Raw genomic sequence first — 72,089 nt, 5'->3', positions numbered from 1 at the left:
CCTGGGATTCTCCAGGCAAGAATACTGGAGTGGGTTGCCATTTCCTTCTCCAATGTATGGAAGTGAAAAGTGAAAGTGAAGTCGCTCAGTCGTGTCAGACTCTCAGCGACCCCATGGAATGCAGCCCACCAGGCTCCTCCGTCCACGGGATTTTCGAGGTCATTACTATTCTCAGCCCCATTTTACTTGTGAAGAAACTGAAGCATTAGAAAGTTAAATGATAGCCTAAGGTCATATAGCCTTAGCAGAGCTAGGATGTGAACCTACGCACTCTGACTTCAGAGCTTATATTTTCAACTACTACACTGTACACATTTTTCACCTATAGCACTGAAAATTGTGATGGATGGATGAAATAAAGAAAAACACAATCTACAAAAAAATGTATGAAAATTAATTTGCTCAGTCGTCTCTGACTCTTTGCGACCCCATGGACTGTAGCCTACCAGGCTCATCTGTCCATGGGATTTTCCAGGCAATAGTACTGGAGTGGATTGCCATTTCCTTCTCCAGGGGATCTTCCCGACCCAGGGATCAAACCCAGGTCTCCCGCTTTACCGTCTGAGCCACACAAAACCAAATTTAACTTGGGGCTGTCAAGGGAATTAAGAGCATCAATTTTGAAGCTGAGACTTGGAAGAACTGAAAATAGGGAGAAGAGAGTGGTGGGAGGAGTGGGCGTACTGGGATTTTTTTATTGGAATATAATTGTGTTGCAATGTTGTTTTAGTTCCTTTTGTACAACATCGTGAATCAGTTATATGTATCCCCTCTCTCTTGAGCTTCCTTCCCACCCTGCCATCCCACCCCTCTAGGTTATCACAGAGCACCAAGCCGAGCCCCCTGTACTATACAGCAGCTTCCTGCTAGCTTTCTATTTTATGGCCCTATTGGTAAAGAAGCCATCTGCCAATGCAGGAGACACAGGAGATGTGGGTTCAATCCCTGGGTCAGGAAGATCCCCAGGAGGAGGAAATGACAGCCCACTCCAGTATTCTTGCCTGGAGAATTCCATGGACAGAGGAGTCCAGCAGGCTACAGCCCATAGGGTTGCAAAAAGTCAGACACTGAGCATGCGTGCATAGTGTATATATCATCAGTGCTACTCTCTCAGTTCATTCTCCCTCCTCAATGCATGTAGATGGAGTCTAGAAAAATGGTACTCACGAACCTATTTGCAGGGCAGGAATGGAAGTGCAGATAGTACAGAACAGACTTGTGGACACAGGGAGGGGGCAAGGAGAGGGGGTAGTATTTCAGCAGAATGAATAGTGTGTCCAAAGGTGCTGGTGTTAAAAAAAAAAAGATAGAAGTTACTTGGTTGAGCATTTTTCTCCCCACAATCTTTGTATTACAAGAGCTACATTGTTTGTTTTTATGTTTTATATTTCAATTAAAAGATTATCAAATTTTTAAAGCAAAGGGGGGAAAAGTTGAAAAAATAAAAAACAATTTTAAAAGTGCTTAAAAGCACAGTAATTTGCAAAATTGCTTTGCAGGGTACAAAGATTTCTGATACGTGAAAAACTACTGGCAAAAAAATGATGATTTTCAAATGCATTTCCACCAAGAAGGCATAACCAAGCTTTATCCCACCAAATTGTATGTTTTCAATTCTGTCTGGAGTGAGGAAAAGCTGCCAGACAGAGGGATCGATGTAGGTAAAAAATAAAGAAGTAAAACAGCATGGTTTGTTCTCAGAACTGCAAAGAACTCAGACTTGGCTGATATGCATGGTGAGACATAGGGAGAAGCTCTTGGGAGCAAGAGAGCTTCTTGGGATGGGCAGGGAAGTAGGAACAGATTGCAGAGGAAATTATAAATCATACTCACAGTTCTATCTTTTAGGTAATGGAAAACTATTAAAAAGTTTCAATTACAAATTTGCATTTTAGGAAGCTCTTAGACGGAGAAGGCAATGGCAACCCACTCCACTACTCTTGCCTGGAAAATCCCATGGACAGAGGAGCCTGGTAGGCTGCAGTCCATGGGGTCGCTAAGAGTAGGATATGACTGAGCGACTTCACTTTCACTTTTCACTTTCCTGCATTGGAGAAGGAAATGGCAACCCACTCCAGTGTTCTTGCCTGGAGAATCCCAGGGACGGGGGAGCCTGGTGGGCTGCTGTCTATGGGGTCGCACAGAGTCGGACACGACCGAAGCAACTTAGCAGCAGCAAGCTCTTAGAGAACTAGAAGCTGAGAGAAACATGAAAACTAGAAAAAATATAAACCAGACTAACATGCCAGCATTTAAAATTCTCTGTTAATTGATAAAATAGTGAATTCCTAATGATATTTATGGCAAAATGAAATATGAGGAAAGATAAAAACTTGTATATTGCAGTCTTGATATCAAGTATATTTTATAAATTTTTGCAAGGTAATCAGTATAGACTCTCTATGGTGACATCAAAGAACCTGATGCGTTAACATATGTAAAAGCACCCAGAACGTGCCTGAAATATAAGCGAAGCTCAATAAATAGCATTTCATTTGATAATTTCCATTACCAACCATCTCCCAAAGAATAGTATTATTCAAACTTTCTACATGGAGATAAGCACTATTATAAGAGAGAGCAAAACAATAAATTCCAAGCGAAAACATTTTAATTTATTCTGTAATTTAAAATTTACAAGTGTTCATTGTACTGATTATTTGTATGTTTAGTGAAAACAGGGCAAGAGACATTATTATAGATAACTAATAAGAACCTGCTGTATAGCACAAGGAACTCTGTAATGGCCTATATAGAAAAGAATCTAAAAAGAAAAAAAGAATGAATATATGTATATGATTTTTCCAGTAGTTATGTATGGATGTGAGAGTTGGACCATGAAGAAGGCTGGCGAAGAATTGATACTTTCAAACTGTGGTACTGGAGAAGACTTTTGAAAGTCCTTTGGACTGCAAGGAGATCAAACCAATCAATCCTAAAGTAAATCAGTTCTGAATATTCATTGGAAGGACTGATGCTGAATCGGAAGCTCCAATTCTTTGGCCATCTGATACGAGACTCATTGGAAAAGACCCTGACGCTGGGAAAGATTGAAGGCGGGAGGAAAAGGGGATAACAGAGGACAAGATGGTTGGATGGCATCACGTACTTAATGGACATGAGTTTGAGCAAACTCCAGGAGACGGTGAAGGACAAGAAGCCTGGCATGCTACAGTCTATGGGATCACAAAGAGTTGGATGCAACTGAGCAACTGAACAACAACAACATAACTGATTCACTTTGTTGTGTACCTGAAAGTAACACAGCATTGTAATCAACTGTACTCTAATAAAAATTTTTACAAATAAATTCACATCTTAAATATTTCTTATCTTCAGATTTAATACCAATTCTTTAAGACTCTGTTCTAGACTTCAATATAATTATCCAATGACACTTCTGGGAAACGATTCCAACAATGGTGTTCTCTGAACTGAACTCCTATGTCTAAAAAATAACTTCAGGATTCAAGTAAACAGAGCTAGAGTAGGAGGTAAAGAAAATATTATGTGTCAAGCACTTGAAAACTATTAATGCCTTACAGTTCACTCTAGCAACATCCCTACAAATTATCTCTGGTTGTTGATGGTGAAACTAACATTCAGACTGTGCTATGCACTTCCTTCTGCAAGCAGGTGTATGGAGTAAAAGAGCTTAGGATTTGGAATCAAACACCTCTAGCTTTCAATCCCATTCTTTCTCTATCTACACCATGTTTCCAGGGAAAAGAACTTGTCTTAGTTATTCCTTTACCTCCAGCACCTAATAGATCAAATGATTCAGAAGAGATGTATAATCAATATTGAAGAAAAAAGGATGGAAGAAAATTTCATAATGTAGCAACTCTGAGCTCATTTTTAGAAAAGAGTTCAGTGCATAATCGTTTATGAATTCAACACATAATTAGGAATTCATTTCTACATGTGTCCTGGAGATTTTTTAAGAAGGAACTATTGCTAATTAAAATGATCCAGAAAAAAATTAAGTCAAATCAATAATGGAAATTGCCCTATACTTCTCAAATTATCAAAAAATGAAAGGAGAGAAATAATTTTTACAGAGATGATATGACAGCAACTGCTAGTTGTTCCCCACTACTCATTTTCTCATTTTTCTACTATGATAGAACTTTCTAATTTTAGCCAACCTGGAATAGCAATTACATTTCACTATTTTCCTCTTATCTAAGTATAGCCACATGATTAAGTTCAGGCCAAGAGAATGAAAGAGAAAGTGATATGTGCAGTTTCTAGGATAAAGCCCTTAAAGGGATGGGATATGTCCTTTCTCCTACTTTCTCCATTCTGCTTTTGGAATGTAGATATGATGGAACATCATCTTAGACCATGAAGCTGAGGATACAGCACCTGTACTATAAATGATAAAGCAACCAGACAGAAGGAGCCTGGATCCAGTTCTGGAGCTAAGCATCCATGCCTGTCTACTACCACTTATCTTCAAACTACCAGATGAGAGAAACATAAGTTTCTATCTTGCATGCATGCTAAGTCGCTTCAGTCGCTATGAACTGTAGTCCACCAGGCTCTTCTGGCTATAGGATTCTCCATGCAAGAATACTGGAGCAGGTTGCCATGTCCTCCTCCAGGGGATCTTCATGACTGAGGGATCAAACCCACATCTCTTGAGTCTCCTGCTTTGGCAGACAGGTTCTTTACTACTGGTGCCACCTAGGAAGCCCTCTATCTTGCATAAGCCTCTGTTATTCAGGGTCCCTGTACATACCACCAAACCCAAATGCTCATTAATGCACATGGAGCCCACGGTGTCAGGGTTCTTGTTGACTGGCTCATTTCTCTTCCAGTCTCAGGATTTCTTTCCTTCTAATAAGATGGAAGCCATGAAATCATTCACTGTGAATCAAAAATCAGTTTACGTCTTTAGCTGGGCAAGATGACTGTTGGAAGTACTCCTAAATTCACTAAAACATTTCTCTTCAAAAACTGGAATGTCATTTTAGTCAAATGGCTTTCTTTCTTTTCCGTGTGGCTAAAACAAAATATGCCAAAATATGTATCACATCCAATACTCATTTTGAAAAAAGGGAGATCAAATGGCATATCTTCATCTGTCTGCCTTTCTTTCACTTTCTCTCTTTCTCCTTCTGTTTCTCACTGTCTTTCTTATTTTAAATTTATAGAAGACCTAGGATTTGTGAACTAAGCTGGCCAATGTCGAAAAAAAATTTGTCACTTTGCCAAACAACCAGGGGTTAGGCATATCCAATATCCCACATCAAGTAAGATTGTCTTCATATATTCTTTTAAACCTACTCTAGCTTTCAGTCTAGGCTTCATATATATTAAATCTTTTAGTAGAAATAAAACTCAGCTGCATGCTAATATGCCTACTTGCTGAGCATTTTGGCTCCTACTTTATTGAAAAATTCAATAAAATAACTCCCTGTCATGTCTTTCTATTACAGTATTGGAGTACTGCAACCTATTGATACAAGTAATTCACTTAATCCCACTAGAGCTTGGTTTTTTGACCTATGAAGTGAGGATAGTAAGTGTACTTGACTCAGGATTGTAACATGAAACACCAATCAAGCACCTAGCAGAGTGTCTGGCACATTATAGGAGCTAAGTAAACATCAGTTGTTATTTAAATTATTATTGCAATTGTTATTTTCTTCAGACATTTACAGCTTCGGAGCTCTAAAAATTTGATCTCCTTCTTGTAGGAAGATGATATTCTTTGCATACCATCTGTTCTAGCTATTTAATACAAGTTTATTCTGATACCATCTGTTCTAGCTATTTAATACAAGTTTATTCTGAACAGTGTATATATTTGCAAGGTAACTGGACAGGGTCTAGATTTAGCTTACATCTATAAAATAGAAAGAACTAATAGTGTGAAGTAAACATCTCAGCTTTTTCATTTTAGCTACTTGAAATTCACACCAAATGTACTTGGGTACTCACTTGATTACTATCTATTTTGTTCATTAACAAAATACCTTACATTATTAATAAAATTGTATTACTACTATATTTTGCATAATTCTAGAAGACAATTCAAGGAAATATTAAAATTCCCTGTGGCTTTTCACAATAATGATAGGGTAAATGTTCATGTATATGCATATATATATATATATATATATATATATATATATATATATATGATGTGTGAGTGTATGTTTTTCTAGTAAGTAGTATGACTTTGAAGAAAAACAAGAATATTCATCTTTTGTATCACTGACAACTACAATGCCAAATTAAAATGTAAAAATTACATAATGCTAAAATTCACTGGAACTTCACTTTTTAAAGGCATGTACCAAATAAGAATGAGAAGGTGATGTAAGGCAGAAATATACATTTGTGAAACAGACATTGTCATACAGCACATTAATAATTGTACACTCTTAAATCAACTCTGGGATCAAAGAAGATCCCAGAGTTAGAAATTGTTTCTAACTAAATAACAATGCTCCCTCCATCTTCATTTTGTACCTACAAAAAGATTATATAGTATTTCCTCTGCAGGTTAGCCACATTCATTTAGCACTCTATAATTCCCCTCCCCCACACTTATACGCTTTCCACCCCATCCAAGACAAACCAAGAAAAGAATAAATTCCCTTAGGTGAAAAAAATAAAATAAAATTTAACCTTAAGTTCTGATTGTTTCTTTTAAAGTGCTGAACTACAGCCATTTTGCTTAATTTCTTTTCAAATCATTTGTATTTGAGTATGGCTAACACATGATGCTTACAATATAAAAAGACAAAATACCAGATTTTAATAATCCTTAGGTGGCTGTATGCAAAGCAGATGCTCTATTATGCTTTCCAGATGCTAGCTGTAAGCACAATTAATTAAAGACAGTGCTTACATATCATTTTAGGACATTTCAGCACATAGTTAAAACTGCGTTAGAGAAAAGGGAGAATGAACAAAAGCCAGGACTACTTAACTGCAAAGAGAACTGCCAAGAAAGATTAAGTTCACATATATTATGCCAACAATAGGCAGAACAAGAAAGCAACTGTAACCAAACTTAGAAGTGCTTGCTTAGTGCACTGTGACAACACTAAGAACGATACAATACCAACTTTGTTCACAGCTTTACACTCTTCATGCCCTTGGCAAGATTTCAATCCAGTTATTAGTTAGTTCCAGAAATCTTCAGACGATCAAAAATGCCAATCTACACTTGGAATACAACAACCTGATAAAACTCAGATTGAGTAATTTCTATCTAATTTGCCAGAGAAGACAGTTTTTACATTTTAAACAATGCTGTTTGTTTTCTGTTTCTATACTGCTTCCGTATACAGTATGCTCATCAGTCTCTTTTAATGAGAATTGCCTTGTCTTTTGTGTGCTCTGCAAATTATCTCCAATATTTATTTCAACTCAGTGAGCTCTGACTGCCCATTAGGTACTGGGGAGACAAGGAGAAAGTAACTAGAGGTACAGGCTTTCTTCAGAGACTCTCAAAGTGTCATCATCAAATTCGGTTCCCAACTTACCAACACCCCTAGTTAAATGACCTAAGCAAAGTTTACCTCAAACCCACTGTACTGAGTTTACCTCAGTTGTCACAATCCCTATGACACTCAATACCCAGTAGTGTTTTCTCAAGGCAGAGAACACAAATACTTTGTTAATGCATAAACACAGAAGAATACTTCCTTCAGATCAACCAAGTGACATAGATGAATCACTCATTGTATAGTGTTAGCTCCTTACAAACAAAACTCAGGTAATCAGAAATGGAAAATAAAATATGCAAAATGACTCACTAACCACCTTTTTTGCTGACTTTCACGCTTGGGTTTCCCTAGGAATATGTTACACTTTCTAAACTGCAGTAGAAGGAGACACCCATTTATTTTACTTTAAATATGACTTACAGATATTTCAATTTGTTTTTCTTGGTCAATTTCAATGTGACTGTCTGTATAAATATGGAGCAAAATTGAACACAGAACTTAGATTGTCTGATTAATGTCAAATTTTGTAAAACTGTTAGTATTTAGTTTTTGACCTACAAAATGACAGTTTCATGTAGTTCCACCTATAAAATTCTGCTTTATGACTTAAACATACAGTTTCATAAAATCAGTCACCTGAAAATTTTTATATTTAATTCAATAGGCTTTGAATATTTATGCAATTGATTGATATTTCATTTTAAAAAACAGCAAGAGACAGATGGAAAATACATAAAAAGTAAGGTTATACTCTCCTCTGAAGTGAAAGTAAACCCATATGATTCATTCAAGAAAGCATTGTCTTCTAAAATACAAGATGACACTTGCATTAAAAAACAAAAAGAATCCCCCACCCCCACCCCACAACGGTATAGGGATGACAGGCAGGAGGGAATAAAATAAAGTGTTGTGTACTGAACTGTCCCCTCTTAGGGACTAAATTTTAACTAAGTCCATAGCTTCATCCCCTCTTAACTCAATTACCACTGAAAAGGAACTACACAAAAACACACACACAAAAAATAGTCACTTGAAGTTAGTGACTTCAAGTCACTTCAAGCCTCAGCACCACACGGCCGCAAAAGTGAATTCCCCTTTTAAGTTCACAAGGCATCATCCTCCAGCTGGGTATCCAAATACACCTGACTAAAGGGCTCACCTGAACATACCTGTAGTTTGAGCATAAACAGATAAATAGAAGATTCATCAATCAGAAGAACAATAAAAACTATCCAGGAGAGACGAGGTCAGAAATGCAATTATTTCTCTGGCAAGACCATACAAATATTATTGATCAGGCTTCCCTAACTGCTTAGGTTTTGCTTGGAGGTGATCGTGGCTATTCACAAGTACTGTTGAGAGGACTTCTGGGTTCAGCACCTTGGCCTTTAAAAAAAGCAGAAGCAAGTTATTCTATTAGTGTGCACACCTAAAGATGTTTTCCACCCTGTGAAGTGCATGTATCACTTTAGTCCTGTCCGACTCTTTGTGACCCTGTGGATTGTAGCCTGCCAGGATTTCTGTCCATGGGACTTTCCAAGCAAGAATACTGGAATGGGTTGTCATGTCCTCCTCCAGGAGATCTTCCCGACCCAGGAATAAAATTCATATCTCTTACATCACCTGCATTGGCAGGAGAGTTCTTTACCACTAACATCTCCTGGGAAGCCCCTTCCATTCTGTAAAGTGCTTTGCAAAAATTGATGATCTATGTTATATAGTTCTCTGATTATAAATTTATTCCAGATTTCTACTGCAATACAGCTGACATTTGGTAGCACGATCAGTAGTTTGCAAGCGTCCAGTTGTCCCATGGGGTCGCAAAGAGTCAGAAACGACTGAGCGAGTAAACTGAACTGACTGAGTTGTCCCTTGCTGCTGCTGCTGCTGCTAAGTCGCTTCAGTCGTGTCCAACTCTGTGCGACCCCATCGACGGCAGCCCACCAGGCTCCCCCGTCCCTGGGATTCTCCAGGCAAGAACACTGGAGTGGGTTGCTATTTCCTTCTCCAATACATGAAAGTGAAAAGTGAAAGTGAAGTCGCTCAGTCATGTCCAACTCTTCACAACCCCATGGACTGCAGCCTACCAGGCTCCTCCGCCCATGGGATTTTCCAGGCAAGAGTACTGGAGTAGGTTGCCATTGCCTTCTCCAGAGTTGTCCCTTAGGGTTAGAAAAAAGAACCCTAAGGCTAGATCAAATCCTTTCAGCTAACCCATTAACACTCATCACTTTCAGGCTTTCTCTAGTTCATTTGTTTATTTTTCTTGTTTATTGTCTCTCTTCCTCTCCTAAAAGGTAAATTCCATGTGGCCCTGGTCTGTCTCATTCATTGATGGCTCTTTATCTCAAGTGGCCAAATAATATCAGACACTTAGGAGAGAATAAATATTGCTGAATTAACTGAGTAGCAAAAAGTATGTACTAACACAAGTAATACTATCTATCCACATGAAAACACTGAGTGATTTCCTGTTTGTACTTATTATTTTTTCCCTTCCTAATACTGTTTCCACAAATTTTACAAATTTTCAGACATTTGTCCCAATTTTAAGCTGGGTTATGGGTAACAGAAAAATATTTATAAACTACTTTGAATTTCTGCCATAAAGCATCCAACCCCATGGACTATACAGTACATGGCATTCTCCAGGCCAGAATACTGGAGTGGGTAGCCTTTCCCTTCTCCAGGGGATCTTTCCAACACAGGAATCAAACTGGAATCTCCTGCATTGCAGGCAGATTTTTTACCAACTGAGCCACAAGGGAAGCCCAAGAATCCTGGAGTGGATAGGCTATCCCTTCTCTAGTAGATCTTTCCGACCTAGGAATCAAACTGGGATCTCCTGCATTGCAGGCAGATTCTTTACCAACTGAACTATGAGGGAAGCTCATATGTAAAAGAAAGAGGACCTATATCATTGACAGAATATGCCCTTTTGTTCATTCATGTATAAATCAAAATTTACTGGGTCTCCACAGGGTGATACACACTTTAACATAAATTATCTAATCCTTATTAGATCCTGGGCTTTCCTGGTAGCTCAGCTGATAAAAAATCCTCCTGCCATGCAGGAGACCAGGTTCAATTTCTGGGTTGGGAAGATCCCCTGGAGAAGGGATAGGCTACCCACTCCAGTATTCTTGGGCTTCCCTGGTGGCTCATATGATAAAGAATCTGCCTGCAATATGGGAGACCTGGGTTCAATCCCTGGGTTGGGAAGATCCCCTGGAGGAGGGCATGGCAACCCATTCCAGTATTCTTGCCTGCAGAATCTCCATGGACAGAGGAGTCTGGTGGGCTACAGTCCACAGGGTCACAAGGAGTTGGACAGGACTGAGCGACTAAGAACACTAGATCCTGTAGTAGACAGTATTCTTCTATGTTTAGAGATTAGAAGCAAGACATACTGATTGAGCTAGGATTTGAACTTACTCTAATTCAGTATTTTGTCAAAGCTTTGTTTTCTTGTTTCTACTTTTCCATCCCAACAGACATATTAATGCTGTGTTATTTTTCCATCTGCAGAGGGAACATTACTCATGGCAATGGGAAAGACTCATTCATAGAGAGATCTACTCTTTCACTTTCATGGCATCCAGGGCTTTACCCCATTCATCTTGGGACAGCTCTGCTCATCCTGGAAGAAGGTGCACCCACCACGCTGGCTTTGCATCCTCAACAGATGCTTGGCTTTTCCTTGATTAGCTCGAGGAAGAAAATGCCTGCACTCTCCAGAACCACATATTTACAGTGAAAGTAGATGCCCAGAGAGAGGTAGGTGCAAGAGGCCTGCAGATGCTGGTTGATCAGGCAGTGCACCTCAGTGGAATAATTCTGACAAGTCTGGGAGCTTATGGTTGGTTGGCAAAAAGAGCTAACCACAAACAATGTTGTTGCTTGGTCCCTAAAGCAGGTAATGGTCAAGGTGATATGGAATTTGTGGCCAGAGAGGATATTGGAGGGCAGAGGGAGGCTGGAAGAAGGGAAGACCCCATCTGTTCCAACCAAACACTGTTGAGGCAAGAGCCAGATCCACAGGGCAGGACCACTGGAAGCGTGCCTCCAGAGCTTTAGCAGATTTTAAAACATGTCACCAGGCCAGTCCATCTTAAGTGAGAAATCAATTTTTGAAGAACTCCTTTTTCTGGAAATAAAAACAGTTTGGAATTTAGAAATAAAATCTTCCCAGGAATAGAGCAAGATTTAGCACATTTCATATACATCTATTGAAAAGGGAAATTAAGGAGAAAAAGATTATGAGTTTTCATAAAGATTTTCATGATTTCAAACTTCCTTTTATATTCTATAAGTTATCATTGGTCATGGTTTCAAATCTACCATTATCTAAGTCAAAATGAACAGCTTTGTTGAGATCTAGTTCATGTATTCTGGAACTCACTCGTGTAAAATGTACAATTCAATCATTTGAATATAGTCACACTATTACACACTCACCACTACAATCATTTTTAGGATATTTTCATCACCCCCAAGAGTCTCATACCTATTAGCAGTCACTCTCCATTTTCCTTCAAGTCCCTCAGCCCTAGGCAATCACTAATCTAATTTATATCCCTATCAGACCTTTTTAATGGAACTATTTCAAAAGTTAAATCAATGAATGGATTTAAATTACACAACTAAAGTATATACAAGTTTGATAAGTAAGATTTTAATCATTTATTGAATACTCATAAATGAAAGTATCAAAGATGTTTAAGAAATAAATGTGATCAGCACATATATATGTATCATATTCCATAGTGCTGAGACCATAAAAGAGAGTGACATGCTGTCTATTCACAATTAATTTGAGGAAATAGGACATGGATAATGAGGGAGCACGGGTGAAGTATTAGACAAGAACTCCAAGTCGTGAATTCTACGGGCATCAGAGGAGGAGGGTATCTTTGGTGACTGAGAAAAGCAAGGAAGAAAAAATCACCAGGCCATATAGCATGGGCAGAACTGAGATTAACAAAGAGAACTGGAACAGAAATTTAAATTTTCAGCTACAGGTGAAGCCTATGGCTTTCTTTATAATGCAGAAATTCCCAAAGAAGTCACCCCAAACACACTGAGTTATCATTTTCAAATATATCTTAATGAGTATTAAATGGATCCACCCTCCATGCATTTTGAGCAATCCATTCTTTAAAGTAAAAGATATGTGAACATCTTGTTTTTTTTTCTCATTATAAAATGTCTAATTTCCTGTAAGAATCAGGTTGTTATTTCTGAGATCAAGAAAAATAAATATGGAAAAACTGCAGAAAGAAACAAAAAAGACAATTCTAATATTGCAGAGAGAACTGGGTTCTTTAGGAATAGTAAGTTATATGCAGAGTACATCATGAGAAATGCTGGGCTGGAAGAAGCACAAGCTGCAATCAAGATTGCCGGGAGAAATAGCAATAACCTCAGATATGCAGATGACACCACCCTTATGGCAGAAAGGGAAGAGGAACTAAAAAGCCTCTTGAAAGTGAAAGTGGAGAATGAAAAAGTTGGCTTAAAGCTCAACATTCAGAAAACGAAGATCATGGCATCTGGTCCCATCACTTCATGGGAAATAGATGGGGAAACAGTAGGAACAGTGTCAGACTTTATTTTTTGGGCTTCAAGATCACTGCAGATGGTGGCTGCAGTCATGAAATTAAAAGACGCTTACTCCTTGGAAGGAAAGTTATGACCAACCTAGATAGCATATTCAAAAGCAGAGACATTACTTTGCCAACAAAGGTCCGTCTAGTCAAGGCTATGGTTTTTCCAGTGGTCATGTATGGATGTGAGAGTTGGACTGTGAAGAAAGCTGAGCCCCGAAGAATTGATGCTTTTGAACTGTGGTGTTGGAGAAGACTCTTGAGAGTCCCTTGGACTGCAAGGATATCCAGCCAGTCCATTCTAAAGGAGATCAGTCCTGGGTGTTCTTTGGAAGGAATGATGCTAAAGCTGAAACTCCAGTACTTTGGACACCTCGTGTGAAGAGTTGATTCATTGGAAAAGACTCTGATGCTGGGAGGAATTGGGGGCAGGAGGAAAAGGGGACGACAGAGGATGAGATGGCTGGATGGCATCACCAACTCGATGGACATGAGTTTGAGTGAACTCCAGGAGTTGGTGATGGACAGGGAGGCCTGACGTGCTGCGATTCATGGGGTCACAGAGTCAGACACGACTGAGCTACTGAACTGAACTGAATTGTGTTAAGATTGTGAGATTTACACTTGTTAAACTTAAACTTCATGCTAATCTGTCTTTGCTAGATTAGTGTCTTCAAGGGGGTCCACTAAACACACTCTCTTTCCTGCCTAGATTCTGAATCAACTGGACAGTAAGGCAGGGAATAAGGTTGATAAAAACCATAATATGACCTTTATTACTGAGAGCTGGGTTGGAAGATACAGTGTATATGTGCAGGCAAAGGTGATACTGAGCTCTAGAATTAAAACCCCCAGATGGGCAGGAAGAGCCTGTGCTCCCCAAAAGGGCATTTCCACCCCATTGTGTCTCAGCAGGCTTTAGTATTTTGAGTAACTGGGAAATTAAAACCAAGACTTTGACTTCTCTGATATGAAGAAGCTAAGTCCTGCTCTCTGCCTACAGTTCAGTCAATAGGAATAGAGTGCAGCTGAGTGAAGCCTGCCTGGTTCTTTCTTCCACTGTAACAGGTATTTTGATCTGTCTGCCCATGGGCAGTGATTCCAGTGTCAAACTTGAGCACACATCAGAATCACTTGTTAAAACACAGATTGTTGGGTTCCATGCACAGCATTGGGCTTTCCAGGTGGCTGCTAGTGGTAAAGAATCTGCCTGCCAATGCAGGAGATCTAAGAGACAGATTCCATCCCTGGGTGGGGAAGATCCCCTGGAGGAGGGCTTGGTAGCCCACTCCAGTCTTCTTGCCTGGAGAATCCCATGGACAGAGGAGCCTAATGGGCTATGATCCATGGGGTTGCAAAGAGTTGGACACGACTGAAGCGATTTAGTACAGGCACGCTTGCACAGCATTATTGATTTGCATTTCAGATGACTGCCCAGGTGATGCTGATGCTGCTGGTTGGTTGGGGAGGGGAGAAGGCTGCCCTGCACTTTGAGACCCACTGGCACGGAAAGTGGTAAACAGCATTCCAATTCAATCACGGTTGGGCACAGGGGCTGGCACGTTTGTTGTATTGAATATTGTTGATTGAATATTAATATGTTGCTTGATTCCATGCCAACTAACATGTGAAAAGAACTTTTGAAAAAATTTTTGTAAGTTGAATTTCCACTCTTTTTTTTTTTTTTTTCAACAGAGGGTTTGGTATATCCATTGCACAAATGACGGAAAAACTGAGAATTCAGGGATTAGCAACCACAAGAAGCCATTACACTTTTTTTTTTTTCAGTGTCTCTTTTGCTGTCTCGTACACCGGGTTATTGTTACCATCTTTCTAAATTCCATATATATGCGTTAGTATACTGTATTGATGTTTTTCCTTCTGGCTTACTTCACTCTGTATAATAGGCTCCAGTTTCATCCACCTCATTAGAACTGATTCAAATGTATTCTTTTTAATGGCTGAGTAATACTCCATTGTGTATATGTACCACAGCTTTCATATCCATTCATCTGCTGATGGACATCTAGGTTGCTTCCATGTCCTGGCTATTATAAACAGTGCTGTGATGAACATTGGGGTACACGTGTCTCTTTCCCTTCTGGTTTCCTCAGTGTGTATGCCTAGCTGGATCATAAGGCAGTTCTATTTCCAGTTTTTTAAGGAATCTCCACACTGTTCTCCATAGTGGCTGTACTAGTTTGCATTCCCACCAACAGTGTAAGAGTGTTCCCTTTTCTCCACACCCTCTCCAGCATTTATTATTTGTAGACTTTTGGATCGCAGCCATTCTGACTGGTGTGAAATGGTACCTCATAGTGGTTTTGATTTGCATTTCTCTGATAATGATCCACTCATTTTTAAAACTAAACTTCATATTGTCTTCATTTGAAGTTCTTAATTCTGATTCACCATTTTCCAGGGAAGACTGGATGTGAATTAGGAAAGACTTGAAGCTATGATGCTGCAAACATGCCTATTTTTGTACAATTTCCTTCTGAAAGTACCAGAAATTCTCCCCAAAAGGGCATTTCCATCCCACTGTGTCTCAGGGGGATTTAGTAGTTTGAGTAACTGGGAAATTAAAACCAAGAGTTTGACTTTTCTGATATGACTGTAAACATGAGAAGGCTTACTTATCTTTTCTTATCAGGCAATTCCTTCTATTAATATGTAGGCTCACTCATGCTATAGATAAATCTTTCACTTAACGTTTCTAAATTACATTCAGATTTTTCAACAATTCAGAGAAAACGTTCATTCTCTGTCTTGCAATGAATTTGAACAAAAAATTAATTTTAGATCATATTAAATTAAAGGTGATCTAGCTAACAATACTGCACATATTTCAGATCCTAAATAAAAGAAACCAGAACTTTTACAGGAGAAAATGGTTATAACTGCAACATGAATCCAGAACCCAGAAATTATACCATAACTGAACAGGATTTTATAGAATTATAGAAGCTCACTTGAAAGAATTCTTAAAAGAACTTTGTGTAGAGTCGGTATAAATTGAATTCTATGAGCCACTCCTTGACTGCCCCCTACTGGCTAAATTTCAGCGTGCTGATGAGAGTATACTATTTAGTCTTCAGATTTTACAGAAAACATTTGCACTGAGTTTTGTATAGGTTTTTGGATTTTATAGAAGGCTTGTGTGATCCGGATTTCCTGTATTTCTGTAGAACCAAAAGAGATTTACTTAGCCAACATTTAATCCTTGATGATACATATCTTGACATTTCATTTGTACTAGTCGACTTGTCTACAGGGTTTTCAATAATGATAATGATAAGGGGGGTTCAATAATGATAATGATAGCAGGTCAAGAAGCAGGTCAAGAAGAAACAGTTAGAACAGGACATAGAACAACAGACTGGATCCAAATAGGAAAACGATTACATCAAGGCTCTATATTGTCATCCTGCTTATTTAACTTGTATGTAGAGTACATCATGCAAAATGCCAGGCTGGATGACGCACAAGCTGGAATCAAGATTGCTAGGAGAAATATCAATGACCTCAGATAGAAGATGACACCACCCTTATGGCAGAAAGTGAAGAACTAAAGAGCCTCTTGATGAAAGTGAAAGAGGAGAGTGAAAAGGTTGGCTTAAAACTCAACATTTAGAAAACTAAGATTATGGCATCTAGTCCCATCACTTCATGGCAAGTAGATGAGGAAACAGTGGAAATAGAGATTTTATTTTCTTGGGCTCCAAAATCACTGCAGATGGTGACTGTAGCCATGAAATTAAAAGACACTTGCTCCTTGGAAGAAAAGCTATGACAAACCTGAACAGCATATTAAAAAGCAGAGACATTACTTTGCCAACAAAGGTCCGTCTAGTCAAGGCTATGGTTTTTCCACTGGTCATGTATGGATGTGAGAGTTGGACTATGATGAAAACTGAGCGCCGAAGAATTGATGCTTTTGAACTGTGGTGTTGGAGAAGACTCTTGAGAGTCTCTAGGACTACAAGGAGATCCAATCAGTCCATCCTAAAGGCAATGAGTCCTGAATATTCATTGGAAGGAATGATCTTGAAGCTGAAACTCCAGTACTTTGGCCACCTGATGCAAAGATCTGACTCATTTGAAAAGACCCTGATGCTGGGAGAGATTGAGGGCAGGAGGAGAAGGGGAGGACAGAGGATGAGATGGTTGGATGGCATCACCGACTCAATGGACATGAGTTTGAGTAAGCTCTGGGAGTTAGTGATGGACAGGGAGGCTTGGCGTGCTGCAGTCCACAGGGTCGCAAAAGACTGAACAATTGAACTAAACTGAACTGAATGATAGCACTGCACTCAGGGATGTTCACAGACAAGAAATTCAGTGAGAAAGTCGTTCTTATGCTTTAAGAAATGGCATGATTTTCTGAATGCAGAGGCTGTCACAAGACTATAGAGCTAATTTTTGGTAACTAATGCTTTGCATATTATTTTATTATTTTAGCCCTCAGTTTATTTACACTTATCATCTAAATATGGACTAGTGAAAAAATGTATTGGAAACTAAGTTGCTTTTTACAGTTTAAAGGAATGGCAGTGAGATGATGTCTCTTTAAAGTTTGGGGGATGGCAGATGTGGGGGTTAAGTTTAAATAGTTAATATGGATTTAGTTTTTAAAGGTCTTAAGTGGAAAACCGTATTTCTGGTATCCTGAATTTCTTAGCCTGTGACCTGAGGGTAAACAGTTTAGGTATAGATAACGTTTTATAAGCCAAGCCCATTTGTCTCCCTTGTTCGCTTGTCACAAGAATTAAAACAGAAGGGCTGATTTAGCTTCCAAGAGAGGAAGTTGCTAGGACAAAGTTGCAACCCTACCCATTATGGGCAAGGTGTTTTTGCAGAATAAAAATCCAAGATTGTACAAACTATACAAACTTTACAATTGCATTGTAAACTTGAGGGTCTAAGATCATGTAAGTTAACTTTATTTCCTTTGAATCTAAATAAATCTGAGCCACATCACATTGAATGTCCAGACTGCAGTTTTAGTCATTATTATTCTGGGGCTTCTCCCACCCTAGGTTCAGGTGAAGATCCCAGTAATCTTGTATACAGTAAAATGATGCGAACGGCACCTTCAGCTAATCCATGCTCTCAGCTTGCCCTGACTCAGCCAGCAACCACGTCCATGCGTGCTGCCGTCACCCTGCCACACTGGTGGGAGGAGATGCAGGTCTGCACTGCTCCCAGAACCGGCAACCTTCCTGCCCCCTAGTCTGGGAGAATCACTACTCTCAACACTTCCCAGTCACCTCTCTCCTGCCCTTTCTGGGTCACCCATCATAATCTCCTTAATGAGTTCAGGTTATCATTTCAGCCAGGGTAAAGGATTATCTCCCAATAATTTCTGCTGGAAGGCTTCCCAAAAGACCTCCCTGGAGTCAGAAGTGGAGGCAGGAAAAACAATGTAGTGAATAAGTAGATCCTTTCCGATTCTTCCACAGAAGTCAAGTTAAAAGTAGTATTGCAACATCAGTAAATTATTCTGAAAAATTAGGGAGGAAGGAATAAAATGATAAAGGTACAAGGTTTAAGATTTAGAATAAAATTTGGATAAAGGGCATCATTTCTTTGGGTCTTTGTAATTCATTGTTTAGCTTATTTATTTATTTCTGCTGCCATCTGCTGGTGCACAAGGATTCATAGTGCTCGGAACCAGTGGGAGAAAACTTATCCTTTAATTCATTGCAGGCTGAGCAGTTTGGTGAGGTTCAAGGATATAACTCTTCAGGGAATCATAATCATAAGATGTTAACAATAGAATGCTAGCAATGCTTTAAATATGAATCAAATTTTAGCATACTGGGGTAGAGGTCTATAGAAAGAGGAAAGAGATGAGGAAGTGGATATATAGAATGCCAGGGGTCAGTAGGTTGGAGTGAGAATGCTGCTAACAGTGGGAGATTTCATAAATGTTGTGGATGAAGTGCTTCATAGGGTCTTCTGAACTCCTGTAGTTACTCTTGAAGTTACAGAAGATAAAGTAATCGTAGGATATATCTGAACCACAAAATACATGTTCCACCGAAGGCTTGTTCATCTCCTGCCCATTTTCCTGCTTACCATCTAGAGTCGATGAAATTTTATCTTTTTAAAGAAAATCTGGACAACAGCAGGTGGTATAAAATCTCTCATATACCACCAGGACAAGTTAATGTATTCTGTGGTCTGAAAATTAAATTCCATGCTACATGTGATAATCTGAATATGCAAGGCCGCCTTGATGTCAATCAGTGTTTAGATTCAAATTAAAATACTAGAAGGTTTTCATACAAAATCAAAACAAAGAAACAAGGAATTCTTCAGAGAAGCATGTTGTATATGTCCTTGACCATTTATGGGTCAAAACCCAGACTATAAAAAGATTTCTTACGATCCTGGATTCAGCAAGGGCTAAAAAATCTGCTGACAGAACGGTATTATGGGAGGCCAAGTGCCCATGAGTGTCATCAGTGGTGCTTTTGAGAGATTTCAATTCCACAAAAGGAATCACCTGCTACTGCTGTTGTGTAACAGGTTAGCCAACTGTCTCCACATCACAAATGGAGAGGTTTCTGAGAGCATGATGGAGTTGTGCATGTAGAGTTGCACAACTTCATAAACTCGTTCAACATTGCTACCTGAGTGAGTTAAGTGGGGGTATTTAGAGAATATAGCCAATGAACTCTGGATTAGTCAATGTTTTTGCTCACAAATGACTCCCAACTTGGACTAACTTAAAATAGGAATTTGTTGGTTAACAGAATTCAGCTGAAGTTTATGTAGATAAATCACAGGAAGATCAGAGATCTGGCTGGGACTTGCTGCTGCTAAGTCACTTCAGTCATGTCCGACTCTGTGCAACCCCATAGATGGCAGCCCACCAGGCTCCCCTGTCCCTGGGATTCTCCAGGCAAGAACAGTGGAGTAGGCTGCCATTTCCTTCTCCAATGCATGAAAGTGAAAAGTGAAAGTGAAGTCTCTCAGTCGTGTCTGACCCTCAGTGACCACATGGACTGCAGCCTTCCAGGCTCCTCCATCCATTGGATTTTCCAGGCAAGAGTACTGGAGTGGGGTGCCATTGCTTTCTCCAGCTGGGACTTAGCAACAGCTAAAATAATGGTCTTCCCAAGGTGCTTTCTGGCTTCCCTGGTGGCTCACTGATAAAGAATCCACCTGCAATGCAGGAGACGCAGGTTTGATCCCTGGGTGGGGAAGATCCTTTGGAGAAGAAAATGGAAATCTACTCCAGTATTCCTGCCTGGGGAAGCCCATGGACAGAGGAGCCTGGCAGCTATAGTCCATGGGGTCACAAAGAGTTGGACATGATGAGCAACTAAACATCAACAACAGCAGGGTGTTTTCAGCATTCATCAGCTGTGCTTCCCGATTCATAACAGCTTCATCTCTAGTGTAGATCTTCCCCACAAAAGGCGTATGTCCTCTAACAGCTTCCTAGATTCCCATGACCACCATGCCTGCCACTTAAAACTCTTAGGAAAGACTATTGCCTGGCTTGAATCAGGAGCCCATTGATGAATGAACCAGCTGAGGGCACAGGTAACATGGAGTAACAGTTAAATCCTGATTGCACAGATGTGTTTCTGATATGCACTCTGGAATCTTGGATAATCTACTCAACTTCTCTGTGTGTCAGTTTTCTCATCTGTCAAGTGGGGATATAATAATAACTCATTTAGAAGTTTGTACTGATAATTAAAAGGGACCTTACTGTGGGAATTTTAAAAAGCAATAAAGGGTTGAAAACTATGTCTGACACAAAATAAGCACCATTTAAGTGATTGTTTTCCCTCTAAAACAGCAATTCTCAATCTTCATCATACATTAGAATCATTAGGAAACTTTAAAATATTCTTGACAACTTTGTCTCAACCCCAGATAATTGATTTGGGAGTATGGCCCAGCATCGTGATTTTTAATATCAGAAAATTCTGTGTGCATCCAGATCAAGTACTTCTGCAGTACGTTATAAGCTCCATAGATGGATGGACTTTCTATCCACAATTAAATCTTCAGTGCTTAAAAACCATACCTGGCACACGAAAGACACTCAAAAGTATTTGTTGAATAAAATAATGAAGCAACTATAGAAACTGATATATCTAGTTGAATTAAGGCCAGTGTGTGTGTGTGCATGTGCACATGCATGCACAGATGCAAGTGTGTGCTCATGCATATACACACACACACACACTACAATTAGAAAGACTACTAGGCCTGCTAAAGATTGCAATATTCTGTACAACACAACTGCAAATCTAAATGCTATTCAAAATATGCAGGCAAATATCACTTCCCTCATGTTTTCAAAATAGGCACAAATGTGTGCATAAATGCTATACAGCAGGGGTCCTCGACCCCCGGGATCTAATGCCTGATGATCTGGGCTGGAGCTGATGTAATAATAACAGAAATAAAGTGTTCAATAAATGTAATGTGCTTGAATCATCCCTAAACCACCCCCTTGTCCGGTCTGTGGAAAAATTGCCTTCCACGAAACCAGTCCTTGGTGCCAAAAAGGTTGGGGACCACCGCACAGCATGTCTTCTGTTTCAAACCTTTCAGTGACTTGCAATTCCATTTTTAAAAAGTTACAGGCAATTCTCATTAGTTATCACGGATAGGTTCTACAGAGTCACCAGGAACAGTGAGTTAGTGAATATGGAACCATTCCTCCTAGGCAATAAACAGGCTTGGTTCCTACAAGCCTGTAGTCACATTTTCATTAACTGGCCACTACATTAACTTTGTTGTATGTGGGATTCTGTTTAAAATTTTTTTTCTTTCATATGTATGTATGTGTATATATACATATATTTTCATTGACATTAAATTCACCATGAACAGCACTATAACTGTAACTGAACAAAGCTCATTTAACATTGACACATGTATTTTCTCTGCAACTCATGTCATAGCTTTCTTACCCATAGGAATACTAGATAGCACTTTAGCACTATTCTTGGAACCATTTTAAGCAGTGAAATCACCTACAGAAAAGCACAAAAATGTGGAAAAAATGATACTAAATGTCCTGTGAAAAGAATCACAGTCTGAGAGCTGAAGCAAGAAGACAGGGCGTTTGGTTCAGCCTCAACTGGGAACATACACATCAAATAACCCAAGTTTTTTGTGCCCCCCACCCCGTGCATATCCCATTATGACTGAAAAAGTACTGTGTGTATAAAAATTGATTTTGAGGGTGACAGGTTTCAGTTAGCAGGCAAATTCACAAATACAGAACCCATAAATAATGAGGATTAACTGTATTCAACATGATAAAGTCTAAAATCCTTAACCTGGAATTCATATCTCTCCATGAGCTGACTCTGTTTTGTTTTTCTAGCTTTAATTCCAGTTCTCCCCAGTGCTCCTCTCCTTGCTGTCCACCCCCTGTCAAGCTGAAATACCATTCCCCCCTACCCTGCATGGCCAGCCCTGCATTCTTCACTCCCCTGTTTCTATTGACTTTAGTCAAGATTTACCAGAAGCATGAATGTTCTCAGAAACTGCAAGGGGCAGAAAAGAAAGGTTATTCTCAATATACATGCATATGTTGGGATATTATCAACCCCAAACCTTTTTATATTAATTAGCTGCATTAAAAGCACCTTACTCTGATGAATTCAATGACAAACCAAATTGAAGGAGTCTGTGTGGGTAGAGACAGTAGAGAGAGTATTATTACATGACAAAGTGACTAGACTCTATCAAGTGCTGTGACCAGGCCAAATTTGATACAATAAATTTACCATGGCTTTGAAAGTTCATCATCAAATATTTCTCCATGTCCCACGAGATAAGGTCATGGTTGAAAATAACAATTTTGAGTTATTCCTTTTCTCTATGAAATAAACTGTGGGCTAGAGGTACATAGAAATTGCATGATAAAATTCAATTCCAAGGATTGATTTTAAAAAGCAAAACATGCAGAGAAGTCTGCCTTAAATGAAAACATTATTGTTCTGATGACTTGATTATGCTTCACATAACTTGGCCATACACATTTGAGATAAATATTACCTATATGAGGTGTGTATATATGTATATATATATATATATATGCGTGTGTGTATGTGTGTGTGTGTGTGTATAAGTATATATATGGGTGTATGTACATATAAAGGTATTTATTTTTTTGTATATTTAAGACTAGTTATAACTCCCATTTGTGTGAATCATTTTACAAGTTGAAGAAAACCAAAAGTTAGGATGAAGGACCTGTAGTCCAGATGTGTGTGTCTTTACAGTTTCAGGATGAAGTACAAACAGTGAGTCTGGCTTTTACTTTCTTCAGTAAGCTATTTGGACATAACATGTGTGCTTTACTCATTAAGTCCTTATTGTCCTTAGCTTCTATTTTGGAATCTGCTGCCAGGAAATGGATTTCTAATTACCTTTGTGACCAATAAAGAAAGGTTTAGAAAACCAGATGTTAAGCTAGGAACTAGTTTCAGCACAAACAGCATGTATTTAAAGGTGAATTTTTCAAGTTTTCCACCTAGTCAATGTTGAAATGAAGTCATTCAAATTTGTCTTCAACAAGTGTGCACTTTATGTGCCTTGGTTGGTGAGGAAAGCAGTCAACCCTACACTGAGATGACATAGCGGTTTTCCTGTATACCAAACATCCTTGACTGTCCCCAAATAAATATTTCATAGCCTGCCTTTATCCTATATTCTTCTTAATTTAGTTCCTAAAATCAGGAAACAAAATAGGGATAATGCCATGAGAGCATGTCTAGCAACATGCTCTTATGGCATCTAAATCAATTCATTCTCCTAGTCTAGATCTTAAGGACAGTCTTAAGATCAAAGATTCATACATGGTAGGAGCTTGATCTGACTCCTTTTTAGCAGGACTGAACAAAAGAGATAACAAAACAGGAATCTTGAGGGTAGAGGCCAGGGTCCATCTCCACTCTTGTTCGTGATGTAGATTTGGGGTTACCCAATCTCTCGGTATTTGAGGAATACATTCATAAATTCTCATTAGACTAACAGTCAAGTACTTTGCTGTAGTCGTTGGCTTCATTATCCAATGGAACAGTCTAAAAGCAATGAACTCTTCACTGGCAAAAGAGTTCACTGAGAGGAAAGATCAGGAGCTACATCCCAACCATTATCTAACCAACTGCCTTCTGTTGACATTTCATCTCTGCATTCAGGTATACTTTGACTATCCTAAGTGGTTAAAAGAGAGCAAACAGGAGACCCAGAATTATATGCCATGCTGGGTACAAGTCCTGGAATGAGTTAAATGCTTATAAAAAAAGAATAAACCAAGAAATAGAAATTTTAAAATATTATAAAATACAGACATGACTCCTGAGTCATAAAACCAAAAATTAGTTTCTTGAAAAATAGAAAATATATAATGGATGGGCAAATATAATTAAGAAAAAAAGAGAAAGAAAAGAATTCACCACAGAAAACATTAGGAATAAGAAAGAAGACATAATTATACATATAAATGAAAAATTTAGGAATCATATTGCAGTCATCAGTAAATCCTTCTTGAGTAATTTCTTTATGCTAAGACCTAGTCTATACACTAGGGATAGAAGAGAAAATATGACTGAGCCCCTTGCTCTTGGATCCTACAGTCAAGATAGAGGAGTCAGACAAACTCAGAGAAATAGTGAATTGATGTTAGCCAGTGATGAGTACATGTAGATGATAAAACAAACTAATGTCTATGGCTGCTTTAGTTAGAGTGGGCAGTGAAGGCCTTTCTGAAGACGTGACATTTGAATTTAAACCTGAATAATAGTGATAGTCACACAGACAACAGCCTGTCAAAAGAACCTTCTGAGAAAAAGAAAGAGTAGCATCTAGTATCTGGATGACTTCCCCAGTGAGGACTTCACATTCTAGGAGTGCAGCCTCTGTGGTCCTGACAAGTTCAAGAAAAGACATGGAAGGAAGATGAATCATCCTGTGTTTATACTTAAAATTTCAGATAATAAATTTAACATATCCAGAAAACAAATTATTGTTCACATTTTCCTGCATACTCTGGATAAAGTTGTATATGCCATCATCAAGAAAGCAAAGTAGTTTGGGTGACTCCCTGGAAGCCAGTGTCCACAGGATAATGCAACCTCACGAGTAATGACACAACCAGCATATTAAGCACACGGCATCAGGGAACTGCAAAGGCAAACTGATCAATATTGTGTCCACACAAACACGTTCCAAAGAGCTATGGTATTGTGACTAATGGCAGTCTTGCTGCCTTTGTCTCATGGGGGAGACATGAAATTATTTGGAAACAGCACATTTGAGAAGAAAGAACACAAAAAAGATGATTCCTGGACCTTAAGAGAAAGAGGTGGGGTGTGGACACTATGAAGAATCTTCCCTTGCCCTGATTGGAAAATAAACAAATATATAAGTATGTCCTCTCTATCCATATTCATTGATAAATCATTCTACTTTATATGGGTCCTTATATGAATGTTGTAGTATTTTTTTTTTTAACTAAATTGTTGAACAGGGGCCCTACAAAAATATTTTTGTTTTCTCAGGATCCTGCACACTGTAGGGGCAGTCCTTAATTTGATTGTTTTTTTCTTTTAAAAACAAATGAAGAGGGTCTCCACCTTTCTCTTCCACCTAAGGAAATATCATTTGTCCTCTACCTCCACCCCAGCGTGGCTTCCCTTGTGGCTCAGCTGGTAAAGAATCTGCCTGCAATGGGGGAGACCTAGGTTTGATCCCTGGGTCGGGAAGATCCCCTGGAGAAGGGAAAGGCTACCCAATCCAGTGTTCTGGCCTGGAGAATTCCATGGGCGGTATGTCCCGGAGGTCACAAAGATTCGGAAACCACTGAGTGACTTTCACTTTCACTTTCCTCTCCAGCTTAGCAGCACCAGAGTGATAGCACACCAAGAGGAAAGGAGAATGGAGAAAGGAAGGTAACAGACCAGATACTCACTCTTACAGCCCTGGATCCATGGATCTAACCTGAGACAGAGTGACTGAAAAGTTATGGAATTTAACTTGGATGGATTTAAAAGAGGTTGCTACCTTGAAGAAGAAAATTCGAGCAATTACTCAAAAATTAAATCATATAATTATACCTCTATTCTAGCATCTGCAGCCTCAGTGGGGATTCCTTGAAATTGCAGGTTTCTTTCTTTTGTATTCCATACACTAAATACCTAATTAAGTGAATAGCCAACATCAATTTGGATGACTTACCCAGATTAAATATAGAGTTTGTTTTGGACCTCTAGAGATAATTTACTTTTATTCCCCACAAAAATATTTTAAATAAACCAGATGTGTAGTTAGATGGACCCCTGAGAGCTAAAACACCTGTTGGGCAGACTAAAACTCTAAAGTACAACTGAAATCTTAAGGTAATTATGAAATACACAATTAGGGTAATCTTTACTATGATTTATCTTTGTATTCCTCATTATACTCAGCATAATTAAGGAAATGCTGGAGACTATTCGGCTTGATGGCTTATAAACATGAATATTTAAAAACGTTTGATATCAATATTCCTCATAACTTATGACATCATTCTTTTAACATGTAGATTGCTGATAATTCAGAATAAAATGTCCATTACAGTAGACCTAAGTATTTCAGATCTGGAAATATTTCTTCCATTCCATTGTGTCTACAAGTACACTTCCAAGAAATGGTTCAGAAAAGCCACTAAAGTAAAAGTAGTTTTTTTTCCCTAGGAAAGTGTCAAAATTTTGACTGTGAGATGTATACCACCATACCTAAGATATGATGATTTTATTATTCAAATCTAGGGTTAAGGCGCATATGTGCTAATTCACATGCTAAGTCACTTCAGTTGTGTCAGACTCTTTGTGATCCCATGGACTGTAGCCCACCAGGCTCCTCTGTCCATGGGATTCTCCAGGCAAGAATATGAAGTGGGTAGCCATTCCCTTCCCAACCCAGGGATTGAACTCTCATCTCCTACATCTCCTGCATTGGTGGCTGGATTTTTTACCACTAGTGCCACCTGGGAAGCATGTCTAACTAAAAGCAGACTGAAAGTGAAAGTGAAAATCACTCAGTCCTGTCTGACTCATTGTAACCCCATGGACTGTACAGTTCATGGAATTCTCCAGGCCAGAATACTGGAGTGGGTGGCCTTTCCTTTCTCCAGGGGATCTTCCCAACCCAGGGATCAAACCCAGGTCTCCCGCATTGCAGATGGATTCTTTACCAGCTGAGCCACCAGGGAAGCCCAAGAATACTGGAGTGGGTAGCCTATCCCTTCTCCAGGGGATCTTCCTGACCCAGGAATGGAACCGGGGTCTCCTGCATTGCAGGCAGATTCTTTATGAACTGAGCTATGAGGGAAGCCTAAAAGCAGACTATACATGCTAAATACCTGTACTATTATCTGTATGTCTATATTAATTATTTAGCTACTCTTTTTTTTTTTTTTTTTTTGCTTTTCCATTTTCTCCTTTTATTTAAAGCTGTCACAATAGACTGGAAGTGCCAGGCAGCTCCATCTTCTCCCATCTTCCGAGGAGACGGAGCCCAGTGTTGGGTTCCACCGCAGGGAACGGTATGGCCAGCCTCTCACACCAGCGCCTGGAAAACCTCCAGCTTCTCCCGGTACAGGTGGTGAAACTGCTTGGCCAGGTAGTGGAAAGGGGCTTCATAGTTTTCCATCTCCTTCACGGATGTTTCAAAACATTCCAGGCCTTGGCCCAGTGCCCACACCTGGGCCTGGGCCACATCCACCACTCGCCTGCCAGCCAGGTCTGTCTTGTTGCCCACTAGCACACCTGGGAGGGTGGTCCCTGGAATCTGAGACCGAGCCTTCTCCAGCCACTTGCTGCAGTTGGTGAAGGACTGCTCGTTGGTCACGTCGTAGACAAGACACAAGACATTGGGACTCTCCCACAGTTTATCCAGCATTTCAGAAAACAGCTCTTTGCCGGCCGAGTCAAAAATGAAGAGTTCCACACTGTCCCCCGTGTCAGGGACTGCCACTGTTTTCACCACCAGATCCACCCCTGTTGTCAGGGTGTAGTTCTTCTGGAAATGGCCCCCGTCGCTGCGGAAGAGCTGTGCCAGGGCGGTCTTGCCCACGGTGGGGTCTCCTGCCAGGATGCATTTGGCTGCGAGCTTCACCATGGTAACCAACCACCTCCACGGACCAGACAAGAGAAGAGCGGCTGCTGGAGGCGTTGGTGGTCCTGCCTGGGAAGGGGAGTAGGGAGAACTGGCGCTCAAGGGGCCAGTGGCCACGGTGGGGACCGGGACAATGGGGCCTGGACCCTTCGGGCAGCCCGTGGGGCGGTATTTGGCGCTAGGGTCCCGGTGGGGCGCGGAGGAGCGCCAGAAGGGGTCAAGTTCTTCAGAAGGCAGCCGGGAAGGTCCCAGGGAGGCGATGCGGCTCCCGAACCCAGTCCAGCCCCCGGCAGTGTGGTTCGGGAACAGTGACCCAGAAATCCTCCGGCCCCCAGCCCCACTGTGGCTGTGATGTCCGAGCAACCACCGCCCGCCTGCCCCGCCTCCTCATCCCCCCCGCCCCGCCTCCTCCTTGCTGGCCTATTTAGCTACTCTTATTTGTCATAATGCATTATATCATCTCTACATTGTCTAAGAAATCTGTAAGATCTCTGATGCCTAACTCAACTTCTCTTTCTATTTATCAATGTATGTAAGGAAATGAGCTGATTAATCCCTGGTTTGATTTGACACAATTAACTTGAGCCCAGCCCTGTGCAGGTGTGGTGATTAAGACAGCATCATAGCTCTTTCCTTCTAAGAGAGAAACATGGGACAAGCAAGTATTTACAACAGGCCTTGTAAGCCTAGCAACTAGAATATGTACTTAGAACTGCCACTGCCAGGGTCAAGTCCCAGCAGTCTATAAACAACAAACTTTGTAAGAAACAATGTGTAATGACAGAAGCTTCTAGAATTGTTGTAGGGATGAAGTAAACTGCAGTTACAAAAGAGCCTGCTACATGGTAAGATTCAGTATATGTCGGCTGTTGTTATGAACAGGCGTGATCCCTACCATGAGAGAAGAAACGTAGGTGCAATGTAACTCTATCATCAACTGACATGAAGTATGAAAAGACAAATTCAACTTTAAAAAAATTCTGTAGTCAAAACTGAGTGTGTCTACACTATTTTTGCTCATCTAAACCACTGGTCATGTCTCATTCATTTAGTAAGTACTCACTGACGTTCTGCCAAGTGACCAGCCTGTGCTAGACTGGGCGTGCAGGGTGAGAACAGGTCCTGCATTCATAGCTTGTGGTCCATCTTGGAGAATAACTAGAGGTGACTCACTGCCCAGCAGACTCAGCAGGCACTTGACCATAAGTGGTAAATCTGAGGAGAACTCAGAAACTTCAAGAATAAATGAAACTTTTTTTTTTTTCGGGATGTGTGAATCTCCCTAAATTCACATGTCACTTAGAACTGGTCAGATTGCTTACCTTGAAATTCAGCCTCTCACCTCATTTCTGCCACTTTCTTGCCACTTAAGAGCTCATATTTAATTTTTATAAGACTTTAAATCTTGAAAGCTAGGTACCATAGAAAGACAATTTAGAATCCGTAATTCTTGTGCAAAATGTGTCATAATTAGCTTACTTACCATCTTACAGACCTAATGCCTTTTTAAGGTGGCCAAGTTCTGACTTCTTGTTCGGTAAAGATTGGTATAAACTATGGAATAAAGATAGAGGCAATGTAATGTAGCTGCAACAGTCCTGGTCTTAGATTTTGAAGGCCTTGTTCTTCCACTCATTTAAGCAGTATTTTTATTAAATATTTATGCTATTTCAGCCTTTTCTGTATCTCTTTGCCTTTCTGGGAATATCACCTTTATCCTCTGTTAGGAAATGGAGATCACCTGACTCCATCCCCAACTACAATGTGGCCATGATCTCAGGTCAGCCATATGAGCCTCTCCATGTCAACAGCCCCAGTGATTGGTCCAGGACGTGATGCAAAATGCTTGCATGAGAGTTAGTACTGTGCTCTGCAGGGAGCTGTTGGCCAGGAGGTCCTTTCTTTTCCCTTGAGTTGTCAATTGGTTACATGTATGCTTGAAGCTGTCAGCAGCCATAGCCCACCTAGAGAGTACCTGATGACAAGCAAGAGGAAAACAGGCAACAAGGTAGAACGTGACTATAAAGAAAAGAGAGAAAATCTGAGTGCTGATGACTTTTTATGGAGGGGATACTCAGGAGTGCAGAAATGTTCTTTACTTTCCATACATGTTTGCAGTTGCTGTCTTAATGTTTTATTTCACTTGGAGGCAAAACAATGAATCTGAGACAACTCAGTGTATCAGTCAACTCAGAGCCTGTCCTCTCCCCTTCCCTTGAGGCTGATTCAGAGGACAGCAGCATCTGTGGTTCCATCAGTTACCGAATCTCCCTATGGCTGGCAACTTCTGAGAAGCCCATGGCTCCATCCTGCTTTCTGTCTACTCAGATCTCTCTTTAACCTTGTCTAGACCATGTAGTCCCTCCAGATTGACCAGCTGCCTCTTGACAACCCTGAAGACCTCTGGAAAAACTGTATATTTCTGACCAGATATGCCAAACAACCTTTCTCACCCTGCTAGTTATACACAATAGTGTCCCAAAGTGCCTCCTGGGGTTTAGATGGATATAATGTCACCAGTGGGCTTCCCTCATGGCTCAGATGGTAAAGAATCTGCCTACAATGCAGAAGACCCAGGTTCAATCCCTGGGTCAGGAATATCCTCAGAAAAGGGAATGGCTACCCACTCCAGTATTCTTGCCTGGAGAATTCCATAGACGAAGCAACCTGGAGAGCTACAGTCCATGGGGTCCCACAACTGAGCGACTAATGCATTCATTTTCACAATGTCGGGGTATCCTTTCTTCTTCAGCCCCAAATGTGGACTTTTCTAACATCTCTCACCAGGGGACATGCTGAAGGTCAGAACACAGCCACCGTCCTTGGTATTTCATGTGCATCTATGCTTGCTTGTCTCCTCTCTACTTGCCTCTCTATCCTGAAAAATGGGATAAGAAAATGAACTTTTACATTGTGGTCTGTTCTTCCCAGATCCGTTCTTTTACATAAGCTTCGTCTTTTGAACAAACAAACAAAATCTAAAGACAGCATCTCTGGCGAGAGTTTCTATGTTTGAAACCTAAAAATCTAGTCTTCTGAACACTCCATCTCCTGAGACAGTGAGTCTGGACTCCCTCCATTCAGCCTGAAATCAGGGAAAAGAAGGAAATTGCTAATAAAGAAAAGCACAAGCGGTTATCTGAGATTTGCTTTAAATTAGTCTAGCAAAGGGTATTAAGATGGGAGGAGTGAGAAAGTATAGGTGAAACAAGATTAGCCATAACTTGATCGTTATTGAAGTTAGGTGATAGCCCACAAGGGTTCAACATACTATTCTTTCCACCATCACGCTACTATTTTCTCTATATGTTCATTGTTGGAACACTTTTTGAAAATAAAGTTTGCAATAAAATTGTTCTTAAAATAAAATGAAAAATCAGTTAATATCAAGATATCCCTCCATTATGCAATGGTGTTCGGCATTTGTTGTCATTGTTCAGTCCCTAGGTCATGTCCAATCCTTTGCAACCCCATGGACTGTAGCTTGCCAGGCCCCTCTGTCCATGGGATTCTCCAGGCAAGAATACTGGAGTGGGTTGTCTTTCCCTTCTCCAGGGGAACCTTCCCAACCCAGGGATCAAACCCGGGTCTCCCACATTGCAGGCAGATTCTTTACCATCTGAGCCACGAGGGAAGCCTATAAAAGGAAAAATTAGTTAATATCAAGATATCCCTACATCATGCAATGATTTTCAGGGTTTACTGTTGCTTTTCAGTCTCCACATCATATCTGATCCTTTGCAACCACATGGACTGCAGCACACCAGTCTTCCCTGTCCTCCACTATCTCCCAGTGTTGGCTCAAACTCATGTCCATTGAGCTGATGATGCTATCCAACCATCTTATCCTCTGTCACTTGATTCTCCTGCCCTCAATCTTTCCCAGCATCAGGGTCTTTTCCAATGATGAGTCAGTTCTTTGCATCGGGTGGCCAAAGTATTGGAATTTCAGCTTCAGCATCAATCCTTCCAATGAATATTTGGCGTTGATTTCCTTCAGGACTGACCAGCTTGATCTCCTTGCTGTCAAAAGGAATTTCAAGAGTCTTCTCCAGAACCACAATTTGAAAATATCAATTCTTTGGTGCTCAGCCTTCTTTATGGTCCAACTCTTACATCCATACATGACTCTTGGAAAAACCATAACTTTTACCATATGGTCATTTGTTGGCAAGATGATGTCTCTGCTTTTTAATATGTTGTCTAGGTTTGTCATAGCTTTTCCTCCAAGGAGTGTCTTCTAATTTCATGGCTGCAGTCACTGTCCACTGTGATTTTGGAGCCCAAGAAAATCTGTTGCTGTTGCCACTTTTTCTCCATCTATTTGCCATGAAGTGATGAGGCCAGATGCCGTGATCTTTGTTTTTTTAATGGTGACTTTTAAGCCAGCATTTTAAAAAATTTAATCTATTTATTTTAATTGGAGGCTAATTACTTTACAATATTGTGGTGGTTTTGCCATACATCAACAAGAATCAGCCACGGGTGTACACGTGTCCCACCAATCCTGAACCCCCTTCCCATCTCCCTGTCTATCCCATCCCTCTGGGTTGTCCCAGAGCATCAGCTTTGTGTGTTCTGCTTCATACATCAAACTTGCACTGGTCATCTATTTTACATATGGTGATATACATGTTTCAATGCTATTCTCTCTAGTCATCCCACCCTCTCCTTCTCCCACAGAGATCAAAAATCTGTTCTTTACATCTGTGTCTCTTTTGCTATCTTGTATATAGGGTCGTTGTTGCCATCTTTCTAAATTCTATATATATGCATTAATATACTGTATTGGTGTTTCTCTTTCTGACCTAGTTCACTTTATATAATAGGCTCCAGTTTCATCCACTCAGACGGTAAAGCATCTGCCTGCAATGCAGGAGACCCAGGTTCCATCCCTGGGTCAGGAAGATTCCCTGGAGAAGGAAATGGCAAACCATTCTAGTACTCTTGCCTGAAAAATGCCATGGACTGAGGAGCCTGGTAGGCTACAGTCCACAGGGTCGCAGAGTCGGACATGACTGAGCAAATTCACTTCACATTAGAACTGACTCAAATGTGTTCCTTTTTATAGCTGAGTAATACCCCATTCTGTATATGTACCACAACTTCCTTATCCATTTGCCTGCCTATGGACATCTAGATTGCTTCCATGAACTAGCTATTGTAAACAGTGCTGCAATGAATATTGGGATACATGTGTCTCTTTCAATTTTGGTTACCTTGGTGTGTATGCCCAGCCGTGGGATTGCTGGGTCATATGGCAGTTCTATCTCCAGTTATTTAAGGAATCTCTGCACTGTTCTCCATGGTTTAAGCCAGCTTTTTAACTCTCCTCTTTCACCCTCATCAAGAGGCTCTTTAGCTCCCCTTTGCTTTCTGCCATTAGAGTTAGGTAATGGAAATCTATTAAAGATAGATTCACACTGAAAAATGACTTGATCAGATTTGTAATTTTGAAAGGTTGCTCTGGCTATTATAGAGAGTTTCTCTAGGCATAAAAAATAGAGGGGACATGTGCTGTGGTCTAGATAAATTGAGTAAAGAAGTGATTGAGCTGGAGGGAAGGATCCAGACAAAATAGTATGTCTTGCACAGGGAGGATAATGAGAAAGAGGCCCAGTGTTCCTGCCAGGGTTCTATTTGGGTTATAAGGAGAATGGTAGTGCCATTTACCAGTATGGTGAGTTCAGAAGCAGAATCAGGATTGAAGAGTGAGATATTCATCTCAAGCCTTGACTTTGCTATGACATATTTGAGGGGTCCCGGGAGAGCCAGCTAATTCTGTGTTTAGTTCTTGTACATGTGAACTTGTGTGAATAATATAAAATAACTCAAAATATTTTAAATTATAAAGCATCATTAAATATTGTTTTCCAAAAGTTTATAATATGTAATGTGACCCCAGTAAATAAGCAATGATGAAAGGAAAAATATTTAATTGTTTTGGTCTCTATTCCCTGTTTCTGAAAATTCTTCAAATCAGTTTAAAATCACCCACCAATTTTTAGGAATTGGTCCATCAACAAATTCAAGAGAAATAAGATGTGTAAAAATGGGAATCACAGTAACAAACTTGAGAATGAACAGTTGGCAACAAAACAATTTGAAATACAATCAGAAAAAACTCTGGCCAACCTTATCCAAGAAAGTATATGGATTTTTTTTTTTAATATGTCAATTTCAAACAGTTAGGAAGAGACCAGATGAGTGATAAAATTTGAATGAACACAAGGCTATTGATTTCAGTCAAATAAGACAGAAAATAAAAAGCCTTCACTCAAGATATACAGTATTTTTGCAGATACCAGCAAAGGAAACCCTTACTTGCCCATCTCCTTGTAAATAAAAGGTGGAAACTAAGAAAATAATTCCAAGTTAGGGAGCATTTAATGCACAACACTGACAGCTAACTTTGACACCTGCATTTTTTTTTAATGTGCTTTAGGGTTAGATCTTAAAATCATTCCATTTCCTTCTGATCATCCTTTTAGCTATCAGTCCTCAAAGCTTTTCTTAAGAGTCCTGTGGCCCAAGCTGCACAAGTTTTATTGTTAATATAAGAACTCCTTCTGTCTTTTCTTTAGTAAAGTCCTGACTTTTTTCATAAAGAAACATTGATAATTTATTCCTTGAATTACAAAGCATTTTCCAGCAAGGCAAAGACCCGAGACTCATTCTGTTATACTCAGATGCCCTTACGTTGATTTAACTTCCCAGCATTCTATGTAAGTCTGACCTCTGTCCAACTGGGCCTTTATTTCTCTCATCTTGGGGGTTTATGCAGAGGTCTGGAATGCCACTACTGAGACAGCGTGTCCACAGAATTTCTTAGCAAAGCACTGCCAGAAATACAGAAAATAAACATCTTTGAAAAATAGCCAAGTTGAAGTGCTTCCAGAGTCAACTCTGAATAGTTAAACTCCCGTAAAGCCTGTTAAATATTATAAAAAATCAAGTCATTAATGGCAGTTCAGCTTTCAGATTGCAATATGACTTAGAATTATGAGACCTAAAAGGCAGGTCTTTTAGCAGTGTTATTGGTCCTCACACAGAACAGCCTCCTACTGACTTTGGAGGTGGGAAGAGGGAAGAGGCTGAGAACTCGGTATTGAGGGACTCTCAGGGGGATAAATGTCTAGTTTGGGTTGCTGAGGATTGATAACAAGCTCAGCACCTAATTAAATCTGCTTCGCAAATAGCTCCCAAAGCAGAATCAGTGTCTCTATTTGGAATCAGTGATCACTCTCTGGGGAGTCATCATAAACCAAAAATGATAACTTGGTCTTTTGGAAAATTTCTCCCTGAAGGATGGTAACCCAAAGAGTGATGAAAATCACAAGTTTTATATCAGAGTCCTGGAACGAGGTTATATTTGTCTTATCTGCACAATCATATCTTGCTTAGCTATCAGGCTAGGAATGAACAAAGCCTGGAAAATACTCCGGCTCTAGGGAGAAAGTAATCAGCCTTTCGCACGCCTTAAAGCAGTTCATCCATGAAAACACGCGTCCTAACAATAACAGTGCTCCACCGATACAGGAACTCTTGGAAGGTGCTTCCAAGGCCCTTGGTGCCAACAGAAAAAGCATTCTGTGCCTCTCTATAGGCATGTGAGTATATATTTTTAACCACCTCTTGGGCATTAAGGAATATCTCATTACTTTCCTACCTTTAAATCATATTCAGACATCCAGCTCTAGGGTTCCATGCAGCCTGAATGGCATGAAATTAATTCTCCATCTGTAGTTCCTCTCTCACCAGTTTACCTGCCTGCAAGTCCTCAATTTCTTCTGCAGAGCAAAGAATCCAAAGAAGGCCCCTGGTTAGAACTGAGATGCCCAGTAGAATCCTGAAAGTCAGCTGATTTTGCTACTCCGGGGCTACCTTGGGCACATGATGTTCTGCAGAGTCTTTGTAAGACCAAGTGAATGAGCTTCCCAGGTACACAGAGCACCTTCACAGGTGTGCACATTCAGTTCTCATACCTTTCCCTATCTGGGGCTTCCCTTGGTCTCTGCTCCCCTCTCTCCTCAGAGACATTTAAAGTCAACTCTAAATAAGCTGAGATTTCCAGGAAATACTGAAATATTGAAAGAGAGATTACCTTCCAGAAGCTCCTGGTTTGGGCTCCTTAAGGATAGGAAACACAATTGCTCCTATTACCTTTCCCAGAAAAGAAAGAGATCTCTCTTTGTTTCTCTCTTCTCTTTCTCTCTCTCTCCCCCTTCACATACTCATGCATACTTCAGTTTAAACAACAACAAAAAAAGGTGACATTAGTGTTATTATTCATTTAACAAATGAAGAAATAACTCAGACATGGTTACATATTCACTCAGCTAGGTGCGGCTAGTAATGGAGGCATCTGGACCCAGATGTGTCTGGATCCAAAGCCCATGCTTCTAAAATCTCTTCTGTCAGAAGCAGGAAAGAAGTCAGTATTTCAGAGGATAAATTGTAAGAAGGTTATCATTATTTAATTAAAAAAAAAAATTAAGTGCCTCGTGTTCAGTGTGTCCCCCGAGGCTGCAGTCATCTCAAGTGGAGGCTGAATGGTTGGCCTTCTGGTTCCCTCGCAGGCCTGCTGGCTGGATCCAGTTCCTTGAGGGTTGTTGGCCTGAAGGCCTTAATTACTAGTCATTCCTGGTAAGCCTCTCCACAGCACAGCTCACAATCAGTCAACTGGCTTCTGCCAAATGAACGAGAGAGAGAGAATGAGAGAGAAAACAGGCTGGATGCTGCAGTTGTCTTGTAACCTGCCTTAATCCATTCAGCTGGTATGACAGAGTGCCAGAGACTGAGCAACTCATGAATGGTTAAATTATGGCTCGCAGGTCAGGAGGCTGGAAGTGTGAGATGACAGTGCTGGCATGGCTGGGTGAGGGTCCTCTCTGGGTTGGAGACTCCTCATTGTATCCTCACTTGGTGGCAGGGGCGAGGGTTTTCTTCAGAGCCTCTTTTAGAAGGCACTAGGCCCTCAAGAGGTGTCCATGTTCATGACTTAAACACCTCCCAGAGGCCCCACCTACTAAAACCATCATCTGCAGGGATTTCAACATGTGAATTTGGGGAGAGGATGTAAACATTTAGACTATACCCTAACCTAATCTTGGAGGTAACATCTTATTATTTTTGCTATATTCCATTCATTAGAAGCAAATCTCTAGGCCCAGTCCACATGCAAAGGGGAGGGAATTACACAAAATGGTGAACACCAGAAGGGAAGGGGTCATTGTGGGTATCTTACAGACTGCCTATCACACCTGCAGATATGATTTATTGCTAGGCTGAGCAGACTATTTAAATTCAAACCTTTAGCCTTATTACTTGCTAGCTATGTAATCTTCAATAAGTTACTTAATTACTTTGATCTTCAGTTTCCTCATCTGTAGAATGGAGCTATGAATGGTACCTACTGATCTCAAGGAGTCAACATGGATTAAATGACTAATACATAATTAAAACCTAAATGAATGCCTGGCATATGGTAAATATTCAGTGAATTTTGTAAATCCACTACACTTCAGTTAAAAATTATCAGATATAAAATAGCTTTCCTGGGTAATAATATATATTCAAAAGAGAAGGCTTTTTATTTTTAACTTCTGAAAATTATGTAACATAAAGTGGTCACAAAGGAAACCAAGGCCATAACCATTCTTGAAAAAGTTGAAAAAAACTTCATCTATGTTGACACTAAACATTTTTCTCAATGTAGCAGAATTTCAAACAACTAAAACACAATCTAAGAAAAAGGAATACTTTTATTACGGTATCACTCTCATAGTCTACTTTTTATCCTGATTTCATAGATATATTACTACTCAAATGAGAATATGTACTGTCCTCTGGGAAGTGGGGTGGAGCAACATTTGACTAATGTTGCTTTGTCATTTGCATCTCAGATCTGAACCCTTCCCCACCCTTTGTTGTAGACACCACCACCTGTACACACAGACACACAGACAGACATGCAATCAGAACCACACAGAGACATATACTCAGACTCAGTTCTTGGATATAATTATTAGTTACATCCAAAATTAACTGGAATTTCATAAAAATGCTTACCAATAAATGTGTCCAGTTAATGAGATTTTACCTGAACTCCTCCTATATTCCCCAACCTAAACTGGGGAGTGACCTTGGTTCTCTCTCTTTCTCACTCCCCCATCTGATCCCTCACTCTTCTCTATCCAGCCCTCCTTGGTCACTTCTTTCTACCCTAAATGCAGCTGCTTTAATTTACGCCTTCATCAATGCTCAAAGCAAAGGTGAATTCCTTTTAGAGAGGAAGAGTGTTTCTCACTCCGGCTCCTTTTCCCACTTTGCCACTGCAGATCAGCTCTGTACTGTAACCCACAAAGTTGTTTATGAAAATTGCCCACAGCTCGCATTTTTGCCAGGTCAGATCTAGTCCCTAGAGACAGGCTGAGCCAGGAACCATGCAGCCCTCCTCGTTTCTTTTTTCTCTGTCCCCATCTCCTGAGACCAGCCCCAAACTTCCCGTTTGAGGAGAGCTAAATTGCTTCATACAGAGATTGCTGGTGGTGGGGTGAGGGAAGAGCCAGCCATTCATTCATTTACCATTTCCAACTATGAATTCTAGTTCAGATTCAACTGAAACACCTTCTGGCAAAGAAACGTCTTACTATGCAAAGGTTTTGTGTGTGTCTGTGTCTGTATGCTAAATCACTTCAGTCATGTCCAACTCTGTGCAGCCATATGAGATGCAGTCACCAGGCTCCTCTGTCCATGGAATTCTTTAGGCAAGAATACTGGAGTGGGTTGCCGTGCTCTTCTCCAAGGGATCTTCCAGACTCAGGGATCGAACCCACATCTTGTATGTCTTCTGCATTGGCAGGTAGGTTCTTTACCACTAGTGCCACTTGGGAGCCCCACTATGCAAATGTGCTACCCTGAGAAGCGTAGGATATCAAAACACTTTTTGTGTATTTAACATGGGAATACTGGTTGAGAGAAAGGTCCTTCACGCTGGGACTTGAGATAGGCTTTATGAAAGTAGGGCATCTGACTACTTAAGCCTAAGTCAGGTAGCAGTGCCCCAAAAAGGCATAGACAGATTGAGCCCAGAGTGGAGGTGCTGGGCTGCTGAGAAGTAGCATGAGGATCGAGGGTGCTTGATTCCAGTCATTTCTGGAACTGTGAGGAAGATGACAGCATTCTCTCAGTAGTTCACACAGTGGGGTACCTCCAGAGTCAGGCTCTGCAGCTAGGTCATGTCCCCCAGCTCTTACCCATTCTTATTTCAGATCAGGTCCAGCTTTCCTTTTCCCTTCCCTAATATGTGTCCTGCCTCTGCCATGAACAGATTATGTTGCCTTCTTGTCAAGCCACTAGACGTGACAGATCTTCCTGAGAGATGGACCAGAGCAAGTGAAGACAAATGAATGACTTTCACTCTATCCTGGAACAGAGGCTCAGACATTCTTAGAAGTCAGGCAATCTGAACATAATTTATAACAGGAATCTCATATTTTGTCTTTTAAGCATCCTGTTCTTTTGTCTTTTGTTAGCTACTCTCCTATTTTATTTTGGAGAACCAACCCCCCACAATTTCATTTCATGTGATTCTAATGAGACTGATTCTACCCCTGCCGTCAGTGGTAGGTATGATTTATCACCAGTCCCAGAAGAAGCAACTGAGACTATCCCACCTGCATGGCTCAGGGGTTGGCTAAGGGTGGACATTTGGCCCAAGTCAAACCAAACACACCAAATCTGGGGACCCTTGCTGGGGACTTTAGGAAGGAGCAACTCTCTTTCTTCTAGGGTTGCTAATCAGGCAGGATATAATCCTGAAACTTCTGGAGTCTACATTGCTTCCACATAGAGGCAGCCTGCCTTAGGATGGGCAAAGACAGAGAGAAGCAGAGTTGTGGTTGGAAAAAATATCATTTCTATGGACATTGTTTAATTACCTGGATTCAGCCACACTGGAACTTTTCAGTTAAATAAACCAGGGTATTCTCCTTAGAGCCTAAGACAATTTATGATGAATTACTGTCCCATACAACCCAAAGCAACCAAGTCACCTTCTACAACTTCACTGGCAGGAGGCTATTAGCCCTCACTTTAATCATGCCAGATGAACAGTCTTCGTTTTTCACCAGGGCTCTGGGTTTAAGTCTCTGATTCTCAGTTCTTTGTACTGAGCAAAATCTGCTATCTTTATCTTAGTCCCATTACTAATGTTTCATGTATTTATTCATTATGTATCTTGTTCAATTAGGGAACAATAAGTAGAAGAGTCCTGAGGTGGGTTTGAACTTTGTACTGAAAGAACAGCAAAACCCAATGTGTCAGGCCCCTAATGAGTGAGCAGCATGGTGGTGCCTATGATGTCAGATGGATTGAAGGCTATGAGAACAATGAGAGACCTCAGGAGCTATTTTAATATGTGAGAATAATGTGATTTGAGTTATAATAGTTAAAAGATCCCAAATTCTATCTGTGGAAACACTAGGGAAAGGCAAATTTCTATGCCAACTTCAGAAACTTGAAGTCACTTAAGTTCCCCATAATTTTTCTCTTTTCTAACATGGATATCTCCAGCTTATTCAACTATGTTTAATTTGGCAGGGTTTCAAGCTCTACAACAACATGACGTCATTTCATGACTCATTCTACTTTATCAACGGGCCTCCTAAAAGACAATTTTCAAGCTGATATTGATTGATTTAATTAATTAAGAGTTAATTAATTTACTCTTAATTAATTAAATTAATACCAGAGGAAGATATATTCTTTTTAATTAAGTCAATTTCTAGTTAAAGTTATTTTGTGAGAGAAAAAACAGACATCTTTTTTTTTTTTTGAGTGGATTAAAGAATCCTGGAAGGTCTTCACAAGCCAGACAAATAAGAACATAAAGATCGATCTCATCCAACATTTGTATAAACAAAATGAGATAAGAAAAACAGGGATTTAGCTTAAACAAATGACCAGATTTTATTTGGAATCATCAGCCCAGTAGGGGATTAGTCAATGTGTGGTCTCCATGGAGGAATGCCTTTAAGAAGTACATCTCTAAAGCCAGTTTTAACAAGTCCTAGGAAATATTTGATTAAAAAAAAATCCTAATTTTAAAAAGATCAGAATGAGGTTTAGGTGGCATACTACTTATAGGTGGGCAGAAAAAAACTTGGTTAATTTAAGCAGATCAATGGCAGTTAACTCTTTGGAAAGTTACCCAATTGTTTCTGGATGTTTGTTTCCAATTAACAGTGAGATCACTAAAGCTGTCTACTTCATTTATTAATGTTTACGCTCAACTCTTCCAGTAAAGTATGTGTTACTGTTTTTAGATTTATCGTTAAGTATAAATGGGTGCTGATTTCTCCTGTGGAAAGCCTCACAACTCAGTGGACCAACATACCACACACAGCCCACCTGATAGAAAGTGGCCTGTGAGAAGGAGACAAAGCTCCCTGTGAGAAGATTTTTCGTAAATAACCTTGCAAACCCTGCTTTCATAATGTAGCATTAAATTCCACATCTGGTTGGTGAAAGTAAAAGGATGATTTCGTAGAAGCAATATATTCTGACCAAATTTTCAGAATTTGGTCTTCACTTGAAGGGAAATTGTGGAGCCTATTCCAGCAGCTAGAGTTAGGGCTACTGGTGGCTCAAATGTAAACTAGAAAAAAAGACAGACACAAATCCACACTAGGCTTCCTGGCTTAACAAAAGGACCTTCAGTCTCTTTTAGACCTTACTTTGTTAACTATTGCCAAAATAACTGTGTAACAAACCACTCCAAAACTGAGTAGATTACAATAATAGCTATTTATTATTTCTCATGAATCTGCGAGTTCCCTGGCCAGTTCTGCTGACATGGCCAGTCTTGCTTTATCTCAGCTGGATTTACAATTTATCTTCAGTCAGCACCAGATTGCCTGACGGCTGGCTGGTCTAGTGTAATCTTGGCTGGATCAACTCATTTCTGCCCCATATGGTCTCTCAGCCCCCAGTACATCAGCCAAGGCTTGATCTCACGGTGGAGGCAGGTGTCCAATAGAGCAGAAGCTACATGTCCTCTTGAGATCCATGCTTGAACATGGCACAGCATCTCTTCTGCCAATTCTATCAGCTAAAGCAAGCTACAAAGTCAGCCTAAAATCAAGAGGAGAGAACAGACTCTGACTCTTGATGGGAGAAGTTTCAGAGTCACATTGCAAGAGAAATGGATGTGAGGTGGAGATTTAGGGCCACACCTGCAATCAATCTACCACATATTCCATCAATAGTCTGCTACAACTGGCTAGAGTCCATAAAACTTGACTTTGCTAGACGATTGGATAAGTAATAGACAACATTTTTCTTTCCCTCTTTGATTTTTTTCCCCAGTGTTATTGAGAAAGGATTGACATATATAAGTTTAAGGTAGACAGCACAATGGTTTGATTTGCATATATTGTGAAGTGATTGCCATAATAGGTCTAGTTAACATCTGTCATCTCATATACATACAATGAAGAGAAAAGAAAATATTCTCCTGGTGATGAGAACTCTTAGGATTTACTCTCTTAACAACTTTCTGGTATAACTACAGTGATATTAGCTATTGGCATCATGTTGTACGTTACACCCCTAGTACTTATCTTACAATTGAAAATTTGTACCTTTTGACCTCTGTTTTCTAATTCCCCCTTCAATCATTCCCAACCTCTGGTAATCACATGTCTGATCTCTCTTACTAGGAGTTTGGTGGGGAGTTTTTTGGTTTTGATTTTAGATTCAACATATAAGTGAGATCACATAGTATGTCTTTTACTGATTTATCTCACTTAGCATAATGTCTTCAAGGTCTGTCTTTGTTGTCACAAATAGCAATTTTTCATTTTTTTCTATGGCACACACACAACTTCTTTTTTTAATTGAAGAATAGTTGGTTTACAATGTTGTATTAGTTTCTGCTGTACAGCAAAGTGATTCAGTATAGATATACATATGTATACATCTTATGTACACATTCTTTTTTATATAAAATATTCACTTTACTGAAAAAGGAAAGAGTAGCAAGTTTTTACTTTAATTACTACCTAGTGTTTCAACATCAATTAATACTATATAATAAAAGCTAAAGAGACAGAACATAATACAAATGTAGAAAATAAGGGGAATAGGGAATAGAAACATAATCATCTTGTCTGATTGCTTTTCCTCAGTCATTCCAGAAGGCTAGTATCAAAAGAGAAACACAAATGGAGTTCAGATTTCAAGTAAAAGTGTAAGAACGCATTAGAAAACTTTAATGGATATGTTTTTTAAAAACATTTTTTAACTTTGTAAAACAATCTAATAAAATTGAGGGGGGTAACATTTTCATAACTGATGAATCAATCTCTGGTACAAAGCTCTTACGGACACAATCTAATTAAAAACTGAGAATAAATACAAAACAGAAGCAAAGAATAATGAACATATACAGTAATTTATTGGTGAAGCTCAGTGAAGCAGGGAATCTAAAAAATCAGGAGACTTCTGAAGGGAAGAAATAGTAGTTCTAAAAGTGCTTAAATAAAAATCTGAGAGTCAAGTTAAAAGACCTCTGAAAGAAGATCAAGTTTGAAAGGTAAAATATTTCTTTGAATAGAATATTTACCTTGAAAGGTAACATATTTTTCTGTTTCCATAAAATTATATTTCCCATTTCCATAAAGTATTTTTTATTTTAAAGAAAGAACATCATATTTTAAATTTCATTGCCTTAATAATATGTGACAGTGATCTATGCCTGCTTAGCATTGTATAAACTTTTTTATAAAATGGTTTATCTTCTTCCTGAAACATCATGAATGTCAGTCTGCAGTGGGACTTGGAATCACCTACAACAATTTGTAAGACTGAACAATGTATGAAAAAGATACTGCATGCCCATCTTTTCTTTTTTAATGGAAAAGAAAATTCCCTGATGACAGCCTCTTTTAAATTTGACACCTCTCCTTCTGTGGTCCAGACATGATTAGCCTGTGATGATGGAATGAAATATTATAGTTTATATTATTTTAATTAAACATAAAGCCATTTAGAATATTCCAACATTTGTAATAGCAAAACTCTAACAATGATTTAAGCACCCATGAACCCTTAATCCAGCTTAAAAAAACCAGAACATCTCTGGTCTCCCATGATTCCATTCTCTTCCAACTCTCCAGCCCTTAGAAGTAACCAGAACCCTAAATACTGTCATTCTTTCTAGTCTTACCACATATGTATACATTCTTTTTTATATTCTTTTCCATTATTACTTATCACCAGATATCAATAGAATTATCTGTGCTATACAGTAGGACCTCATTGTTTATCCATTCTATATATAATAGTTTGCATCTGCTAATCCCAAATTCCCAATCCATCCCTTTCCCCCACCCCCTTCCCCTTGGCAATCACAAGTCTGTTCTCTAGGACTATGAGTCTGTTTGTTTCATACACAGATTCTTTTGTATCATGTTTTAGATTCTACATATAAGTGATATCAGATGGTATTTCTCTTTCTCATTTGCCTCACTTAGAATGATAATCTCCAAGTCCATCTGTGTTGATGCCAATGCATTATTTCATTCTTTTATATGGATGCATAGTACTCCATTGTATATATGTGCCACATCTTTATCCACTCATTTGTCAATAGATATTTAGGTGGTTTCCATGTCTTGGCTATTGTGAACAGTGCTGCTATAAACAAAAGAGTGTATGTATCTTTTCAAATTATAGTTTTGTCTGGATATGTGTCCAGGAGTGGGACTGTTGTATCATATGGCAACTCTGTGTTTAGTTTTCTGAGGAACTGCCTTACTTTTCTCTATAGTGGCTGCACTATTTACATTCCCACTAACACTGTAGGAGGATTCCCTTGTCTCTAAACCCTCTCCAGGATTTGTTACTTGTAGACTTTTTAATGATGGCCATTCTGACAGGTGTAAAGTGGTACCTCATTATAGCTTTGATTTGCATTTCTCTAATAATTAGCAATGTTGAGCATCTTTTCACGTGCCTTTTGAGCACCTTTTTCACAAGGCCATCTGTATGTTCTCAATGGAGAAATGTTTATTTAGGTCTTCTCTCCATTTGTGATTGGGTTGTTTCTTTCTTTTTTTATGTTAAGCTGTATGAACTGCTTCTCAGATGGTGCAGAGGTAAAGAATACGCTTGCTAATGCAGGAAACAGGAGACGCGGGTTTGATCCCTGGGTCAGAAAGTTGCCTGGAGAACGAAATGGCAACCTACTCCAGTATTGTTGCCTGGAGAATTCTCTGGACAGGGGAGCCTGGCGGGCCACAGTCCATGGAGCCTCAAAGAATCAGACACAACTGAGCAACTGAGCATGCATGAACATGCACGCGTGTGTGAATTATTTGTATATTTTGGAAATCAAGCCCTTGTCTGTTGCATCATTTGCAAATATTTTCTCTCGGTCTACATGTTGTGTTTTCATTTTATTTATAGTTTTCTTTGCTGTGCAGAAGCCTATAAGTTTGTTTACATCCCGTTTGTTCATTTTTGCTTTTATTTCTATTGCCTTGGGAGACTGACTTAAACTGACAAAAACCTTGGTACAGTTGATGCCAGAGAATGTTTTGCCTGTGTTGTCTACTAGGAACTTTATTGTGTCCTGTCTTATATTTAAGTCTTTAAGACATTTTGAGTTTATTTTTGTGGATGGTGTGAGGGTGTGTTCTAATTTCATTGATTTACATGTGGCTGTCCAACTTTCCCAGAATAACTTAATCAAGAGACTGTCTTTTCCCTACTGTATAGTCTTGCCTCTTTTGTCAAAGATTAATTGACTGTAAGTACTGTGCTGTGCTGTGCTTAGTCGCTCAGTCATGTCCGACTCTTTGTGACCCCCATGGACTATAGGCCACCAGGCTCCTCTTTAATGGCAATTCTTCAGGCAAGAACACTGGAGTGGGTTGCCATGCCCTCCTCCAGGGGATCTTCCCAACCCAGGGATTGAACCCAAGTCTCCCTCATTCCAGGTAGATTCTTTACCAGCTGAGCTACCAGGGAAGCCCTTGTCTGTAGGTTTGTGGGTTTATTTCTGGGTTCTCTATTTTGTTCCATTGATCCAAATGTCTGTTTTCACACAACTTCTTTATCCATTCATCCATCATTAGACACAAGTAGTTTCCATGTCTTGGCTATTGTAAATAATAGTGCTATGAATGTGAGGGTGGTGCAGATAAGGCTAACATCTTATTTGCCATAATTGAGTCAACAAATATTTTTGGAACAAATACTATGTGCTCTGGGATTACAATGATTAGCAAAAATAGACATGATCCTTGTTTTCAGAGAAGCTACAGTCTAAGATCTTCCCATTCTCCCATCTCCATTTTGGTAATATGCAAACAAATATGATATTTTCACTTCAGATTTCAAAAGGATATGTATAATCTGTTGACCTCTTTAAAAACTGTGGGTATAAGAATTGCCAGAAGTTTCATGACTAGAAAAGATAATTTATCAGCTTGAGGTTCTTAATATTTGAAATAAGGTTTTAGTTCAGTTTAGTTCAGTTACTCAGCATGTCTGACTCTTTGTGACCCCATGAATGGCAACATGCCAGGCTTCCTTATCCATCACCAGCTCCTGGAGCTTGCTCAAACTCATGTCCATTGAGTCGGTGATGCCATCCAACCTCTGTTGTCCATCCTCTGTCGTCCCCTTCTCTTCCTGCCTTCAACCTTTCCCAGCATCAGAGTCTTTTCCAAAGAGTCAGTTCTTTGTGTCAGGTGGCCAAAGTATTGGAGTTTCAGCTTCAGCAACAGTCCTTCCAATGAATATTCAGGACTGATTAACTGGTTTGATTTCCTTGCAGTCCAAGGGTTGATTCATGTTAAAAGTCAGTATTTAATATATGGTCAATTTCTTTCACAGCATCAACAATTATGTCAATCTGACTCCTTAAACCTTTTAATTTTGGCCACTGTTTTAAATCTTCAGATTGCAAGAATCATGATATCTGTTGTTGTTCATTTGCTCAGTTGTGTCTGAGGCTTTTCAACCCCATGGACTGCAGAAAACCAGGCCTCCCTGTCCTTTACCATCTCCCAGAGCTTGCTCAAATTCCTGTCCATTGAGTTGGTGATGCCATACAACCATCTCATCCTCTGTCGTCCCCTTCTTATCTTGCCCTTAATCTTTCCCACCATCAGGGTATTTTCAAATGAACTGGCTCTTTGCATCAGGTGGCCAAAATATTGGAGCTTCAGCATCAGTCCTTCCAATGAATATCTGGGATTGATTTCCTGAATATTGATATTCCAATTTTGAATATCAGATATTCATATTTTTAGGAATAGAATCAATGAATATTGATACTCCAATGAATATTCAGGATTGACTGATTTGATCTCCTTGCAGCCCAAGGGACTCCCAAGAATCTTCTCCAACACACAGTTCAAAAACATCAATTCTTCAGCGTTCAGCCTTCTATATGGTCTGACATTCACATCTATACATGACTACTGGAAAAGTCATAGCTTTGACTATATGAACCTTTGTCAGCAAAGTAATATCTCTGCTATTTAATACACTGTCTAGGTTTATCTTAGCTATTCTTCCAAGGACCAAGTGTCTTTTAATTTTGTGGCTGCAATTCACCATCAGCAGTGATTTTGGAGTGCAAGAAAATAAAGTCTCACTGTTTCCATTGTTTTCCCATCTATTTGCCATTAAAGTGATGGGACCAGATGCCATGATCTTAGTTTTTTGAATGTTGAGTTTTAAGCCAGCTTTTTCACTCTCCTCTTCCACTTTCATCAAGAGGCTCTTTAGTTCTTCTTCACTTTCAGCAATAAGGGTGATGTCATCTGCATATCTGAGGTTATTGATACTTCTCCCAGCAATCTTGACTCCACGTTGTGCTTCATCCAGCCAGCATTTCACATGATGTACTCTGCATATAAGTTAAATAAGCATGATGACAATATACAGCCTTGACATACTCCTTTCCTAATTTTGAACCAGTCTGTTGTTCCATGTCTGGTTCTAACTGTTGCTTCTTGACCTGCATACAGGTTTCTCAGGAGGCAGGTAAGGTGGTCTGGAACTACCATCTCTTTAAGAATGTTCCATAGTTTGTTGTAATCCACACAGTCAAAGGCTTTCATGTAGTCAGTGAAGAAGTAGATGTTTTTCTGGAATTTTCTTGCTTTAACTATGATCCAATGGATGTTAGCAATTTGATCTCTGGTTCCTTTTTTAAATTCAGCTTGTACATCTAGAAGTTCTCATTTCACATACTGTTGAAGCCTAGCTTGAAGGACTTTAAACATTACTTTGCTAGCATGTGAAATGAGTACAATTGTATGGTAGTTTGAACATTCTTTGGCATTGCCCTTCATTGGGATTGGAATGAAAACTGACGTTTTCCAGTCCTGTGACCACTGCTGAGTTTTCCAAATTTGCTGGCATTTTGAATGCAGCACTTTCACAGCATTATTTTTTAGGATTTGAAATAGCTCATCTGGAATTCCATCACTTCCACTAGCTTTGTTTGTAGTGATGCCTCCTAAGGCCCATTTGACTTCACACTCCAGGATGTCTGGCTCTAGGTGCATGATCACACCCTTTTAAATTTGACCACTGTTTTAAATCTGTAGGGCTTCCCTGGTAGCTCATAAGGTAAAGCATCTGCCTGCAATGTGGGAGACCCAGGTTTGATCCCTGGATCAGGAAGATCCCCTGGAGAAGGAAATGGCAACCCACTGCAGTATTCTTGCCTGTAAAATCCCATGGACAGAGGAGTCTGGTAGGTTACAGTTCATGGGGTCGCAAAAGTTGGACACAACTGATCGACTTCACATTGTTAAATCTGCAGATTTTAAGAATCATATCTGTTGTTGTTGTTCAGTTTTTCAGTTTCTGCCCTTTATTGTACCCATCTTTGCATGAAATGTTCCCTTGGTATCTCTAATTCTCTTGAAAAGGTCTCTAGTCTTTACCATTCTGTTGTTTTCTCTATCTCTTTGCTTTGTTCACCTAGGAAGGCTTTCTTATCTCTCCTTGCTACTGTTTGGAACTCTGCATTCAGATGGGTATGTCTTTCCTTTTCTCCTTTGCCTTTCACTTCTCTTCTTTTGTCAGCTATTTGTAAGGCCTCCTCAGACAACCATTTTGCCTTTTTGCATTTCTTTTTCTTGAGGATGATTTTGATCACTGCCTCCTGTACTATGTTACGAACCTCCCTCCAGAGTTCTTTAGGCACTCTGTCTATTGGATCTAATCCCTTGAATCTATTTGTCACTTCCACTTTATAATCATAAGGGATCTGATGTAGGTCATATCTGAATGATCTAGTGGTTTTCCCTACTTTCTTCAATTTAAGTTTAAATTTTGCAACAAGGACTTCATGATCTGAGCTACCCAGTCTTGTTTTTGCTGACTATATTGAGCTTCTCCATCTTCAGCTACAAAGAATATGATCAATCTGATTTCAGTATTGAGCATCTCGTGATGTCCATATGTAGAGTTGTCTCTTGTGTTGTTGGAAGAGGTTGTTTGCAATGACCAGTGCATTCTCTTGGCGAAACTCTGTTAGCCTTTGCCCTACTTCATTTTGTACTCCAAGGCCAAACTTGCCTGTTACTCCAGGTATCTCTTGACTTCCTACTTTTGCATTCCAGTCCCCTATTATGAAAAGGATACCTGTTTTTGGTGTTGGTTCTAGAAGGTCTTGTAGGTCTTCATAGAACCATTCATCTTCAGCTTCTTCATCATTAGTGGTTGGGCCTAGACTTGGACTGCTGTGATAATAAATGGCTTGCCTTATAAATGAACCAAGATCATTCTGCCATTTTTGAGATTGCACCTTAATAAATTAAAGATATACTGAGCATTGCTTTGCCCACCAGAACAAGACCCAGTTTTCCCTATAGCCAATGCCTCCCATCAGGAAGCTTCCACAAACCTCTTATTCTCATCCGTTAGAGGACAGACAGAATGAAAATCACAGAAAAATAACCAAATTCATCACATGGATCACAGCTTTGTCAAACTCATTGAAACTGTGAGCCATGCTGTGTAGGGCCACCCAAGACATACCATGGTGGAGAGTTCTGACAAAACGTGGTCCACTGTAGAAGAGCTTGACAAACCACTTTAACATTCTTGCCTTGAGAATCCTGAGAACAGTATGAAAAGGCAAAAAGATATGACACTGAAAGATGAACTCCCCAGGTTGTTAGGTGCCCAATATGCTACTAGAGAAGAGCAGAGAAATAGCTCCAGAAGGAATGAAGAGGCTGAATCAAAACAGAACCAATGCCCCGTTGTGGATATGTCTGGTGGTGGAAGTAAACTCAGATGCTGTAAAGAACAATACTGCATAGGAACCTGGAATGTTAGGTCCATGAATCAAGGTAAATTGGAAGTAGTCAATAGGAGATGGTAAGAGTGAGCATCGACATTTTAGGAATCAGTGAACTAAAATGGATGGGAATGGGTGAATTTAATTCAAATGACCATTATATCTACTGGGCTTCCCTGGCGGGTTAGCTGGTAAAGAATCCACCTGCAACGCGGAAGACCTGGGTTCGATTCCTGAGTCAGGAAGATCCCCTGGAGAAGGGAATGGCTATGCACCCCAGTATTCTGGCCTGGAGAATTCCATGGACTATTCCGTGGGGTTCCAAAGAGTCGGACACAACTCAGCGGCTTTCACTTCACCTCACTTCATTATGTCTACTACTGTGAGTAAGAATCCCTTAGGAGAAATTGAGTAGCCCTTGCAGTCAACAAAACAGTCTGAAGTACAGTACTTAGGTGCAATCTCAAAAACGACAGAATGGTTTGTTTCCAAGGCAAACCTTGATATCTTACTCATCTTAATTATTTAAATCAGTTTTAAAAAGCATTATAAAAGACATTTGCTCCAGAATTAGAAACATCTTTAACAATATCATTGAATTTCAAAGTTTGAGGATCTTTAGAAATCATCTGATTCAAGGTTTTCATTTTACAGATAAAAAAGCAAATATCCAAAGAGGCAGATACATGCCCAAACTCCCTTATCCAGGCAGCAGTAAAGCCAGAACCAGGTCTTAGATCCCTTCTTTTCCGTCTCAGCACTCTGCTCATCATAACATGTGCCTCTTTTCTTCAACTTTGAATGGGTGCTTCAGTGTTTTCATTTCCCTGACATTTGTCCTTCATGATGAATGAATCAGAGGAGAGAGAGAATGGGGGCAGGGAAAGCAGTGTTTCAGTGATTCAGGCAAACCCAGTGTTCTGAAATAGGGGTGTGTTAGAAAAGGTGGAAAGAGCTGCACAGATTCCAAGTATAGTTAGAAGTCTTTTCCAAGAGGGAGGAAAATAAAAGAAACACAGATGAAAATGAATACGGAGATTCAGATCAGATCAGATCAGATCAGTCACTCAGTCGTGTCTGACTCTTTGCAACCCCATGAATCGCAGCATGCCAGGCCTCCCTGTCCATCACCAACTCCCGGAGTTCACTGAGACTCACGTCCATCGAGTCAGTGATGTCATCCAGCCATTTCATCCTCTGTCGTCCCGTTCTCCTCCTGCCCCCAATCCCTCCCAGCATCAGAGTCTTTTCCAATGAGTCAACTCTTCACATGAGATGGCCAAAGTACTGGAGGTTCAGCTTTAGCATCATTCCTTCCAAAGAAATCCCAGGGCTGATCTCCTTCAGAATGGACTGGTTGGATCTCCTTGCTGTCCAAGGGAATCTCAAGAGTCTTCTCCAACACCACAGTTCAAAAGCATCAATTCTTCGGCACTCAGCCTTCTTCACAGTCCAACTCTCACATCCATACATGACCACAGGAAAAACCATAGCCTTGACTAGACGGACCTTTGTTGGCCAAGTAATGTCTCTGCTTTTGAATATGCTATCTAGGTTGGTCATAACTTTCCTTCCAAGGAGTAAGCGTCTTTTAATTTCATGGCTGCAGTCACCATCTGCAGTGATTTTGGAGCCCAGAGAAATAAAGCCTGACACTGTTTCCACTGTTTCCCCATCTATTTCCCATTAAGTGATGGGACCGGATGCCATGATCTTCGTTTTCTGAATGTTGAGCTTTAAGCCAACTTTTTCACTCTCTACTTTCACTTTCATCAAGAGGCTTTTGAGTTCCTCTTCACTTTCTGCCATAAGGGTGGTGTCATCTGCATATCTGAGGTTATTGATATTTCTCCCGGCAATCTTGATTCCAGCTTGTGTTTCTTCCAGCCCAGCATTTCTCATGATGTATTCTGCATATAAGTTAAATAAACAGGGTGACAATATACAGCCTTGACGTACTCCTTTTCCTATTTGGAACCAGTCTGTTGTTCCATGTCCAGTTTTAACTGTTGCTTCCTGACCTGCATACAAATTTCTCAAGAGGCAGGTCAGGTGGTCTGGTATTCCCATCTCTTTCAGAATTTTCCACAGCCTGTTATATTTAAAATTGATAACCAACAAGGGCCTACTGTATAGCACAGGGAACTTTGCTCAATGATATGTGGCAGCCTGGATGGGAGGGGAGTTTAGGGGAGAATGGACAAGTAAATGTATGGCTGAGTCCCTTTGCTGTTCACCTGAAACTATCCCAAGTGTTAATCAGCTATACCCCAATACAAATTGAAGTTAAAAAAAAAAGTTTATTTAGGGAGAATTGGAAATTTATGGCAAAACATGGATTGTCTGACAGTCATTACCAGCTTTATCATCATCATACCTTCAATTTCTTGATTGTTTACTATGGCCAAGACACTGTGCTACGACTAGGGTATATGAAAAAATATTTGTTTAATCCTTACAATTTTCTTATTTGACAGATAATGGAACTATAGCTTAAAGAGGTTAAGTAACTTAAACTAGGGTTTCCCAGGTGGCGATAGCGGTAAAGAATCTACCTGCCAATGCAGGAGACATCAGAAATGTTGGTTCATTCCCTGGGTCTGGAAGATCCCCTAGAGAAGGGCACAACAACCCACTCCCGTATTCTTGCCTGGAGAATCCCATGGACAGAAAAGCCTGGCAGGCTACAGCCTGTAGAGTCACAAAGAGTCAGGCACAACTGAAGCAACTTAGCACAGCACAGTACAACTTAAACAAGGCACTATAGCTAGTAAGTATCAGATCTGGAACACAAATCTGTCAGTTCCCTCCAAAACATGCTCTTACCCTCTAAACTAAATCCCTTTGCATTCAATATTTTCTCCAAGTGGGGTTTTGAAGGATGCCATACTTTTCTCAGAGCATCACATAAACTGTTTGCCACAAGGGCTTCCTCTTTGCTCAACCATTGGCCCAAGCTGGATGGTGAATGCAGAGTGTAGTTCACCCATTTCCTGTATTACAAGCACTGTGTTAAGCAGTCCTAAAGGAACTTGATGCTGGAGAAAACACAGAATTCAAGTTTCCAGAATATTTTATCTAAATTACAAGCTAATTTAATAATCAGTGGTATATCTCACCCGAGGCAACAAGAAGTTGAACTGTAGATTGTTTTTATTAATGCAAAGTAGTCATGTGATACCTCCTTCACAAGCAAGGGACACAAAGGGAAGAGAAATGCTGGACAAAATCTGGGGAGCATAATGTACACTGTTTGACATAATTAAATACAAGTTAGATTGGCCTCCTTGGTGGCTCAGATGGTAGAGACTCTGCCTGCAATGCCAGAGACCTGAGTTCGATCCCTGGGTCAAGAAGATCCCCTAGAGAAAGGAATAGCTACCCGCTCCAGTATTCTTGCCTAGAGAATTCCATGGACAGAGGAGCCAGGTGGGCTACAGTTCTGGGGTTGCGAAGAGTTGAACACAACTAAGCAACTTTTTCACTTTTTTTTTTTTTAGATTGGTTTTAACATAAAATGAACCAACCAGAATTACTCAATTGGAGAAACCTATTGTATTTCAGTTTATATAGACATTGAATGGGAAAGAAATACCAAGAAAAAATGACTTTTTTAATGCTAAGAAAAATAGTGAGTGAAATTTATTTATAATTTTGTTTGATTTTACCTTCTCAAACTTTCTCAGCCTTTTCATAACCTGAAATTTCAACCCCAAAGTATACACTCCATGTATTCTCTCTGGAGCAAGACAGCATGTAAAGAAAACAAGTAGGATCTCCGATGTTTTGAAAAGTTGAATGCCTGAGGTTTTCAACAAAACATACAGAAATAATTTGGGTTTGAATAGGGAGCCTTATGGCCTTCCCTGGTGGCTCAGACGGTAAAGAATCTGCCTGCAATGTAGGATACCAGGGTTTGATCCCTGCCTGCAATGTAGGAAACCAGGATTTGATCCCTAGGTTGGGATGATTCCCTGGAGAAAGGAATGGCAACCCACACCAATATTCTTGCCTGGAAAATTCCATGGACATAGGAGCCTGGCGGGCTACAGTCCATGGGGTTGCAAAGAATCAGACATGACTGAGAGACTAACACTTTCACTTTTTTCGGGAAACCTTATACCATGATTACCCACTAGATGGCGAAATGTGACATGAAATTGAGGCTGTGGAGGAAGTTGAAAGTGACTTGGAGCTGAGAAAGTTTGTTAGTGAAAACCTATAATTGTACTATATTCGTAAAGAGGTATGATATAATCATTTTTAAGGGATATAAGTTTCTTCTAATTAAAAGCATTTACTGATTAATTCAAATGCTTGTCTGAAGCCCTAAGGCTAAAATCCAGTTGACTGCAAGGATGGTTCCCAAACTCTACTTCTTATCTTTGCCGGTCTCCGCCAACCCAGGGACTAACGGTTTAACAATATTTCTCAGGACCAAACACCATTTTTCCTGGGCACTAGTTATAATTCTCTTCTGTCACAATCTTGATCATGTTTCTTAGCATCTCTTCAGCAGCCTTAACTACTTCACCCTTGCGTATTTGCTTGGACTGAGCCCAGCTATGGTCACTCTTTCTGACTTTTTCAACTCTTTTTTTTTTTTTTTTAACTCTCTGGGGGACCTAATGAGCTTATTTCTCAGCACCTAGTAAGATGCTCAATTTCCAGGTCCTAACTTTAAATCAAAATGAGCCCCAAGATATGAGAGGAAACTTTCTTTCTTTTAAAAAAAGAAAAAAGGAGGGGTCATCTAAATGTTACAGGAAGGCTGATGGAGAGGAAGAGATTAAAGTCAGACCAGTTAAGCAGCTTACTCAAAATTTCTTATCGATAATTGCTAAAAATAGAGCCAGATACTCCTGACACCTGATTTGGCACTCCATTTGGTCATTCATATCTTTCTTTGATCATTAAATGAAAGAACGGAGTGGCAATTTGGAGGAAAAGCCTGCCAAGTAGACTTAATAATCTTTTCCAATTGCTATCGGTGAAACTAGAAATAGAAAAAGTTTTCTGTTGGCTCTCCACTATTCTGAACTTAATATTTCTATAATATTCGACACTCTGAAATTGAATCATGTTACTAGAGTCTCTTGTTGGATTCTGATAAAGTGAAAGTTAGACTGGGCTTCCCTTGTGCCTCAGCTGGTAAAGAATCTGCCAGCAATGCGGGAGACCTGGCTTCGATTTCTGGGTTGGGAAGATCCACTGGAGAAAGGAACAGCTACCCACTTCAGTATTCTGGGCTGGAGAATTCCATAGACTGTATAGTCCATGGGGTCATAAAGAGTCGGACACGACTGAGAGACTTTCAGTTTCAGACTGGAATTTTCCAAAGTAAGTGGTCTTTGGGAGAAACCTCCTGTATAATCCATAGTATATGTCATTCTATACACAGATAAGTTATAAAATAGAGAAGGGAATTCCTTCATGAAATGAAGAATTTTGAAGAAAAAATGAAGAAATGTCCTTAATGAGGAAATATAGCTCACCTAATACCCAACATCCAAAAGGGCAGGCCACGGTCAACCTACACCTCTGTTGGAGACTCCTGGAGACTCACAAGCAAGCCTGGCTCAGTCTCTTGTGGGGTCACTGCTCCTTTCTCCTGGATCCTAGTGTGCACAAGATTTTGTTTGTGCCCTTCCAAGAGTCTCTGTTTCCCCAGTCCTGTGAAAGTTCTGTAATCAAATCCCACTGGGTTTCAAAGTCAAATTCCCTGGGGGTTCTCAGTCCCTTTGCCAGATCCCCAGGTTGGGGAATCTGTTGTGGACCCCAGAACTTTTCCAATAGTGTGAGAACTTCTTTGATATAATTGTTCTCCAGTTTGTGGGTCATGGACTGGGCAGCTGTATGGTAAGGCTAATGGAGACCTCCTCCAAGAGGTCTCCATAAATAAATCTCCTCTGAGATTTATTTATGCCACATGCCGTGCTTCCCAGGTCTGCTGCAGCCAGAGCCCCTTTCCACATAGCAGTCCACTGCTGACCTGTGCCTCCACAGGAGATACTCAAATACTCAAAGGCAGGTCTGACTCAGTCTGTTAATGAACCAGATAAGCACAATAGTGTGATCACTCACCTAGAGCCAGATATCCTGGAGTACGCAGTCAAGTGGGCCTTAGAAAGCATCACCATGAACAAAGCTAGTAGAGGTGATGGAATTCCAGCTGAGCTATTTCAAACCCTAAAAGATGATGCTGTGAAAGTGCTGCACTCAGTTTACCAGCAAATTTGCAAAGCTCAACAGTGGCCACAGGACTGGAAAATGTATTTTCATTCCAATCCCAAAGAAAGGCAATGCCAAAGAATGCTCAAACTACCGCACAAGTGCACTCAACTCACACACTAGCAAAGTAATCCTGAAAATTCTCCAAGCTAAGCTTCAACAGTAGGTGACCTAAGAACTTCCAGATGTTCAAGCTGGATTTAGAAAAGGCAGAGGAATCAGAGATCAAATTGCCAACATCCATTGGTAATAGAAAAAGCAAGAGAATTCCAGAAAAATATCTACTTCTGTTTCACTGACTACACAAAAGCTTTTGACTGTGTGGATCACAACAAACTGTGGAATATTCTCAAGAGATTGACATACCAGGCCACCTTACCTGCCTCCTGAGAAATCTGTATGCGGGTCAGGAAGCAACAGTTCGAACTGGACTTGAAATAATGGACTGGTTCCAAATTGGGAAAGGAGTACATCAAGGCTGTATATTGTGACCCTGATTATTTAACTTACATGCAGAGGGCATCATGAGAAACGCTGGGCTGGATGAAGCACAAGCTGGAATCAAGATTACCAGGAGAAACATCGATAACCTCAGATATGCAGATGACACCACCCTTATGGCAGAAAGTGAAGAGGAAAAAAAGAGCCTCTTGATGAAACTGAAAGAGGAGAGTGAAAAAGTTGGCTTAAAACTCAACATTCAAAAAACTAAGATCATGGCATCTGGTCCCATCACTTTATGGTAAATAGATGGGGAAACAATGGAAACAGTGTCAGAGTTTATTTTTGGGGGCTCCAAAATCACTGCAGATGGTGAGTGCAGCCATGAAATTAAAAGACACTTGCTCCTTGGAAGAAAAACTATGACAAACCTAGACAACATATTAAAAAGCAAACCTAACTTTGCCAACAATGTTCCATCTAGTCAAAGCTATGGTTTTTCCAGTAGTCATGTATGGATGTGAGAGTTGGACCATAAGCAAAGCTGAGCACCAAAGAAACTGATGCTTTTGAGCTGTGGTGTTAGGGAAGACTCTTGAGAGTCATTTGGACTGTGTGGAGGTCAAACCAGTCCATCCTAAAGGAAATCAGTCCCGAATATTCATTGGATGCTGAAGCTGAAACTCCAATACTTTGGCCACCTGATGTGAAGAACTGACTCATTGGAAAAGACCTTGATGCTGGGAAAGATTGAAGGCAGGAGGAGAAGGGGAAGAGAGCATAAGATGGTTGGATGAGTTGGCATCATCGACTCAATGGATATGAGTTTGAACAAGCTCTAGAGCTGGTGATGGACAGGGAAGCCTGGAGTGCTGCAGACCATGGGGTTGCAAAGAGTGGGATACAACTGAGCGACTGAAACTGAACTGAACTGAATACCCAACCTCATTTCCCTTTCACCTGGCATATAACAGATGGTCTATTTGCACAAGCAAACAAGGGACAAAGGAAGTCAAAAATGGAGAAGAAAATGAAGGGAGATGAAAGAAAAATACATTTATTGAAAAGACCTAAACAAATGCTTGTAAAATCATCAAGAAGCATACTTTCTTCATCTAGTTGAGATGAAGAAATGTCAGCTCTCTTAGGATAAAACAGTGTTTTAGGCTTGGTCATTATAAAAAATATTCCCTAAACATCTCTTTTCTAGACTAAATAATTCCAGCCCCTAAAACTTTCCCTCAGAACTTTCATTAATTGTCTTTGTGCTTATCCATATCAATTTTTATATCTTTCTTCAAAGTCTAAGTTGTTTGAGATTTTATTCCATTGCCTTTCATTATCCTTTGAATGTTATCCTCTTTTGAGGAGATATTTGTATAAAATAAATAACAAATTTTGTAAGTTTTTAGGAGAAAGCATATTTTTATGCCAGTGGAGAAATATCATGTGGTATTTGATTTTGATTACAAACAAATTAATTTTAACAGAAATTTGCTCTTTGTAAAAGAAAAAATAAATTGATTATTGCATCTTGATTTCTCAGTCCCTCAATACAACATACATATACACACCACACACAGTTCCTATGCTATGAAAAATTAGTGAAGCATAATAACATAAAGGGCTTCCCTTGTGGCTCAGCTGGTAGAGAATCTGCCTGCAATGCGGGAGACCTGGGTTCGATCCTTGGGTTGGGAAGATCCCCTGGAGAAGGGAAAGGCTACCCCCTCCAGTATTCTGGCCTGGAGAATTCCATGGACTGTATAGTTCATGGGGTCACAAAAAGTCAGACATGGATGAGTGATTTTCACTTCAGTAACATAATATTTACTTTCCAATGATGACAATATTTAATGCGAAATTAAAATTAAGGTATTTCTTTAAAATATTTCTTACCCTGAGTTCATGAACTATGCAAAGAATTCTTTATAACATATAAAAACTGAGAACTTGTTGGCAAATATTGTTGGGAATACACAGATAAATTTTCCAGTTTAAGCACTTTCCTATTTCCATTAATTTATAAAATTGCTATCTATGAACCACCTTCATCAAAATCACTTTGCAGAAGGGTACTTCAACAGTATTTGTAAAAAATTCTGATTCTGGACTCCAGTCCAGTCCTACAGACTTAGAAACCCTAGAGGTAGGGTCCAGAAAATTGACATACTCTTCAGATAACTCTTACAAATGTTTCAGTTTGAAGGAATACTTATACAAAGTTTCTGTCTTTTCATTTGGTGGAGCAGTCCTTTTGTTTTCTTAGAATTATAAAGTTTTTTTGTGTGTTTTTTTTTAAGTTGATATTTACACAGTGATGGTAAAAATGTGAGTGGCTTCCTTCTTATCTGTCAAACATCCTAGGTCTGGTTAGCAACCTGACTATTGTGAAGACAGAATTTAATTGTATTGAAATTGAAAGTGTTAGTAACTCAGCCATGTTCAACTCTTTGCAACCCCATGGACTATATAGCCCACAAGGCTCCTCTGTGCATGGAATTCTCCAGCCAAGAATACTGGAGTGGGTTGCCATTCCCTTCTCCAGGGGATCTTTCCGAGCCAGGGATCAAACCCAGGTCTCCTGCATTGTAGGCCCATTCGTTACCATCTGAGCTATGAGGGAAGGATCTATCAGGTGCTTTGATCTCCCAGTGACTCCCTCTATTTTGGGATGTTGTTATAAAATTAATCCCCAAAGTCTCTTTTAGAATTCACTTAGTTGGCCAGATTTTCACCTCACATTGCACTGAGTTTGATTTCGTCCTTGTAGTAGCTCAGGGCTTCCCTGGTGGCTCAGAGGTTAAAGCGTCTGCCTGCAATGCAGGAGACCTGTGTTCCTTCCCAGGCTTATTATACTAACATTAACACAGAATGTTGGGCAAGCTTTGTCATGAGGAGGGTATGTGTCTCATTTTGTCCCATTTTACACCTGTAGCTCTAGCACTCCAAGAGTATTCCTAATGAACAATCAGTTAGATTGTTATCAATTAGATCAATTATCAACTCATAATGTTGATAAATAACGAGTCCCTGGGCTACAATTTAATCAAATGTAACAAGACTCTTTGTGACCTCATGGACTGTAGCCTCACCCAGACTCCTCTGTCCAGGAATTCTCCAGGCAAGAATACTGGAGTGAGTTTCCATTCCCTTCTCCAGGGGATCTTCCTGACCCAGGGATCAAACCTGTGCCTCGTGGATTGGCAGGCAGATTCTTTACCATCTAAGCCACCAGGGTAGCCCTTGAGAAAATTTAACTACATGACAATGATAACTTCCAACCATAAGATTCAAAGGAAAAAATCTCTATGCTAATGTTATCTTATTTAATAACTACACTGCTTGTCTCACAGGAGAATTATGCTGTTGTCAAAGAAGATACAGAAAGTTAGGCTAAGTAGATACAAGGGTCACCATTCCATTTGATGTAGAAATACCATTTCAAGTTGATTGCTTAGAAACTGAAACATATTTTGCCCTATAAATGTGTTATAAATTGTTATTAAATTCCAAAGTTCATTTGAAATGTCGTTAGTGGGACTACTCTGAAAAAATGACAACTGGGTATAATCAGCCAACCTTCAGAGAAGGGCTGTGTGGTGATAGCTGTACATTCAGGCAACTGCAAGTCAATCACATGTGAGGGTCACCGAAAAAAAAAAATTATGGACAAAGGCAAACTAGAGTCTTGATGCTGGAAGAGACCTTTGATTTCCTCACAGGATGATGACACATCATGGGCTAATTTCCCTTGGGAATGTAACCAGATGCATTTCAGAGTGTTGGACCTAACCCCTTTGGGGGATGTGATTGATAAGTTCTTTTTCTTCCAAATGCCAAAGAAGGTAATGAAATGGGGTAACTTCCAGTCCTCCGCCAGCAACCCAACCCCCGTCCTCCTGAGACTGACCAATCACGCCATCCTTATTTTGGACATCTGTATTTCTCTACCAAGAGATCTCAAAAAAACTAACAATAAACGCCTTCAAAGATAGTCCCTTTATCTAAGCTCTACAATGAGAAAGGAACTTGATTTTGATCTCTTCCTTTGGCCAACAGAACTTGGAAGTTTTGTTAGGGTTAATGATCCCTGTTGCTTTTTCCAGTAAGTAGAGCTTGTCCCTCTCCTCTCCTCAAGGGTTTCCTTCAATTAGAATAAAACACGATGATCCAATGCAAGTTCCACCCTCTCCAAGGAACCTCTCCCTTTATTGTATAGGAGGCTGCTTATAAACCTGATGTTTTAAATCAAGGAATACTTGAATTCTACCAGTTCCAAAACACAGCAGGAATGTTATTCTCATTATGAGTGTAGAGTGTATGTGCTCAGCCACGTCCAACTCTTTGCAACTCCATGGACTTCAGCCTGCCAGGCTCCTCTGTCCACGGGATTTTCCATGCAAGATTACTGGAGTGGGTTGCCATTTCATACTCCAGGGGATCTTCCTGACTCAGGGACTGAATCCATGTCTCCTGTGTCTCCTACATTGGCAGGTGATTTCTTTAGCATTTACCACCTGGGAAGCCCCATCTGGTTATAGTGGTGGCCATATTGATTTTCAGTGTGTGTGTATATTTTCCCATAACAAATCTCTGCTATGAATTTTTCTTGTGATTTACCCCACTTCTCTAAAAATTAAAATTATAATATAAGAGATTCTGTTTGTGTGTTTCAGAGCCAGAGGCAATTTGTTCCAAATAAAATAGTTATTTTAAATAGGGGTGTGTGTGTGTGTGTGTGTGTGTGTTAGTCACCCAGTCATGTCCAACTCTTTGCAACCCCATGGACTGTAGCCTGCCAGGATCCTCTGTCCATGGAATTCTTCAGGCGAGAATACTGGAGTGGGTAGCCATTCACTTCTCTGGAGGTTCTTCCTGACCCAGGGATTGAACCAGGGTGTCCTGCCTTGCGAGCAGATTCTTTACCATCTGAGCTACCAGGGAAGTTCTTATATTATGATACCCTTATTTAAAATAACTATTTTATTTGTAAACAAATAATCTCTGGTTTAATTTGAATTAGGAATTAAAGTAAAATGATGTCAGTAAAGCTAGTTTTATCCTACCTACCAGGTTAGATACTTGGCTTTTATTAAAATGATTGTATTTCCCTCTATTTCCACAGGAACATCTCACACGCATCTCCAAGTAAAATCTTTTCAGTCCTTCCTGTGCACTCCTGACATCGTGAACACTGTTCCTCTCGAAGTCCCTTATTTCAATCAGTGGCACTGCCATCCTCCCAGGTGCTCAAGCAAGAAGCTTTATAGTCGCCTTCAACCTCTCCATCTCAATTAGGAGGTCTTGGTGAGCCAGAAGAATCGTGCTTCTTATTTACCACCACGAACAAGTCACTGTCGATTAGGTGTTTAAGTGATTTTGTAATTACCCATCTATTGACTCTTAGGCAAGACACTTAACCTTTCCAAACTCCAGTTTCTGCCTCAAGAAATTCATATATATGGACTATAGAAATATCTCTGAGGTTCTCTAGTACAGTGCTGCAACTGCACTCATACAAAGCTTTCTCAACAAAAAAGTCAATAATTAGTTACCAACACTTTTTATATGTAGTTTGCTTATAGGTTGGTTTCCTGTTCCACGTGCTTTTCAAATACCCTGCATTTGATTCTATTATAACATTTATCATTCTCAAGTACAACTTTGTTGTCTATCATTCCAGTAGATGCTGAGATTTGTGAAAATTAAAATTCATACATACAGACTATGACCTTTATCATTTACCTCCCCTTTCTATCAGTGCTTTTCATAAAAATCATCCAAAATAGATTTGAAAGCATTTGAATCTCTCTGTCCACACTGGCTACCCTAGTCTAAGCTGCCCTCGTTCTTCCCCAGGATGACTGACAGCCTCTTTGTTGTTGTTTAGTCACTAAATCTTGTCCAACTCTTTTGCAACACCATGGCCTATAGCCCGCCAGTTTCCTCTGTCCGTGGGGTTTCCCAGGCAAGAATACTGGAGCAGCGTGGCACTTCCTTCTCCAGGGGATCTTCCTGACCCAGGGATCAAACCCATGCCTCCTGCATTGTCAGGAGGATTCTTTACCACTGAGCCACCAGGGAATCCCTGAAAAGCCTCTTTAGCTGTCTGCTATCAGCACTCTTGCCTCCTTGTATCTCAAAGAGCAAAGTGATGTGCCTAAAACCTTCCTTAGCTCCCCATTGCATTTGTAAAAGGCTCCAAAGTCCTTCTTGTGGCTTTACAACTGCCCACTGCCTACTTCACAATCTCAGCTCCTGCCGCTCCTGCCGCTCCTGCATCTGTTCATCTGCTGCAGACACACCAGCCTCTTTTCAGTTCCTGTCTCAGTAGCTCTGACCATGCTGTCCTATCGGCCTGGAACCCATGGGACTTAGTTCACCTAAAAAGATATATGATATACTTTGCATATAATCTTATTGTATGAAATTGTCTTCAGAAGTAGCACCTTAACCTTTTTTTAAGCTCTTCTCTCCACAGTTGCTTTTCTAAAAATGATAAGAAGTTAATAATGTGGTTCAGGAGTATGTTTGTCTACAGCTAACTAAATGGAGTTTCAAAATTTTTTCAACTGGTAGCTCAGATGGTAAAGAACCTGCCTGCAATGCAGGTGACTTGGATTTGATCCCTGAGTTGGGAAGATGCCCTGGAGAAGGGAATAGCTACCCACTCCGGTATTCTTGCCTAGAGAATCCCATGGACAGAAGAGCCTGGTGGGCTATAGTCCATGGGGTCGCCAAGAGTCTGTCAGGAGTGAGTGATTAACACTTTCACTTGGGCTTCCCAGGTGGTGCTAGTAGTAAAGAACCCTCCTGCCAATGCAGGAGTCCGAAGAGATGGGGGTTCAATCCCTGGGTCAGGAAGATCCCCTGGAGGAGGGCATGGCAATTCACTCCAGTGTTCTTGTCTGGAGAATTCCATGGACAGAGGAGCCTGGTGGGCTATAGTCCATAGTGTTGCAAAGAGTCAGATACAACTGGAACAACTTAGCACACACACAAAGCAAAATTATCACCCACATCTAATGAAATGTGACCTCTTCTGGGGTAAGATATCATAGGGCTTGAATATTTTATTATACTATACACTGGGATTAGAATTACTCATGAAGAATACCCAAAGGTTATCACTTAAAGTAGCCTGTTCTTTGTAGAAATCATAGAATATCCTTCTTGACCTATATTCAGCTCACAAGATCCTCTTATATTTCTATCATCAGACTACATAGCAACATGCTGCCTTATTACTAAAAGGTACAGAATTCACACCTAATAAAACAGTATGACATTCATGGGGAAATTTCTCAGTGATGATTTCAAATATTTCCAAGAAGATAATGTCTTAAGGAGAAGAAGCCATTGCTCTGATCTGGTCCTTTCTTGATTTGAAGATTTCAAGAACATGTAATCAGTCCTATAGTTTTAGTAAGTGATTTTCCACTGCCAATGAAATCATGTTTTGTTTGTTTGTTTGTTTGTTTCACTTGCTTAGGAAACCTAAAAATAGCACATGCAATACTATCAGTTTGTTTATACTTAAAATCAAGCATCAGGACTTCCCTGGTGGTCCAATGGTTAAGACTTGGCCTTCCAATGCAGAGGGTGTGTGTGTGTTCAATCCCTGGTTGGGGAGCTAAGATCCAGTATAGTGCGTGGCTAGAAAGCCAAAGCAAAACAGAAGCAATGTTGCAACAAATTCATTAAGACTTTAAAAATGGTGCACATCAAAAAAATATATATATGTATATATCAAGCCTCCTTTCATGAAACTGAATGTTATTTTTTACCAAAGCATTCTTGAATTTGGGGGAAGTTATATGAATTAGAGGCCATTGGGTACTTCTTTTTAGGTATTTGTCTCCCATGTTCGGTAAGTACTGACTCCAGAAGGAGGCTCCTGCCATCACTAACTAACAGCAGCTCTTACGTAGGCATAAACAAAGGCCACAGCCCAGACACCCACTGTCAGAAGCTGCCAAATCTGATGCGAATTGTTCTAAACTCACTATGTAAAACTGAAACAACAGAGACCTTGACCCTTGAAGTACCTGGGAAAGAGGCAGCCTTCCTCCTGGTCACGCTGGGCCTCTGTGTGCTCTGCCCTGCAAATGCGTTTACACAAGGATTAGTTTTCCTGACAACTATCCGGGTTTTGATTTAGAAACTGAATAGGACTCTGCCACAAAAAGCCACTGGATCATAGACAGTGTGTTCTTTTAATTTACTTCCATAAACAGGCAAAAATTGAAGTCAGCTGTCAGCATAGACCAAATTAAAGAACAGAGTGTCAGAGCCACAGTTGAATCAAGATGAGTTTTTGAGGTGGGGGTGGTGGGAGCTTGGGTTTTTAAGCTTCCAAGGAAGATATGTTGTTAGGGTTCAGGATGGGGAACACATGTATACCTGTGGCGGATTCATTTTGATATATGGCAAAACCAATACAATATTGTAAAGTTAAAAAAAAAAAAAAAAAAAGTACCGTGAAATACTAAAAAAAAAAAAGAGAGAGAGACTTTCACTTTGTGGTTTAGATGTACTGTGCATTGTTTACTTTTCAAAAAATTAGATTTAGACTGAAACTAATATCATTCCTAAAAAAACTTTTCTTACTTAAGTGATGTACAGGATCTCAAAATATAATACAATACATGTACAAACCATAACTATCCCTAATTATGGCAAATATAGCTCAGTCAGCTAGGCTTATGGGCTGTGATCTCCTGGATATTGCTCATCATAAACTCTTAATGCTTCTTTTAATGATTTTAATGATTATTCTAATTCTGTCCTGGTTTTTTTTTTTTTTTTTTTTTTGCTTCTCTTGTTATCTCACAGTGATCCTGCTTCTATGCCAGTCTGATGAGACAGAACACTGTAATTGTTATTGGTGAAGGAAAGGAAGCAAAATCTCTAACCTGGAACTTTTGATCACTCAGTAAATAGTACAGGCATTCATCACATATATTAAGGTAAGTGCAGACATCTATGGCTGTGTGTGGTGGCCCAAAATTTGGTTAACATCAGTATGAGTGTAATTGGGCAATATGCCCTAGTAGTTAAAGGACATTGGCTATGGAGTCAGATATGGGTCTATTTTCAACTATGCAACTTATTAATAAGTTAGTGCATTTCCTTGAATTTTACTTTTTTTTCATTTGTGAAATAAAGATAATAATATTTCACAAGATTGCTTTGAAAAATGAAGTATGATAACATATACAGTGAGCTTAAATAAGTCGGGTATATGGAAGGCACTCAATAAAATCGTTATTCTCATTATTTTATTATTAACTCAATTCAGTAAAAAGATTGTTAAAGCCCACGATGTGTCCAGCCCTGTGGGATACACGGAAGTAAGAAATTGTGTTCCTGTCCTGAAGAAGCTTATAATCTAGTTGTTTGTTTTAATTATGGAAATAACCTATAGTGTCTGGAAAAAGCAATGTTACTTTTGGGGGAAGCGTCTAAATGAGTGAGGGGAAAAAACAAGAGCTGCAAGGGGATCAGAGAAAGAAGAGGTCACTGTTAACTGAGAGAGTGGAGAAACACTGCATGGAAGTTGTCAGAATGATGATGAATCTTGAAGAGTGGGATTTTTGCCTGCGGACTGATTGAAAGGTTACAGAAATGAAAACAACCTATTTGAGGAATAAGCATCTTCACCACAGCAGTGTTTGTGCTGGAAGGAAGCAAGGATCAGGTTGTAAGGAGTGGCATTGTACACAGTGTTTTCTAGGAGATGGTGTGCTCCTGGTTTATTTGACCATGAAAAAACTCTCTCCCTCTATTCCCCTTCCCTGTCCTCCTCCCTGCAGCCCATTTCCTGTTCCTTCTCTTCTTTTCTCCCCTCTCCTCTCCTGTCTTCTCCTCTTTTCCTTTCCCATCTCTTTCCCTTGCTCCTCTTCCTATAGAACTAAGAAGTGGAAACAGTATGGGAAAGGGCTTAAAATAGAAAAATTAAGCACTGGACCCAAGCTTGTCTGGCTTTGGAAGATTTGAGATACAAAGTTTATGATTAAATCTGTAAGGATTTTTTCTCCCAACAGCACTGTTCTGTGGATCAGTAGAAAATAGGAAGTAAATTATACTAAAGCGTCTAAAAGAATCAAGACAGACACAAAACAAAGATACACCTATCTTCTGATACCCAGGAACCAAGACATTCAATAAATGTTGACCCACTGCTCTGGGAACATCCATGTGAACTTGGATGATTAAAGGAATTCAACCTTTTATAGGAGATGTTGCCCATATGTTGTTTTTTTTTTTCCTTTTAGTCATCAAAAGCATAGATTCAAATGTTAATTGAGTCCAGTCAATTCAGGTATATATTTTTAATGATAGATAAGAGGCTCTTTTAAGTCCAGACTTCATCAAGATAACAAAAGAAAGTAGGTAAGGATGCTTAAACATCCCTATGGTATGAACTAAGCAGTTAACGTAAACACACATACACACATCATAATAAGTAGTTGTGACCACATTGCACTTCCATTACAAATTCCAATCACACTTTATTAGGATAAGAATGGCTTTAAGAACCAGTCTTGTCTTCTCCAGAATAATTTATATGATTGGTCTATTTCTGCATCCTTCATTTGTCCTGACTGACATCCATCTTTATTAATTCTGTCAATAAAAAACTTCTCACTTTTTTTTATATGAGAATTATATGCATATGACACCACCCTTATGGCAGAAAGTGAAGAGGAACTCAAAAGCCTCTTGATGAAAGTGAAAGAGGAGAGTGAAAAAGTTGGCTTAAAGCTCAACATTCAGAAAACGAAGATCATGGCATCCGGTCCCACCACTTCATGGGAAATAGATGGGGAAACAGTGGAAACAGTGTCAGACTTTGTTTTTCTGGGCTCCAGGATCACTGTGGATGATGACTGCAGCCATGAAATTAAGGGACGCTTGCTCCTTGGAAGGAAAGTTGTGACCAGCCTAGATAGCATATTCAAAAGCAGAGACGTTACTTTGCCAACAAAGGTTTGTCTAGTCAAGGCTATGGTTTTTCCTGTGGTCATGTATGGATGTGAGAGTTGGACTGTGAAGAAGGCTGAGCGCCAAAGAATTGATGCTTTTGAATTGTGGTGTTGAAGAAGACTCTTGAGAGTCCCTTGGACTGCAAGGAAATCCAACCAGTCCATTCTGAAGGAGATCAGCCCTGGGATTTCTTTGGAAGGAATGATGCTAAAGCTGAAACTCCAGTACTTTGGCCACTTCATGCGAAGAGTTGACTCATTGGAAAAGACTCTGATGCTGGGAGGGATTGGGGGCAGGAAGAGAAGGGGACGACAGCGGATGAGATGGCTGGATGGTATCACTGACTCGATGGACGTGAGTCTGAGTGAACTCCGGGAGTTGGTGATGGACAGGGAGGCCTGGCGTGCTGCGATTCATGGGGTCCCAAAGAGTCGGACATGACTGAGCGACTGATCTGATCTGATCTCTGATACATAGGCATGTTTTCTTATACATGAGGAAATTCTTAGTTGCTTTGTCTGCAGCTCTTCAAGTAAACAAAATACATGTCAACTATTTTTTCAGCATTTGGTATTTCTGTTTCTATATTGCTACTATACAAATAGCACTGGAAATTCAAGCCCTATCCATTCTACAAATTATACCCATTGTGTCTGGCCAACTTCTCCAACCTGACTTGCTACAAGATGTCTATACTTTAGCAAGAGAGGGCTTATACACCTTTCTGCACTTAGACAGCAAAGGCCCCCAGAAGAATTCTACTGTGGTTGCTGACTTCAAAATTTCCTCTCACCTCTTTCCCTAAACATAATATTTTTAATTCAGTTTCTTCCTAGTGATTTCCATTGTGGCACCCTAAAATGTATCCCTGACATCTTCCCAAGCAGCCCTAGCTGCAGGTTTAAAATGTGAATACTTTTTTAGATGATTGGTTTTTAATCATTTCATGTTTACTCTAGGAAGAAGAGATACATTCATATATACAGTCAATAAAAACCCATAATTAGTAACAGCAAACATTACTGAGAGCACTGTGTACCGGGCACTGTGTTAAGAACTTTGTGACACATTAGCCAGTTTAATTTATATACCATTCCCGAAGTTTATCCTTCACTCACTATCTAGTCATCTTTTAGAAGAGTAAATCTGATCCATCAACATGCTTAAAGTCTTTTTAAGAGTAAAATCGTTTTATCATAGTCTACAAAGTCCTCCATAATCTCCCCTTTGCCCATCTCCGCAGCCTTATTCTCTTCCTTGTTTATAGCTTTCTTTCCCTTCAATAGCCAACCTCATTCCTGACTCACTGCCTTTACATTTGGCTTTCCATCATCCTCTTCCTGGACTTTACCACAAGGCTTCCTTATTTGTATCATTTAGGGTTCTAGCTCAAGTGCCCTTTCTCTGGAGAGTTCACCTTGGCCCATCCTAACTAAAGTATCATGCCCTCTTCCTTTGTCACTCTTCCTCTCTTCCATAGCTGTTTTATATCCTTTACAGAACATGGCATTATCTGAATACATCTGCTGTATTCATTTGTTTATGTACATCTCTCTGTCCATCCTTGCTTGAATGTTGTTGTTGTTGTTCAGTAACTCAGTCGTGTCTGACTCTTTGTGACCCCATGGACTGCAGCACACCAGGGTTCCCTGTCCATCACCATCTCCCAGAGCTTGCTCAAACTCATGTCCATTGAGTTGGTGATGCCATCCAACCATTTCATCCTCTGTCATGCACTTCTCCTCCTGCCTTCAATCTTTCCCAGCATCAGGGTATTTTCAAATGAATCAGCTCTTCGCATCAGGTGGCCAGTGTTTTGGAGCTTCAACTTCAGAATCAGTCCTTCCAGTGAATATTCAGGATTGATTTCCTTTAGGATTGACTGGTTTGATCTCCTTTCAGTCCAAGAGACTCTCAAGAGTCTTCTCCAACACCACAGTTCGAAAGCATCAATTTTTTGGCCCTCAGCTTTCTTTATGATCCAATTCTCACACCCATACATGACTATTGGAAAAACTATACCTTTGACTATACGGACTTTCGTTGGCAAAGTAATGCCTCTGCTTTTTAATATGCTGTATAGGTTTGTAATAGCTTTTCTTCCAAGGAGCAAGCGTGTTTTAATTTCATGGTTGCAGTCACCATCTGCAGTGATTTTGGAGTGCAAGAATATAAAGTCTGTCACTGTTTCCATTGTTCCCCATCTATTTGCCATGAAGTGTTGGGACTAGATGCCGTGATCTTAGTTTTCTGAATGTTGAGTTTTAAGCCAACTTTTTCACTCTCCTCTTTCACTTTCATCAAGAAGTTCTTTAGTTCCTCTTCACTTTCTGCCATAAGTGTGGCATTATTTGCATATCTGAGGTTATTGATATTTCTCCTGACAATCTTGATTCCAGCTTGTGCTTCATCCAGCATGGCATTTCACATTATGTGCTCTGCATATAAGTTAAATAATCAGGGTGACAATGTATAGACTTGACATACTCCTTTCCTGATTTGGAACCAGTCTGTTGGTCCATGTCCAGTTCTAACTGTTGCTTCCTGACCTGCATACAGATGTCTCAAGAGGCTAGTCAGGTGGTCTGGTATTCCCATCTCTTTCAGAATTTTCCACAGTTTATTGTGATCCACACAGTCAAAGGCTTTGGCATGGTCAATAAAGCAAAAATAGATGTCATTCTGGAACTCTCTTGCTTTTTCGATGATCCAGCGGATATTGGCAATTTGATCTCTGGTTCCTCTGCCTCTTCTAAATCCAGCTTGAACATCTAGAAGTTCATGGTTCATGTATTGAATCTTGAGCATTACTTTACTAGCATGTGAGATGAGTGCAATTGTGTGGTAATTTGAGCATTCTTTGGCATTGCCTTTCTTTCGGATTGAAATGAAATCTGATTTTTCCAGTCCTGTGGCCACTGCTAAGTTTTCCAAATTTGCTGGCATATTGAGTGCAGCACTTTCACAAGACCATCTTTTAGGATTTGAAATAGCTCAGCTGGAATTCCATCACCTCCACTACCTTTGTTCGTAGTGATGCTCCTAAGGCCCACTTGACTTCACACACCAGGATGTCTGGCTCTAGGTCAGGGATCACACTCTCATAATTATCTTGGTCATGAAGATCTGTTTTGTACAGTTCTGTGTATTCTTGCCACCTCTTCTTAATATCTTCTGCTTCTGTTAGGTCCATACTGTTTCTGTACTATATTGTGCCCATCTTTGTATGAAATTTCCCCTTTGTATCTCTAATTTTCTTGAAGAGATCTCTAGTACATCCTTGCTCAAATGTTAGCCCCAGTGAAAGCAGTATTTTTATATGTTTTCTTTAGAGCTCTGTCCTCTGTCCTTAGAAGAGAAAATATTTTTGACTAAATGAACATTTAGTGATGGCAGTGGTATTAATTTTCTCCCAAATTAGGGAGACATTTTTGTGCTAAGTAGTTTATCCACGGTCATTCATATGATGAGTTTGATCTTGGACAAGTCACTTACCCTAACTCAGGACTTCTCATGTTCAGATCCTATGCCTTTAACACCTAGGCTACCCTGTATGAAGTTATAATAGCTCTGTTACATATAAAAACTGAACAATTATACCTCACTTTCAGTAATAACTGGCTGGGTAAATTGTATAAAAAGAAGATATTTTGCTCTCCTACCTTATTCTTATCTGAAAAGAAGAGGACCTAAATATTCAAGATTATCATAGAATTTTGCTTCATTAAGGAGAACCTGCCAAGGAAGCCAGGAAAAAGAGGGGAAAGAGTTAACTGCGATATTTTCAGTCCTTGCCTTTTGAGAGCCATGTGGTAAGTGTTATGACGAGTAACACCTACACTGCTTGTGACAAACACCATTGCACAG

At 39.9% G+C, this 72,089-nt stretch overlaps 1 pseudogene; it reads right to left on the bottom strand.

The window, feature by feature from the left end:
- Positions 1 to 27,529: 27,529 nt before the first annotated feature.
- LOC109568190 (intraflagellar transport protein 27 homolog pseudogene) lies at positions 27,530 to 28,602 on the bottom strand (annotated as a pseudogene).
- Between the last annotated feature and the right edge of the window lie 43,487 nt (positions 28,603 to 72,089).

Source organism: Bos indicus, chromosome 14, assembly GCF_029378745.1.
Source record: "Bos indicus isolate NIAB-ARS_2022 breed Sahiwal x Tharparkar chromosome 14, NIAB-ARS_B.indTharparkar_mat_pri_1.0, whole genome shotgun sequence".
Classification (NCBI taxonomy): domain Eukaryota; kingdom Metazoa; phylum Chordata; class Mammalia; order Artiodactyla; family Bovidae; genus Bos; species Bos indicus.
The sequence above is the reverse complement of the archived record's forward strand: the minus strand, read 5'-3'. Positions and strand labels throughout refer to the sequence as shown.